The sequence below is a fragment of the Orbicella franksi genome, chromosome 9 (assembly GCF_964199315.1).
Source record: "Orbicella franksi chromosome 9, jaOrbFran1.1, whole genome shotgun sequence".
Classification (NCBI taxonomy): domain Eukaryota; kingdom Metazoa; phylum Cnidaria; class Anthozoa; order Scleractinia; family Merulinidae; genus Orbicella; species Orbicella franksi.
Window position 1 is genome coordinate 17,896,798 of NC_138153.1, and position 71,294 is coordinate 17,968,091.

The 71,294-nt window shown below is 38.7% G+C and overlaps 6 protein-coding genes and 1 pseudogene across 8 annotated transcripts in view; 1 reads left to right on the forward strand and 6 right to left on the reverse strand.

Annotated features, from left to right (window-relative positions):
- Positions 1–1,457: 1,457 nt before the first annotated feature.
- LOC145497661 (neuronal acetylcholine receptor subunit alpha-5-like) lies at positions 1,458–4,681 on the forward strand (annotated as a pseudogene). The gene is made up of 4 exons (XR_014050705.1): positions 1,458–1,842; positions 2,299–2,408; positions 2,666–2,889; positions 3,598–4,681. The product of XR_014050705.1 is annotated as a neuronal acetylcholine receptor subunit alpha-5-like (transcript).
- A 1,098-nt stretch (positions 4,682–5,779) lies between these two features.
- Positions 5,780–11,240, reverse strand: LOC145497660 (uncharacterized). Its single transcript, XM_081477486.1, has 4 exons — positions 10,388–11,240; positions 9,267–9,411; positions 8,412–8,583; positions 5,780–6,645 (listed from the first exon to the last, which is right to left on the reverse strand). The coding sequence occupies exons 1-4, from the start codon at positions 10,721–10,723 to the stop codon at positions 6,504–6,506; spliced, it is 795 nt and encodes a 264-aa protein (XP_081333612.1). The 5' UTR covers positions 10,724–11,240; the 3' UTR covers positions 5,780–6,503.
- Positions 11,241–19,932: 8,692 nt separating this feature from the next.
- LOC145497382 (uncharacterized) lies at positions 19,933–24,424 on the reverse strand. The gene is made up of 4 exons (XM_081477199.1): positions 24,083–24,424; positions 22,687–22,840; positions 21,691–21,898; positions 19,933–20,406 (listed from the first exon to the last, which is right to left on the reverse strand). The coding sequence occupies exons 1-4, from the start codon at positions 24,422–24,424 to the stop codon at positions 20,184–20,186; spliced, it is 927 nt and encodes a 308-aa protein (XP_081333325.1). The 3' UTR covers positions 19,933–20,183.
- Positions 24,425–31,610: 7,186 nt separating this feature from the next.
- On the reverse strand, positions 31,611–37,214 carry LOC145497383 (uncharacterized; the record flags this gene model as incomplete). The annotated part of the gene is made up of 3 exons (XM_081477200.1): positions 31,611–32,802; positions 36,251–36,395; positions 37,080–37,214. Coding segments are annotated over 3 exons (456 nt in total), but the record flags the coding sequence as incomplete, so codon positions are not given.
- Positions 37,215–42,711: 5,497 nt separating this feature from the next.
- On the reverse strand, positions 42,712–48,511 carry LOC145496950 (uncharacterized). The gene is made up of 4 exons (XM_081476718.1): positions 48,125–48,511; positions 47,910–48,054; positions 45,307–45,478; positions 42,712–44,582 (listed from the first exon to the last, which is right to left on the reverse strand). The coding sequence occupies exons 1-4, from the start codon at positions 48,491–48,493 to the stop codon at positions 44,438–44,440; spliced, it is 831 nt and encodes a 276-aa protein (XP_081332844.1). The 5' UTR covers positions 48,494–48,511; the 3' UTR covers positions 42,712–44,437.
- A 13,561-nt stretch (positions 48,512–62,072) lies between these two features.
- Positions 62,073–63,973, reverse strand: LOC145497785 (adrenocorticotropic hormone receptor-like). The gene has a single exon (XM_081477642.1). The coding sequence runs from the start codon at positions 63,215–63,217 to the stop codon at positions 62,273–62,275; it is 945 nt and encodes a 314-aa protein (XP_081333768.1). The 5' UTR covers positions 63,218–63,973; the 3' UTR covers positions 62,073–62,272.
- Positions 63,974–64,044: 71 nt separating this feature from the next.
- Positions 64,045–71,294, reverse strand: part of LOC145497726 (receptor-type tyrosine-protein phosphatase delta-like) — a 45,590-nt gene continuing 38,340 nt past the window's right edge. For both annotated transcript variants that reach the window (XM_081477560.1, XM_081477561.1), the window contains 8 exons: positions 71,168–71,294; positions 70,577–70,676; positions 70,217–70,293; positions 69,940–70,071; positions 69,462–69,620; positions 68,661–68,815; positions 66,169–66,304; positions 64,045–66,033 (listed from right to left, as the gene is read on the reverse strand). The exon at positions 71,168–71,294 is cut by the window's right edge and continues 23 nt beyond it. In XM_081477560.1, the coding sequence (XP_081333686.1) occupies positions 65,956–66,033; positions 66,169–66,304; positions 68,661–68,815; positions 69,462–69,620; positions 69,940–70,071; positions 70,217–70,293; positions 70,577–70,676; positions 71,168–71,294 (964 nt within the window). In that variant the 3' untranslated portion in view covers positions 64,045–65,955. The remainder of the gene's footprint in view (positions 66,034–66,168; positions 66,305–68,660; positions 68,816–69,461; positions 69,621–69,939; positions 70,072–70,216; positions 70,294–70,576; positions 70,677–71,167) is intronic.

A 71,294-nucleotide genomic window follows, 5' to 3' on the forward strand; every position in this document is an offset into this window, starting at 1 on the left:
ATCCCAGGTGGGAAATCCAACAGATGATCAGGGTGACGAGCTCAGTCAGGATGCTTTAAGGTCAATAATATTACCCGTGGCGTGAGAAATAAATTCAATTTACAGGTGGATTATTATAACCAAATTGATTTTTTGTAAAAAAATATATATATATATAGAAACCTGTTCTCTTTTCCCTATTGTTAAATTGATTTCAAGCTACTATTTTATGTCTTCTGAAAGTTCCCGCAATAAGAAACCGAATAAAGAAATCTCTTCAAAGGCAGTGTAGTATTGTATAATCTCAACAAACAAATATTACAATATGCTATAAATAATTTCATATTGGCTCTTTGTATTTTTAATGTTTTTCGAGGTGGATATCTCACGCAATAGGAAATTGCTTTTCTTTGATAAAACTTGAAGGAGATAAACTACTGGAAAACTGGAAAAAAATATTGAAATCGGTGCACAATTCGCGGCCAATCGATTTCGTTACCAAAATAAAAGAATATAATGTCAGTCAGGGTCTGACTGTAAAGCCTTATCAACTGACCAGCGAAAATGTTTTGTTTGCAGATTAAAAGCGGCAAAAAAAAAAAATAATAATAATAACTATTTGATTATTCGAAGTTGTCTTTGCAGTTTAATTTGCACTGTGTGACAATAAATCATGCAATTGACACATTGTAATCTTAATTTTTTAACAACGAACTTTCGAATTTTTATGTCACAGTTGTGTTATTACGTGGGTGTTTTCAAATGCAAAAGGAAATCTCTAAGAGTATTTGCAGAAGAGGCAGAAAATCATAACATGGCAGGTCGCAAAAATTTTGATTGTTTTGACCTATTCCTAATACGCTTTCTCATCAGATAAACTTCAAGTGCATAGCCTTTTAAGTTCTTCTGCTTTGTGTTTTAGCATATAATATACACAAAAGTAAGTGGATTGAGTGGCTTCGCTTGCTTAAAAAAAAAACGGGGAATTCAGCATTATAGAAATGCTATCATGTAGCACCATCAGATCCCTTTTTATTTAATCATATGCATTACTTAAAAAAGTCGCTTGATAACACCCTTGTTTTGCATAAGTTCGTTGTTAATAAAATGAAATAAAATAGATAATAAAATAAAAAAGTATTAATTTTTATAAAATTAACTTTAGTGAACATACTATAAACACTCCAGTGCATAAAAACCTTAATTTCTGGTGTGCAAAGCATGGCTTGAAATTCCGTTCAAGCATTTTGCGATGATCTTTCATTTAGTTTCTCATTCTCATACTGTTTCAAAATATTTTAAATCATTTCAAATATCGATTTATTTGCTTCACAGCAGTTTATGTTAAATAAAGAACTCAATATAAACTTTTCAAAATATCTCAAAACATCGAAAGCTCGCGAACATGGGAAAACAAAGGTGATAATGAGTTCCTGCAGGCATTAGGCCTAAAAAACAAACACAATCAAGCCGCAATCTCCTATGTGGGGGCGGTTTTTAAAATGAAATCCTAAAACCAAAGTACTCACAAAGTAATCGCAAAGTATAGGGGAAATCTGAGTGAACCGGTCAAAACTCAAAAAAATTGCATGTATCTGATCTAGCATAGAACTCGATAAAACGTGTGCAAATGTCTCGATTGATTGATTGCATCTTTACCCAGTTACGCAGATTAGCGATGCAAAACCAAGGCGTTTCTCTATTTCCAACTCAGGATTCGCGTTAAGCGTCAATGGGTCAGATGAATACAAGCTACGTCAGGAGCTTTTAAGGAACATGGACGTTATGGTTCGCCCAGTCACATCAAGCTCTGATGCTGTAAATGTGTCTTTTTCTCTGACAGTTTGGGCGTTGGTGGATTTGGTATGTCGTTTTTTAACATTTGATATGTTAACAATACTTCCAGCCTCTGATCCACGACCTATTGTGTCTGCCGATCTTTTTTGCCTCTTTCTGTCTGCTTGTTAGTGTGTCTGTCGTTTGGGATCGTCACGCGATGCTCCGCAGGAGACCAATTGTCACATGGAAGTGGTTCACAGCTTTTGGCCAATATAAATTGAGAGTAAACTCAATAATTCAATAACTCAGCTGTTTATCTTACTGGAAAGCAAGCGCCAAATGCTTTTAACAAGTGTCTGGATTTCACAGGATTGTTCATAAACTTCATGGAATATAAAACTCGAGTTCTACTCAGCATTATTTAGCGACTGAATGCACACCTTTGCCTTTGATTTAACCTGCCTCTGATTTTACCTAAAAGCAGTTAATTGTGTGGCATAATAATAATAGACCTCTTTTTGGTCATTAATACACTTGCAGAAGTGGAACAACCCCTTCCTCGTATGGGACAAAGACAAGTATGGAGGTATCGATAGAATCCATGTCAGCCCAAAAGAAATTTGGGTTCCAGATATCGTCCTCTACAATAAGTAAGTAAGACTGAAGTAACTCTACAGGCGGGCGGACTAACCGGCTGATAATAGTAATAAAATCTTCATTTATCTTGGTCTTCATTACACAGTTAAGTATTCTTCTGCAAAGCCGTGAAAATTACAAAAAAAAAAAAAAAAAAAACATACGTGATGAAGACTTTTTTAACGACTTTCATATACAGATAAAGTCATGCTTGTATTGAAGTGCTGCTAACAATCTATCTTTCCACCTCTTCTTTGTTTTTGCTTTGTAGTGGAGATAAACAGGTTCTCCAAGCAGGCCACACTGAAATTTTCAAGAACTGGGTAGTACTCAACAGCAATGGTTCATGCATCTGGGACTCTCCAGCAAATAATGAAAGCAGATGTAATGTTGAAATCAGCTCGTTTCCTTTCGACGAGCAGGAGTGTTCCCTTCTCTTTGGATCTGCCACGTACGGAAGCGAGTTGCTCCGCATTCATTCCATGCATCCGGGAGGTATGGACCAAAAATATTTTGCAGGTGAATATACGAAAGATCATTTATTGGAACTGCGAAGAAAGATATCAAAGCATGATTGATCATCGAAATTATACACACAACTTAAGCAGTTGTGAAATTAAAGCCTGAAAAAAATAAATAATGAAATAAAATGAAATGAAATAAAATAAAATAAAATAAAATAAAATGAATTAAAATAAATTAAAATAAATTAAAATTCAGGCCTGAACGGGATTCGAACCCATGACCTCTGCGACACTGGTGCAGTGCTCTACCAATTGAGTTATCAAGCCAACTGGGAGCTGGTCACGTTGTGAGTTCAAATCCGGCTTTAATTAAGTAATAACTGAGATGATCAATCATGTCTTGATAAAAATAATTTGTTACACCACATACAGAAGAACAAAAGTTAATCAGCCTACAATAATTTTGAGGGTTTGATGATTTGAATTGACGGTTTATATAGAGATGACTAGCTCCAGTGCACATCTTTGTTGTTTTCAGTTGTAATACTGTTCCACATTTATACATGAGGATTTTATTTCTTTATGCTCTTGACTGTTTCTTGTATATTATCACCCCTTTTAACCTGCCTTGGTGGGAGGGAACGGGAAGGGGGCAAGGATCGAACCATTCAGGAGCCCACTCCTTCCCTCGTCTCTACGCCCTGAGCTTGATAAGAAAACTTTCGTTTTTTTGTTTCAGATGAATGCAAGCAAACGAAAGAAACACTCCATGACAATAATGGAGAATGGGAAATTGAATGCCTCAACGAAACAATGTACGTCTCGGCAATGAAGCAAAGAGCGAATTCGGCCCAAAAATACTCGTTTGCCAAATACACGCTGACAATCAAGCGAAAACCATTGTACTACATCATGTTGCTGATTGTTCCTTGTGTGCTTTGCACCTTGCTGGTTCTGATCAGTTTTGCCATTCCTCCCGAAAATGGAGAGAGAATCGGCTTCTGTGCTACCATTATGATCCCCAATCAGCGTTTATTTGCTCATAATGGCCGAAATGCGTATAGAAAAGTCGGACACGCTACCCAACCTCGGCATTTGTTACATCATTACGATGGTCGAGATAGCTGCAGCACTGATGGGCACCATTCTTGTGTTAAGGGTGTACCATTCCGTAAGCGGGCCGCCTGCGCACTCTGGCTCACACTGAATTAGATGTCGACATTAATTCGTTGTGGAGTTCCCGCTCGCAGGTTTACGTTGGTCTCGGCCAAATTCCTTAACTGGGGCGATCATAGAAACTCGGTTCGTGGCCTCGTTCGCAGCCAGCCACCCTCCCCCCCCCCCCCTACTTTGTGGCAGCCACCACCCACCGCAATAAACCATTTTTTCTTTTTATTTTCGATATTGGGCTGCAAATAGCTTCTAGCTATAAGACGAATATGAGGAGTCTCTTCAAAGGCAAATGACATTAATCTCTTTCTAATGTTGTTCCCCTGTATAAGCCTCTATTGCAATCTAGTTGCAGCCCAATACCGAGAATAGGAAACAATAGCGAAAATGGCTTATTTGGAGGCGGCGTGGCCGAGTGGTTTAGGGCGCTGGATTTGAAATCTGGAGGTCCCTGGTCCAAATCCTCCACCCTACCGCTACCTGGATTTTTTCTCGGTAGCGCCGAGTTCAACTCCTCGACCGCGTTGTGTAAATAGTTTATGTTATATTTGAAATATTTGTTTATTTATTTACAGTGTCTCCAATTAGCACATTTAATAATGCTAAATACATTTGACACTTAAATAAAGTTATTACTATTATTATTATTATTATTATTATTATTATTATTATTACTGTTTAATTCATCACCGACAATCACGCCTTCACCACAGCGTTTTCAAATTACATCCACTATATGTACAACCACAACCACAAACACAAACACAGTCGTATTTTTTTCCTTACCCTCACCATTAATTCCTAATGTAATTCACACTGCACACAATTAATATAATCGACATTACAAAAGATGCGTCGGCCACCTCCAAAGAACAACAAAAACAACACGAGCGATTGAGTAAATATCATGATTTGTCAGTTGCGAGACAAATTGATCTGCGAGAGATTGGAAAAATCACGATATTTTGCGATAACCGAGTTCGATAATAGACCTTTTTGTTGCCCCACTCCAGACCATGTGAGCTCGCTGAAAGCCCAGGAAAGCGATCTGCAGAACTGATTTCCAGCAAAGCACATTTAGACGGTATTACGCATGGGCAGACCATTATTTATAGGCACTTAGTGGCAGGTCTCGTGGTGAACTCTCAAGAAATGAAAAGGACAAAAAATGAAAGCATCGAATGATAACAGACTTTGTTCAGAATCCTTCTTAATTATTAAAATACATAATTTGTTATTTAATTACGTGCCGTAAAGGGCTACAAGGAAAGGACAGCTATTCTTACCTCGACTTAAAATAAATATTAATCATTGGCAATTATAATATAGATAGGACCCTACCCGCGCTCTGATTGGTCGAAAACCCATGTTTTATCAGAGTATAAAACATAAAAAGCGTATTTTATTGTTTTTCCGCACATTACCTCTATATCATAAAGCAAATGAAGAAGTCTAGGCCGTGTATTACACTGTGATAAAAAACTCTGGACATTTGAGAGCACTCGAGAAATGTAGAAAATACTCGCCTGCGGCTCGTGTTCTCTACTTTTACCTCCTGTTATCAAATGTCTGTCGTGTTTTATCACAGTGTAATACACGGCTTAGGCGTCTTTATTTGTTAACTACACAATGCGGATCAATACAAATTGCAAACTCTGATTTGATAACAGCCAAAAACACTGGAGAGAAAATAACCTAGTTAGCCAAATATTTTCAAGTGTCTTCCCCCACTCCACCCCTGTTAGCAATTATTTTATAGTCCGAGGCCATTGTGCAGATTATTACAGTCCTTATAGTAAATTGTTTCAATCTAAGAGTTTATCAGTATTTCGTACAGCGTGTTCGTACAGTGTTATGATTTCCGATCAGGAACGTCAGTCACCAACAACAATACTTTTCAGAACTACTCTCTCCAAGACGATGACACTAAACGAACTATTCCAGTCCTTTTTAACGAAATGACCAATAAAGCACAAAATAAAATGTATGTATATTTAGTATACAGTATTTACAGTATCTTTAGAGTAAATTGTAAAAGTCTCTAAACTTCTGTAGTAGGAGTCCACTATACTGTAACAGCTCCCGTTTGTAATGTCTACTTAGCCTGGAGGGGAAGGGATTTCAAACCTTTAATGCTGATAGCTTATCCTAAAATTTATTGTGGAATATTTTTATGAGTCAATTGTTTGTTTACTTGACAATGGCTACTTTCTATGTCAATTCTGGTTTAGTGCAAATTTTCATTTATGATAACTTTACTTCAAACTTTATACATTTCTTGTATCCTTAGCTAAAGCCATTATTGACACGTGTTTGTAACTGACGTAAACAAGTTTAGGTGCTTTTCACACCTTGTAAGTTAATTTATTTTTATTGAGTGAATGCTTCTTGAGATCTTAGGGTCTTTTTCCTCTCCCCCCACACCCCACACCCTACCCTGAAATAAATAAGATTAATCAACTCCTTGCAATCCAGCTACTCCTTGTAGCACCAAGCGTTGTAACTGTTGGTTTTATTTGCTGGTATTGAAGATCCACAGATGCCAATAGTACCACAGCAACCAGGGTGTATGCTTTGCATTGGATAGCGGACAGTGCCGTTTTTTAACCAGCCAAAGCTTCATAAAAAAAAACAAAAACAAAAAAAATTAAATAATAATAATGAGAACGAGAATGAGAATGAGAATGAGAATGGGGATGGGAATGAGAATGAGAATGAGAATAATAACTATAATAACAACTAAGAAAAATTGAAACAGTAGAGTCTGTTTTGGAAAAGCTGCTCATCATGTCAGCAACAGCTCACCGGTTATCAGTAAAAGAATAACAATTGACGTCAGTTCTACATGCGACACTCGCTGGTACCCCAGAATTTTTCAAGCCATTTTCGTTACCAGTCTTACTTATGTCAAAAGAAGGCTCGAGGGCAATGTTTGCAAACTCAGGAGTTATCCTCAGCAACAGATCATTTTCATATTCTCGGTATTGGACTGAAACTAGCTTGCAACTACGACTAATGCGTGGAGTCCTTTAAAATCAAATTGACGTTAATCTCTTTTTAATGATATTCTTCCACATGAGCCTCTATTGCAAGCTAGTTTTAGTCCAGTACCGTGGACCCCAAAATGGGTGATTGGTATTTTCCTTTTTGGATTCTGCTTTTGCGTGGAACAAACGGAACTAACGATGAGAGGTCATGGTGATCAAAGATGGAGAAAGGGACTTTGGAACCTGAATTATTTGAAGTAAAAAACTTCGAAAAGCGTATTTTCGTAAATTTGCCAAAATTTAAAACGAAAAGAGAAACCATAATCGGGGATCCCAGATTATGTCTCCTGCGAGAAGTCATCCACAGTTGGCAGCTAATTAGCAATTAGACCCGTAGCCCGCGAGCTAGGGCTACGGGTCAATGGGCTATTGACCCGTAGCCCTAGCTCGAATGGGCTATTGACCCGTCGCCCTTAAGGGCGAAGCGTCTAATTGTTTTAGTATCACTTAACTGGTCGGACAGAAAAGGCACTAACAAAGTTAGCAAATGCAAGTTGAAGAAATATTTATTAGGGAATAAAAGAAAAGAAAGCGTGACGCTCGGTTGCGCCAATTTCGCTACTCGAGGACTATTACTAATAGTCCTCTAGTAGCGTAGCCAATTAAAATGCAGGATTTGCATTAGTCCACTGGTTGGGTGATACTAAAGGTAATTATTATATCTCTCAGTTACTACGCGCGCTGTGATTGATCAATTTAGCCGGCCGTATTCTACTGTACGGTCAGCTAAAGTTAAAAGCTCTCATTTGTTGCCTAAAAGATTTCGTGATTTTCCCCCAAGTGTTTTTAACTTTTATAGCTGGTAAATATTTAAAACTTTCTGTTGCTTTAAATTGTGTCTTAAAATGTGTTAATTATAACCCCTAGAAAACGATCTCAAATTGACTCCTTTTTCGTTCGACGTGAGTCAGAAATCTGTAGCCGTTCCGCGTGAATAGAAATCGTTCTTAAACCCGTCAGACAAACAATAGAGGTATAATAAATATCTTAATTGAGTTCGAGGTCCATACTGTAAGAAACGGACCGAGTTTTCTCCCCTTCGAGAAATCGAAGTTGAATACGCTCACTCCGTAAATTGCAGTATGGACCTCGAACTTGGCTAGTAAGAGAAATCTATTCATAGGTAGATAGGTAGCAGGCTAGTAGATAGGTAGAGAAAGACATAAACCGACATGAACTAAAACAGCAGCATGCAAACACTTCTGATAGGTATTCTTAAAGGCTACACTATATGGTCGAATGTGGCAAGCAATATATAGTAAAACGTAAAGCAGACGGAAATTAAAAGCAACAAAATAAAACAGCAACAACAACAATAATAAAATGGTTAACATACTCGCATTGCTCAAGACCGGCACTCCAAGCATAATGCAGCTGGTCGTATGTTGCTAATGTTGCTCCATGAATTTCACATACTCGCTGTGCGTCATAATAGTTTAGATTGTACCTGCCAACACTGGCATGAAATACGCCTTCTACAGGATTGGTCAAACTCAAGCCGCTGGTTTCTAAATCTGGAAAAAAACAACGAGAAAATCCGGGTGACAAATGCTTATCCCCAGAATACTCAAAAAAGAAATACCAGATCTAGGCGCTTTACACTTTACTCAATCAATCAACCAAAAGTAAATTGTAGAATAAGAAGAAAAAGAAGAAGAAGAAGAAGAAGAAGAAGAAGAAGAAGAGGAAGAAAAAGAAGAAGAAGAAGAAGAAGGAGAAGAAGAAGAAGAAGAAGAAGAAGAAGAAGAGGAAGAAGAAGAAGAAGAAGAAGAAGAAGGAGAAGAAGAAGAAACAGAAGAAGAAGAAGAAGAGGAAGAGGAAGAGGAAGAAGAAGAAGAAGGAGGAGGAGGAGGAGGAGGAGGAAGAGGAGGAGAAGAAGAAGAAGAAGAAAGAGAAGGAGGACGAGGACGAGGAGGAGGAGGAGGAGAAGAAGAAGAAGAAGAAGAACAACAACAACAACAACAACAACAACGGCAACAACAAGACTGCTGTTGATTTTGTGTGAATGAATTGGAAAAGCAATCCGTTGAAATCAATTCGTGAGCGGTCCATCTTAGCCGTACGCATTTAGAAATTAGCACCGCTAAGGGAACTAATCAGAATTGTCTATTTCATCGCGAACCAGTTTAGGCATATAATAACAATAATTACTGCATTATTCTGTTGTCCAAGTCGGTCATATTATACGTACCGACGTTGCATAAATTATCGATGAATGGTAAGACTGTAATTTCGACGCCGCACTGACAGGAAAACTCTGCCAATCGCGGACCATGGATGCAAGATCCTCCATAATTACACGGACTGCTTGTACATGGCCATAGGCTGAAAAGGGACTAGAAATATTGAATTGTCAGGAAAAGTGATATATCCAGGGAGAATCTAACAGCACCTTCAGTCGTAGAACCCACTGTAAAATATCCAACTTGATAGCTAAAGCCCGAAGCATTAAACTTGCATCCTAGTAGTTGAAATATCAACCAGTTTTTTTATTATTTTTTTTTTATCTATTATAAGATCTGTGGCTGGCAACGTGGAGTAGATTCTTTTAAAATTAGCTTGAACAGTCCGTTTAACTACATTAGAGTTAGCTTACTACCCGCGCAGACTGTTTATAAATTGTATATATACTGGATTGTCTTGTCACATTTTCTGTACATGTCAGTTTTGTGCCAATATTCATTTGCAGTGCTTCGCATTTGTGACTTGTGACTTGTCTCCACTGGCATAACTAAGGCCTCGTCCACACTACGCCAAAGAAATTGAAAAACTCAGTTTTATTTCTGCGGTTACTCTTACCATCTACGCTAATCCGACGCGAAAACGGAGCTTTCGAAAACGCTCATCAAACTTGAGGAATTTGGAAACGCCGGCTTTGCATTTTAGGGTGGACGAAACACATTTTGAAAATGGAGCTTTTCGAAGACGATAACAACACCATAATCATGTGATTTCCCTGCACGAGTTTTCCTCAAACACAAATCCAAAGTGACCGGTGATTGTTTTATTTTCAATTTCCTCCGGAGTAGTTTTGACGGGAAACATTTGATCCATGAAAGGACCCAAAATGCATTCTCCAAGAAGGAGAAAGAACACATTACTGTTATTATTATTTTATAGGTGTCTCAAGTTCTGGTAAATGCCAATGAGAAAATTAAGTGTGGATTTTCTGATCAGAAACCCAGTATCTTTTGGACCATTCTGTTAAATTGTCAGGGAATAAAATGGCTCAGAGTAAAATCTTATATTTTGATCATGATTACTATTTACGCGGGTTGAATTTATAACCTGAAATGTGTTTTTACAACTTACTTCAGCAATGGTGCCGTAGTAATCATAGCTGGACCGCTCTTGCATTCTTTGAGGCTCCAGATATCTTTCGGAGTTGCTTAGTTCACATGTGTAGTAACCGTTGTCATTGGCTTTACCAAAGTTAAAAGACAGGCAGTGGAAGGGACCGTATTCCAAGCAGAGGAAAGAACAATCAAGATAATCCTCAACTTTCTGCGTTTCAGTCACATTGCCAACCATGGACTTGTTTGACATTTTGTAAAACTGCCTGTGATGCATTAACAAATGCTGAGCGAAAACAAGGAATGGGCAGGTAGTGAAAACAAAGATCGACTTGAAGAGGAAAATGTTAAACATTTCCAGCTTAACTCGATAGTTTATATTCTGTGAAGACAACAAGCGATCCAAGAGTTAAAATCTTACTCAATATTCAAGCAATTTTCTTAATTGTGTTGGCTTGTCGCTTCACCGGTCATGGTGAATTTTGTAGACAGAGACAGTGCGCGCCCTCTAAGTAGAGCAAACCTTGTTTTGTGCGATCGTCACCGATACATAAGATCCAGTTTCTACGCCCAAAACGTTTAACTATATACATGTACCTAAGCATTGTCGTGCATACGCCTACGTATGCGATGTAGTTCTTAAACAAAATTTCACCTGCCCCTCTGTTAGTATATAATATGCCTTTACTCAATACGCCTAAACAAAAAAAAAGCTTCAATCTGGCTCTTACCTTTGCCAAAATTATCCTTTTAATTAAATTTAGCACATTTCTGTCGCCCAGTTAATTTTTCCTCCGTAGTACCGTCATTGTAAGTGTTAATGGCCGACTAAGATTATTGAGTTATAACAAAATCAATGGCTTTGAATTGCAGCCAGTATGCGTTCATCGCCTGCTGATAGTTTTCATTAAAACCTAAAGAATTGTGATATGTTTCGACAACCATTTCGCACGAAATTAAATGTGCTAATGACCAATCCATTTCTAGGTTATCTGGTCATCTCAGGGGGTAAATTAAATGCGTAATTGCGGAGTCCCTGTTTGAATCTTTTAAACAAGGGGAAAACAAAGCTTTTCTCCATGATAAAAACTATGGAAAACGCAAAAGGAATACACAAACGTACAAGAAACCCTTGTTCTTGAACGTTTGTGTCTTTTTTTTAGTTTCTGCCATTTATAAATGTATGTCAGTAAGGCAAGGAAGCCAAGGGAAGCTAGACATGACATAGATTCGTTATTCGATAACATGTTTTTCTTTATTTAGTCACAGAGATTGGGCTAACAGAGTATTTCAACTGAGGATCATTTTCTTGTTGTTCTTGACTGATTGATCGAGTTCCGTTCTGAGCCAGCTTACATATATATTTATACAAGTGGGCTCTGAATACCTTGTGGGAAGCCAGACTTTATTTGAAGGGGCAACAAGTCATTACACGCAAGCTGCATGTAAATGAACTTGAAACAATACAGAATAAAAAACAAAATAAATTCCAAAAATAAAAGGAAAAAATATTAAAAGCACACAAGGACGAGAGCTAGTTTCAACAGCGTATTGTCAAAATTCAGCACATGCCTACCTAAACATATATGATTCATTCCAAACTGCATAACTAACTTGAAGAGGAGTCGATAAATTTAATTTAATTTCCTTCTGTTGGACCAATATAAATAATTAAAAAGAAACATATTGAATGCTTTAGCTGTTGTGAGGAGAAATAATTCCTGCTTGTTATGTTTCTGTCATCTTTGTGTAGAATTATGTGCAAGAATGGATGCTTCAGTAACAGAGAACATCTTCCTTGGTCAGTAGGATGGAAAATGCTCCGTTAAGGAAAGTGCTTTTCCGAACTCTGCTGAGCTTTCGCCATAGTGTTTCTATTATCCGTTGCTTTATTATTGTTATTATTATTATTATTATTACTATTGTTATTATTATTATTACATAACTATTATTATTATTACTATTACAATTATTATTTTACAATAATTATTTTTTATTTCTTTATTTTTTTAATATCGCGAGAAAGAAAAAAAAAATGACAAAGTTCAGTTTGTGGTTAATTTCCGTACAGTGTTAACCAGTTAGGATTGACGCCTATGCCGGCCGTAACTGGCCGTGACGAATGTTATCCTTTGTTCTACTTCTGACGTCATCAGCTTTTACCAAAATTGGCATCATCTATACTCAAGTTCTGCAGGAGGAAAAGATCTTTCCAATAATACCCAGATCAGAGTGATCGACTCAATGGAGTCTGAAGTATGCACAAAAGTGCTCAGAAATTTCGAAAAAATCTCGAAATTTTGAGTTTTGCGCATGTCCGAGCAAAAATACCGTAAAACGCGATGCCAGTGGAACGAAAGGCAAGCTGTCAAGTTGGAAATGCCTTTTTGAGTAGATTGGAACTAATCTGGCTCATATCCAGGCTGAAAAATGTCCAAAATGTCTGAAAAATACGTTTTTGGCAAAAAACTCCGGAAGTCAATGGATTAACTTATAAATGCTTGCAATGCAACAATGTTGCGCGGAAAGTTGAACGAAAAATTATTGTGGCTTTGCCTTCTCGGTCTTTAATCGAGGTAGTAGTTTTAGAGGGTAAATATCAACAAGAAAGAGAGGTCAAAGCTGTATGTCATTAATTTGTAACGTTTAAGCGCTGTTGTATTTTATATGGCCTTTTAAAGTTGCTGAGGCTAATAGCAGTGGGATGTTTCCCATCAACCTCGATTCGTTATTAGACCAAAACGGCCAAAATCGATACCCTAATTCTGACCAAAAGGGCTAGAAAACCATCTCCTTTGGGTCTGCAGATACCTATATAGCCCTACACAAGGCAGTATCCCCCTCGCAGGGGGGGAGGGGGGAGGAATGGAGATACTGCAAAAATAATATGGTTAAATCTCTTTTCAGGAGTATAAGTATGATAAATTAGTGGAAAATACACAAATAGAAAGATTCACTTACTCACAATGCTCAAGTCCACCTTCCCAAGGTGCATACAGCTGGTTATAGCTTGCCAATGTTGCTCCGCTGATTTCGCAAATACGTTGAGCATTATAAAAATTGATTATAATTATGTACCAACTTGAGCATGAAAAACACCTTGAACAGGAATGCCATTCCACATGGCTGCAAAGTCTGAAAGAAAGAAATTTAAAGAGAAAAGCAATAGCAGTTAAAAGGAGAACTTGCTACCCAAGAGATCAGCGAGAACGAAGTAGTGAAAGAAAAAGAGGACATTTGCAAATCACCGTTTGACGACTCGACGAAGCAACCTTCCGGCAATTTAAATATTAACTCGTAGAAACACTTAGAAGATAATGATAGGGAAATTTAAGTTCACATTGGAAATCAAGTAACCTTGTTTGGAGCATAGGACCGGCGGGGTTTGCTTTATCTACTTCACTGGGTTAAATGTAGTTAATTGGGTTACGGTAGGTTTTGATGCTATATTCCCAAACTAAAAATATGCATATCATATGACTATTCATTCAATGCTATAGAAATATAACCAATTAGAATACAAGAAAACCGTTGTAATCTCGACGGTATTACATTCAACTTCCCCACCGATTGTGGGCCGCGGGTATGTTGCATTGATTTTGTTGGCCACGTATTTCCTCAGTGCCTGATTTTCTATGGCATGGTATGAAAATAGTTCTGCAATGCTTCCTCGTGGTATGCCATGAATTATTATTTGGTAAGGTAGTCTTGAGGTAAATCAGGTCCTTTTTTATCAGGATTTTTCATTTGCACCGTACCGTTTCCATGTGTAGTAAACGATCATAAGCCGTGTATTTTTTGGTTTGCTCTAGACGTACTGAGGAATATTGGCCCTCAGTCGTTTCTGCACTTACCTTGCTGCGCTCGATCAGTACTGCCACGACCTCAGGCGAATGCTCCCCGATACGGCCCTCGTGTTCGGTTAGCAAGAGGTTTATATCACACTTGTCACCTAAATTTTCTTTGTATTGACAACTCGCCTCAAGACTTCAGTGTATACTTATAAAATCCATCGGTCCATTAATCCATATCGAAGGATATTCCACGGAATACCACTCGAAATCGCTGCACAACTAGTATCATATATCAACCTCGCTCCTCTCTTTCAGATGCAAGGTAAGGATAAGGTTGTAGGTTTTGAATCATTGTCAGGTAAGGAATTTCTTTCGTCAAGTACACATTGTAAGAGCACTGAGTATAAAGATCTACAGACGTTTAATAATCATTTGAAAACATTTGCCTGATATACTTAGTGTTAAAGGACAAACCTTCCACCGGGGCTGGACAAAACGATGAAAAACAGTAAAGGATAGCTACATAGTCTATAACATATTGCGTAACACAAAAGTATTGCTAATATGAAATAGCAAATTGTGGTTCTTCAGTATGTGTCATATTATTTTTTTGTTGATGATAAAAATTATTTGTTAATTTATTTTGTTGTACGAGAAAAGCTTCTAGAATCAGTGTATGGAGTACTATCTTCAACGATATGCTTTTATTACTTCCTAAACAAGAGCGGTAACCCCTGAAATATTTTTGCCTTTCGCGTGGGCGAACTTCCTGAAAATACTGAAATTGTTTGTATAAGTTCGCTTTCATTCAACAACCTGCATTTTTTTTTTTTTTTCAGTAAACGCGAATGTACCTACCAATGTTACAGACATTGTCTGCCGGCAATGAACGGTAAGATGGAAATTTCTACAGCACACTGACAGGAAAATTCCCCCAATCGCGGACCGCCAGCACAGGTTACTCTATGATTATACGGACATCGTAAACATGGCAGCAGTCGGGAAACAGCAAAAAGAGACTGGAAAAAGATATACAACTAGACACATTCAAAGACTTTAAATTATGATGTAATCACACTGAAAACAAGAGTGTATATATATAAAAAAAATGTGTGTCACATCCCATAGTCAATATAAGGACCGATAAATGTATTGCATTGCGTTCCACTACAATACAAAACCTGGCCAGCCAAAAACTACCTGGAGTCGAACTGTCATGGCTGAGTTCAGTAAGGTAAAGCTCACGAGGAGCGAGGCACAATGCTGGCCAAAATAGGGATACTAGAGGGATTGTTGTTGTCCTATGTCGCACAGGGGATGAAGGGGATCGGATTAATCAAGTATAATATTGTCTCACAACTCTACAGTTTATCTAAGAACTGATGCACCCAAGTGGAGACAGGCATGCACATGGCTCATTTATTTGTTGCCGGGGGAAATAAGTAACGCTACTTTTAATAAGGCAAAAAACTGTAAAATTCTTTTAATTTTACTCCTGCGAAGGATTTAAAGGGTAAAAGAATTCATATGGAAGGAAAAGACGGCAAGGCGGAATTTTGGATTCACAGTGGTCAGTTTGGTTAAAAGGAAATAGGATTTTTCATTTTAACAAATAGTGACTTTACCACTTACTTCAGTAGTCGTGCCGTAGTAAACGTAGCTGGCCCGCTCTTGCATCTTATAAGGCTTCTTATATCTTTCTGAATTGCTTAGTTCACATGTGTATTAACCGTGCTCATTGGCTTTACCGAAGTTTAAGGACAAGCAAACGAAGGGACCTTGTTCCAAGCACAGGAAAGAACGATCGAAAAAATCGTTCATTTCGCTACATTTCCACCTTAGGAACTGTTTGTCAGTTTGTAAAATGTCCTCTCCGTACGCCTAATTGTTGACTGAAGTCAAGGTCTGGGAGGACCATGAAGAGGCAGCTCATCAAAACAACGATGGTTTTGAAAGATGACATGTTGAACATATATTCTACAAAGAAAACAAGACGCTTTAGTTGAAAGTTTGCTTCAGGTACAGTAAAGGAAAGGGAAAATAAATTTAGATCTATGTAATTCAGTTCCATAATTGTATGCAGAAATCGACTGGTCGACCCCAGTAAAACTGTACTCACAGTCTCAAACGTGGTGACTTGTTCCTCAGGACAGAAGTCTAGTCCCCTAATCTCTTTGCCACAGACTTCTTTTTCTGTGTAGTTGTAGCGAGTTCTACGCTCTCGGTCATTGTCGTTGACTGTTCGCTTTTTCGATCGTCCCCGCTGACCGAGGGCCTGGAACAGGCTAGTGTGCTTGATATTACAAATCTAAAGTTAGTCAAATTTTATATGATGAAAACCATCGGTCTTTTAAACGATGCGTTGTGTATTATTGACTTTGCGATATTGATAGAAATTTTTGCACCCTTTTTTCTCTAGCTACATAATAGTAAACAGTAACAAAAACAGGACAAAATATATACTGAGTAAATGAAAAGTCCAAGTTAGCTGTGAGTGACTTTCACTCCGTCGGCACCTGTCACGTTATTACTTTCAGTTAGTTTGTTGAAAGCAGCTTTGTCCTTAAAGTTCCCGAGAAAACACTTCGAAGCCTAACATGTTCGGAGCCTAACTGGTTATTTTTAAGCTAGCCTCAGTTTTTTTTTTTTTTTTTTTTTCACTTGTCAGAAGCAAAGAGCTAACGTCTGCGCTTATCTTACCATCATAAACCTTGTTTGCTTTCAGAAATGAAGTATCCTATTTATTTTCCTTTCTCAGAGTAAAATTTAGTATCCGCATATACTTTTAATTTCCATGACGCCGCACCTGCAGTTATGTCTTTCACACGAGCAGAAGGTCAAAACTCTATTGCAAATCGGATACGCTCAAGCCATAATTTTTAACGGAAACTCGAAACGAGAAAACGTTTTAGTGCTAGTGACTTCCTTCTAGCGCCATTCAAATAAGCACGAATGACATTTCTAGAATGATTGATTCCGGGAATTGATTAGGTAACTATCCGTTTTGAGTTAGTGAGCTTGAATGCTAAGCTGGAAAATACTGCTAATTAAGGAGGGGGACATGGGGGGGGGGGGGAGGTTCTCAACACCGCAACACCGCAAAAAAAGTAACGTACACCGTATCACCGCAAGAAAAGTCAACGAAACACCGTCACCGCAACTCGTATTTTTAGCGTCATGATTCGTTCATCTACACTTAAAACAATACTTTTATACCTCAACAATTTTCCACAAAATAAACACATCACAACGCTTTTCATTGCGCATGTGTTGATACTGCTGATGCCTGTAAATCAGTTTTCTTGCTCTTGTGAAGAAACCTTGCGGGAAGCTAGGAAGCGGACGAAGAAAAAAGAGAGGAGCCTCGAGAGATGGCCTTTACACCAGATTCCTTCTTTTACATGTACTTCGCTCACTTTTCTTGGTGTATAAACCCACAGACTGAAGCCCTGTCTTGACTGGAAGTATTGCTTTCCGGAGCTAGTTGCGTTTGCGTTCGATATCGATAATCGTTTGACAAAATAGAAGGTCAAGAAAGTCGCAGGACCTGGGAGTGGGTATAGACCGGTATCAGAATGACCTCTAGACGAAGCCGAATAGCAAAAGGAAAAAAAAAAAAGTAAACGTATGTAATTTACAAAGTTTCCTTAGCTTAGAAAGCCTTCTTTCTTCCCTGCCGACGCGACAACTGAATATATTTTGTTACCGGTAGTTTTCGCCACCTTTTCCTTTTTTGCGTAGAAAAAAGCTGCACAGTCCATGATACATTATATTCGGCCTTGGCGTTTCCAGAATTTCCAGGATTGTTTCTGTCCTCGCTCCTCCACGTGTCTACCGAACACTGAGCTCCGGATGGCAGAGGTCGAGTTATTTGTCAAGTTACGTATAAATAAAAACAGCTTCGGATTGGCAGCCGAAGCATATTGGAGATTGACGAGAAAGTGATGGTCTGTATTTTGTTACAAATTATTAACTTCAATGATACGTGTTTGTCATAAATTAGCATGGATTAACGAAGTTTACATGCTAAATTTAGGTCAAATTTAGGTTTGAGAAAGGTAAATCAAAAAACCCCAGCACCGCAAACAATTTCATTTCACCGAACACCGCAGCGTGAAAAACACAAACATCGCACACCGTAGGGTTTGGGATCACCGTAGCACCGCAAGTTGAGATTTTATTCACCGCATCCCCGCATTAAAAAAAAAAAAAACATCAACACCGCAACACCGCAAATCCCCATGTCCCCCTCATTAGGGGCTTCGTTTGAAGACTGGGAAAATAAATACTTTCCGCCTCTTAACGTTTGCTTTGGAAAACGCAGACGGAACACAAAAGTAATATACTCATTGCAAAATAAACATGGCAAAACAACTCAAATTGTAAAAGGTGTTTTTATTACATGCTTAGCTCCTTGAGCGGGTAAGATAAATCGAATATCCCGAGCGGTGATTGGCAAGATAGCCATCTGGCCAACTCGGGATTACCCGCTGTGTTCCGCAAAAACATAATGCTCTTTTCCATGCAATAAATCCTTTATTGGCCAAGCTTGTTAGGTCAAAATGGCTGGATCTTGGTCTCGTTCTTGTTGATCTTGGTCTCGTCTCGTCTTTATGGACCTGGAATCCGTCTCGCTCCATAAACACACAAATAATAATAATAATAATAATAATAATAATAATAATAATAACAATAACTTGGCCAATATTTAGCAATCTTAACCTCACGCTTGGTCAATAGCCCATGCAGATATATTATTACCGTTACAGCTGAAATGACCGGAGAAAAAAAGTTTGTGCGAGTTAGTTTATGAACACAGGATACCCTGTTAACATCATTTATAACAGTGGAAAATCATGAAATAAATCGTTTACTCGATAATATGGTTCTTTTTTTTTTTTTTTTTTTTTTTTTTTGCAGCAGAGCTTGGGCTAACTGAGTATTTTCAAGGAGAATCATTTTCTTGTTGCTCTTGACTGATTGTTCGAGTTTCGTTCTAAGACAGCTTGCATATATAATTAATTGCAAAAACGTGGGGGTAAAAACGAAAAAAATAGTAATCATGGACGAGAGTCCACTCCGTGGTGCGATGTACTTTCTCGAACTCATGAACAATTCATCAAGTTAAAACAAGAAAATCACAACCGTGAGGGAGGTTTGGATATCCGCCAAGGATTTTGCCGATTTTTCGCGTCCGTTTACTCCTTAGTTCTTGTTTCGATTGAGAAGATATATCAAACATTCGAGACAGTGCTTCATCGGCTATCCAAGCACTGAATTCCGTCAAAAATACTCCGCTGCGCGTCGCATTTTCCACTCTCTTCTGGGTGTGTGGATATTCCGACGAAACACTCTCTCTCGTGTTTGATATATTGCGACAAAATCCAGCGCATGCCTGCCTTAAGATATACGATTCAATCTAAACGTCATAACTAACGTTTCGTTTATTGCATCAATGTCCTTCTGTTGGAACAATAAATAATTAAAAAGAAACGTATCGAGTGCAATTTATGCTTGCTATGCCCCTGTTTTGTTATGTGCGATTATTTACAACAGAAAAAGTGGAAATCTGGAAGAACGAGAAATACTCTCGAAAAGCCAGCCCCAGAAAAGTGTTTTTATAATCTTGAACTCTCACCATAGTGTTGCTATGATCCAAATATTATTACAGTGTTATTACAATATTATTACAATACTAATATTTTCTTTCAATTTGTCAACAACATATTTTGCGAGAAAAGCAAAAGCCTAAAATTAAAGCAAAAAATTGAACTCCGTTTACTTTGTGCAAAACTTGTTCTTTAACTGGTGACAACTTGCTATATAACTATGTTACACGAAAAGTTGAAAATAAGCCCGTGCTGACTCGGTCTCTAATCGAGGTAGTACAGTGTTTTAGAGATTAAATATCAACAAAAAAATGACGTCAAAGCCATGTCATTCATTTGAAACTCTGTCTGTCCCTCTACCTGTCAGTCGCTCGCTCGCCTCGGTCTGTGTCGAGTAATTAGCGTCCATTCCTCATTCAGAGTAACACAAGGCGTTGGACTTCGTGCTGTGTTTATTTTTCACTGTAGATGTTCCTAGGATGCCAATTGTATTTCCACAGTCAGAAACTTTGTTATGCATTGGATACCGGGTGGTGCCATCGGCAAGCCAACCAAACCTACATGGTAATGAAAACAAGCAAACAACAACAACAATGCTTAAATCCAAGTGGTCAATGAATTCAAAAGTACTGCGAAATGATCAGTTAGGTTTTTACCATCTTTAACTGACACGTTGCCAACATGCCCAGAGCTAGGCATTTACCCCATGTAAGGGAGTCCACAGGGTAGGGAGCCTTGTAAAAAACTAACCCCAATTTACCCATCTATTAATTTGTGAGTTATATTTTTGCAACATACATAGTAGCCTGCGAAAGCAGGCGTGTTTCCGGCTGTCACTTGGTTCCGCCGAAAAATAACGTCTGCAAACCCGAGCCAGGAAACGATTTCTGTGACCTAATGACTTTTGTTTCTCCCTGGCCAATCAGATTCCTTGATAGAATGAAACTCGAGTGCTCCTCGCAGCAAATACCTCGCGCAGAGTCGCGCAGTAGTTCTGGGGTTATTTGAGCTAAACTGTGATTGGCTTAGAATTCCTACGTCACAGAAATCGTTTTCTGGCTCGGGTTCGCAGACGTTATTTTTCGGCGGAACCAAGTTACAGCCGGAAATACGTCTGCGTTCGCAGGCTACATACATTTTTGAGTCTTTACTTCACCGTAAAGTCAAGTATACATGTAACCAGTAGAGTTTTTGCGCCACCTAAACATAGTGAAGCCGAACACTCTGATGGTAAGGGTAAAAATATTCCACAAACTGATTAGATTCGATTAAGCGTGGTTAAAGCGGGGCAGAAATTCAAAATTCAAAAGTTGAATTTGTTATGAAAGGATTTCGCTGTGGTCATGTGCGGTAGCTAAAGAAGATACGTACAGCTGTACTATATATTGAGCCATTGAATGCTACCTGTGAGTTTTGGTGTACTATAACCTATAGCTATTTGATATAGTTTCCCAACAAGCACTTTTTTGATTTTTAACAGGATTTTGAATCCAAAATACACCCAAAAGCTTTAACTAAATATAAAATATACTTTTTCCTCAACCAGCCACATGGTGAGCTATTGCCAAACTTTTAACTTCTGTAAAGCTCGTTGGATTTTGTGTCAAGTGAAAAGTACGTGCTAAAGTAGCCTGTGAACAGACTCCAGCTGGAAGGGTCTAACCGCGGCTGGAAGGACCAAGATGAACTGGCCGAGGGGCGGGGCGGGGGAGGGGGGGATGCGGTGCAGGCTGGGGCGTCAGAGCCTCTCTCTCTTCTATCCTCTTTCTTTCCGCTTTCTCTTTGCCCCATTCTCGACTAGTTCCGTCACATTTGGATATATGATAAACCTTCGCGGGGGTCTGAGATTGTCAAACCTCTTGCTTAGAGTATAAGCACAACAAAGTACTGAAAACAAACCGATAACAAGATTAACTTACACACAACGCTCAAGGCCATCTTCCCAAGCTGCAAATAGCTGGTTGTACGTGGCTAATGTTGCTCCATTGATTTCGCAAACGCGTTGAGCGTCAAAAAAATTGAGAGTGTATGTGCCAACGTCAGCTTGAAAAACGCCTCGGACAGGAGTGGTTGTCTCCATGACCGCAGAGTCTAGAAAGAAATGAATTTGCATAAAAGAAAGCGGTTAAAAGGAGTATCTGCTGCATGCCAGACAGATAAGTAGGAACGAAATAATAAAAAAAAAAGAAAAAGAAAAAGAAACGAGAGCGCTTTATTGCAAACAATGTAAACGATAAAAACACAAAGTTACGACTCGACGAAGCAAACTAATGCAGTTTTTTTAGCTTCGAAGAAAAGCTTGGAAGAGATTGTGCTAGGATATTTTAGGTGCATACTGGAAGTAAAGTAGCAGTGTCATGTTTTGAGAGGAGCATCTATGTTTGCCTTCTCTAGTTCAATGCGTCAAAAGTAATCAGGTTACCGTTAGGTTTTGTACTATATTAAGTTAACTTCAACTATGGATGTGCCAAGTGACTATGCATATATCATGATCACGCCTGTCTGTCAATCGCAAAGTAAGTCTGCTCTTGGGGCATCTAGTTTTTCTATTAATTCAGCAAAAAGAAATGTAGAATAAAATTATAACAGTTAAATTCTAAGTCGTATTATATATATTTATACAACTCCATACAAAATTCAGCCAATCAGAATACAGGAAAGCCGTTGTATATCAGGGGGTATTACATCCAACCTTCCAATCATGCGCTGCAGGTATGTCACACTGATTGTGTGGGTCATTGTATTTGATATGGCGTGGTATAAAATACTTAATATAATTTAGTTTTTATACCATGAAATATCCTACGAGTCACTCGTATTTTCTCTGTATACATATACGAGCCTCTTGTTTGTTTGCCTTTTTTTGTTTTTTGTTTTTTGTTTTTTTTGTTTTCTATAAATGTGAATTTATTTACCAACGTTGCACATATTGTCGATGAAAGGTAGAACTGTAATTTCTACACCACAATGATAGGAAAATTCACCCCTCTGCGGACCAGGAATGCAAGATCCTCCATACTTGCACGGATTGCTTGAACATGGCAACAGTCGGAAGAGATCGAGAAGAGACTGAGAAAAAAAAATACACAACTAGAATGGTGCAAGGAAATTATTTGAGACACATCGTTATCTGTCAGTCATACTGAAAACCAAAATATAGAGGAATTTGTGTTGTATCCCGTAGCAAGAGAGTCTTAAATGTATTAAAAGTATTGTATTGTGTCACAATGCAATACGGAACCTATCGGCCAAAAACCACCTGGCGCCGAACTGCCATGACTGAGTTCATCGAAGTAAACCTCATATGGGGCGAGGCATCACATATTTAAGCAATAGACCACAAGTCTTTTACGGTTTATAGGCTGATAAACCACGCGAGATGTTGGAAGAACTCGAAAAGAATTCGCAAATCAGGAGCCGCAGTGCTCTTCCAACATCCCAAGTAGTTTATCATGCCTATTGCCTATGGTCTATTGCTTTTATATAATAATTCAGAAGGCACGGCAAATTTCCATGAGTTTACTGGCACAATAAACCATAGCTGAATGACCAATCAGAGCGCGTGCATTCATTTCATTATCATATAAATGCTGCATAAACCAGGGATAGATGGAGGAGACCATTGTTCCGTTATGTCACACAGGGGACAGAAATCAAGCAAGCAGGCCGGCAGGCATAAAACAGGCAGATAGGTAGAGAGACGGACTCGGGTGGACAGGCGGACAGGCAGACAGGCAGACAGGCAGACAGGCAGACAGGCAGACAGGCAGACAGGCAGACAGGCAGACAGGCAGACAGGCAGACAGGCAGACAGGCAGACAGGCGGACAGGCAGACAGGCGGACAGGCAGACAGGCGGACAGGCAGACAGGCGGACAGGCAGACAGGCGGACAGGCAGACAGGCGGACAGGCAGACAGGCGGACAGGCAGACAGGCAGACAGGCATGCAGACAGAAAGGCGGGCAGGCAGGAAGACAGGCACACAAGCGGAAGGCAGAGAAGCGGAACAACAGACAGGCAGCATTGTGTCACAACTCTACAGTTAGTTATATTAGAACTGATGGACCCAAATGTAACTGGCATGCACGTGGCTCGTCGTTACTAAGGGAAACAAGTTAAGCTACTTTTACTAAGCCAAAAATCCGAAATAAAAAATCTGTTTGTGTCTACACCGGCCTGCAAAGAATTCAAAGGGTGAAGGAATATAGAGGGAAAAAAAAATGCAAACCAGATTACTGGCTTCACAGTGGTCGTTTTGGGGTTCAACAGAGATAAATTTCCCGTTTTGCAAATAGTGAGTTTGTAACTTACTTCAGCAGTCGTGCCATAGTAATCATAGCTGGGCTGCTCTTGCACCTTATGAGGCTCCAGATATCTTTCTGAGTTGCTTAGTTGACATGTGTAATAACCGCTTTCATTGGCTTTGCCAAAATTGAAAGACAGGCAAACGAAGGGACCATGTTCTAAACACAGGAAAGAACAACCGAGGGAATCCTTTACTTTCCTCGCTAATTTTACACTTCCAACCAGGGAACTGTTTGATAGTTTGTAAAATGTCCTGCCATGTTCGCCTAATTGTTGACTGACGCCAAGGCCTGGGAGCACCGTGAAGAGGCCATTCGTCAAAACAATGATGGTTTTGAACGAAAGCATGTTGAACATTTATTCTACAAAGAGAACAAGGCACTTAAGTTTAAAGGTAGCCAAAGGAAGCTAAATTGAATTTAACGTAATTGAATTCCAGGATTGTATGTAAGAAACGATGGGCAACCCAAATGAAATTTACAGTTTCAAACCTGGTGACTTGTCCCTCAGAATAAATTTCACTCCTTTTACCGGTCCACCCCGAGTTTAACTTTATTTCCGTATGCTTGATATTCCAAACCTGGCAACTATTTAATTTCTACAGTAGATTTTTATTAAAAATTACCTCCTCGACGGTATATGTTTAGGTAATCATACGGTTTTTCTCGTTCAATTTGGAATTTGCACGAGTGAGTTTTTCAAAAAGCTGAAATTGCACGAGCCGCTTTCGCTTAGAAAATTTCCTATTGTCAATCAGCAAATCGTAATCCAGAATTACGATGTGTAATTTGCACTGGTGTTGCACTTTTTGCACTAGTGTTACACTTGAACTACACTGCTCTCAGCCAATCAGAATAGAGTGATTTTTTTCATGTATATTATTACGTGTAAAATATTATTTTGCAAAATTAATTTTTTCAGCCCTTGAGCTACATTGTTGCACCATCTTAGTATCTGTCAATTACTTTTTCTTCACTTTCAGTAATAGCATATTTGTAACGAGAACAAAACGGACTAAAACTGCATGAATGAAAATGAATACAGTTGAGATGTGAGTGACCCTCACCTTGATTCGCTTTGACCTGTCACAGTTAACCATGCCGGGTCAACTGTCGGCCAAAAACAGACATTACGAAACTACTTTTGTGTTTTTAATCCGATCAAACTCAAATACATGTTTTTTTTCTAGTTATATTATTATTATTATTATTATTATTATTATTATTATTATTATTTTGCACCAACACGAAGTTATATTAAGTCCCTGCGGGATTATGTAAGGTCCCTAGGGACATACCTCTATAAAAGGGATCACGCGGTTCGAATCTCGCAGAGGGAACGTTATTTTGTTAAGAGACGCTAAGTTCTTACAGAGAAAGTATCATAACTTAAACGCAAGGTTTACAGATGGGAAAGGATTACAAGAATTGTAAGTAAAATTATAACATATTTTCAGTTTGTATTAGTTCAAGGTCAATTACGACAATTACGGCACAGAGCCTTGAGGTAATTGTAATTTGTTTCTTTCAGTTTGACTATATACTTCTGGACAGAAGGAGTGTAAAAATAAATCCTAATAATTCCCAGATGTTGAGGTCTGATTCAAGTGCAAACCAATTTTATTATTATTATTATTATTATTATTATTATTATTATTATTACTCTAACGGTTTTTGGGAGGAAATGAATTCACCAAACTAACGGCTGAATTCATTTTTTTCTTCTGACTTAACTAAAATATAATTTTGAACGATTGTGCTGGGATAAATTCAAACATAGATCCGCAATGCGTACATGTGTTGCTTTCGAAATTGAGCTGCTTCGATGGGAAGCTGACAAATTATTAGTATCTGATCTCTTATTGAGTTTCTATTAGTAGCGCTAATATGTGATTACGGTTACATAGTTTTCCGTATTGTTCCTGTCAATCAATAAAACAAGATAAATTGTACAATAGCCCATTTCAAGATGAGTGTTATTGGCTAATCTTTGTTATGGAAGTCTCATTTTGACAACAAAGCTTGCGCATGTAGCCTCGCTTTGAAAGTGAGGATTTTAGGAACTGATATATTCAGTCATGATTTCGTTTACGTTACCAAGTGGAATTGAGTGTTGAAGTTTGTAGGTTGATTGGATAAATTAATGTAATAAAGTAATCCGTGCCCTGTTAATTTTTATACCTCCAGCCTCAAAAAAAATGTACACCTTTTAGTTTAGTCAACTATAGAGAGTAGGCCCCCAGCTTGATGCAATACCATAATAAGGGTACTACATATTGTCATGTATGTAAGTAAAATAACAATAATTTTCTTTCTTGGACACACAATTCTAAAACTCATTAATAATTCATCAAGTTAAAACAAAGAAAATTACAACCGTGAAGGGGTTTCGAATACCCGGTCTTAATTAGCATAGATTCTGACGATATTACTTCTCCATTCACGCCTTAGTTTTTGTTTCGATTGAGAAGATATATCAGACACTCGAGGCAGTGTTTCATCGGCTATCTAAACACCTCGAATCAAGTTCGTCAAAAATACTGCACTGCGTGTCGTATTTTCAACTTTCTTCTCGGTGTTTGGAGATCCCGATGAAACAGTCTCTCGTGTTTGATTTATTACATTATGGTATTTTGTTCCTATATATATATTGGTAATTGTTTGTGCTAATCTTATTAGCAATGCAGTAATATTCAAAAGGATTGCAGATATATCTCTTCTAATAGATTTTTGCGATGATTAAAAACCATACTTATGTTGACATATTTCTAGCATTCTCTTAATCATAATTATTTCGAGTTTTGATTTCAATTTGTTTAAATCTCTCATTTCTAGCATCAAAAACAAACTCTACGTCACCAGCCACCATGCGTGTTTGGCTTGGCTTATGTTTGACATGAATGGACAGTATATCTCTCTCTCGCAAAAAGTAGATCTTCACAGTCCCTTGGACTTAATTTGTTCTTCTCAAACTCATTAATAATTCACCTAGTTAAAAAAAAGGAAATTACAACCGTAAAGGAGATTTGGATACCCGGTCTCAATTATCATAGATTTTGACGATGTTACTTCTCCGTTTACTCCTTAGTTTTTGTTTCGATTAATCAAACACTCCAGACAATGTTTCATCGGCTATCCAAACACCTCGAATTTGGTCAAAAATGCTCCTCTGCGTGTCCTATTTTCAACTTTCTTCTCGGTGTTTGGATATCCCGATGAAGCACTGTCTCTCGTGTTTGATATATTACATCCATCACTAAAATATTTCAGAGTAGCTGATATTTACTCGATCCTACATGTAGGTTGACTTACATACCATCTGTGAAGAAATTTTCAGTCTGGTCGAACTGCACGGAATAGAAAAGAAATGAAGTGTGAACGGCAACAAAATTGAAAGATAAGGCAATTCGAATTTCGTGCTTGAAGTATTTTAAAATACAAATTAAATCACGGGTTTCGAAATTCCGGTTCTAACACAGCCAGTGTACAAAATAAAACAATACAGAAACAATGAGGCCAAAACGTAACAAGAACTTATAAGCTTACCTTGGACTCCACAAAGAGAGAAAGCGTGTGGAAAACCATCACATTCTCTAGCCAAGAAAAAATGCTATGAGCTTAATTTCCACATATCTGCTAAACAAGCTTAATTTCCACATCTGTTAAACACGACCGTCTTCTCGGGCCTCTTGGATCAATTCTATTAGGCCTTGCCGACCCTGATGTTGTAACGGATACATGATCACAGTCATAAATACCTCTCCCAGCTTTCATCTATTTGAATCTTGAATTTTCCTCCATTTTGTTACTGATATTTAGAAATTTGACAAAATTCAGCTTGTAATATTTTTTTTAGTTAAAATCCTTTAAAAATACTTTGTTGACATTTGAATTCTTCTCAACATATCGTTTCAAAATCATGCATTAGTTGAGTCAAAAGATAATTTTAAAATGAAATTTTGCTGTTAGTATGATGACCTCATTTTCTCGTCAAAAAACATTTAAAAAACTCACACGTTTGTATTTGGATTGTCTATAATGTTGGAAAGTTTCTAACCACAAAACAGTTCCCTAATGTCTATTTTTGGCCGACAGCTGACTCTCCATGTATTACTTCCTTCCAGGTATAGGAGGTAAAAAGCTAACGAGTATAATTTATCTACAGCCCTGTCCAAACGGGAAATGTTCGTCACCAAACACGGCCAAAAATTGTCGACTCATTGTCTGGTGACCAGGAGAGTCATCCAGATGTTGTGCTTAATAGCCAGACTGTTTCAAACATGTTTGTCCACAAATTTTACTGAACACGATCAAACACGATCAAATAGGGTCTCCAAACTGGGAAACAATTGGTCACCGAACAAAGTTTGATCGTGTTTGGTGGCCAAACATTTCCCCTACTGAAACATGTCGGCTGTTAATTATTTTCCGCTTTAAAAGTAAATTCAATATTACTCGTACTTTACAAACGCTTCTTAGCAATAAAAAGTAAGATATAGCTCTCAGAAACCACACTATGCCTTTGAAATTCATCCGAAACATGTGTTGTTAATACAATATGAATGAAAAAAATACCATATAAATTTCAATTTCAAATTTTGATGTCAAAACACATCGTGTGGTTTCTGTGAGCTATATCTTACTTATCCTTCCAATTTTCATGACGCGCCTGCAATTATATATTTCACATATACGAGCCGAGAAAAGTCAACTCTACCTGCAATCGAATATCATCAATCCACAAATGTCAACGGAAATTTGAAACGATAATACATTGTAGTGACTTCATTCTTGCGCTAAATGAATAAGTGGGAACGAATTTTGTAGAATTATTGATTATGTTACTATCTGTTTTGGCTCAGAAAGCTTGAATGCTGAGCGGGAAACACTGCTACCACTTAAGAGCTTTGTTTAAAGACTGGGAAAAGAAATGCTTTCCTATTAACATGGTAATATGCTACACTCATTGAAAATGGTTCGACTGGCAAGTTACCTTCAAGGTGTCTACTTGGAGGTGTTGGGCAAAAGTCTTGCCAAAGAGGCGAATTTCACTCTACCTTTACGTTGAAACAATGAATCATTAATAAAAAGACATGCTATCACACTGTGACCCTTAATGTGATATATCTGTATAACTGGGCAACTGCACTTCGAGTTTCGAAACTAAATTCTTCTCTGTAGTTAGACGTTTTGCCGTCAAAGGTTGTTCAACGATTTCATAGTGTCCGGCAGATATTTGAGAATCAGTTTGTGACATAAATGCTCTTGATGAAGAGTTAAACAACTTTTCGTAACAGCTGACAACAGTACGGTGGAGCGAGTGATATATTGCATTTTAATGACTTTTATTATTTTTATTCAATTCTGATCCTGGGAGGTCTTGAGCTATTGAAAAACAGCTAAACATTCCTTTTAATTTAAAAATTGCATCGCATTGTCATAAATTTTATTTACTTTTTTTCAATTCAGTGTAATTCCTAATATTGCTGACGACTTGTATGTTTTTCACGTCGTAATTCTACTATTCGAGTAAACGTTATGTGAAGATAGGTGTATCTAAACTGATTACCTGCAGAGGGAATTTGCGCTTAAAAGCACGAGGGAAATGAGTTCTGGAGAACATCTGTTGACTAGGAGGAGCAGTGACCGTCACTGTTTCCTAATATGAGTGTGTATTATTTCAGAGAGACTTACTCGGACTAGAAGGCCAGACAGACCTTGGGTCCAACCGCAGTTTAATCTTCAATTGTAATCAAAAGCTAGTTGACTACGGTAATCCGTGAAAAATATTTAAAATCTTGTTTGCTTATGTAGGGTTTGTACAATCCTATATCTTATTAAGTATACATTAAAAAGATCCGTTTCAGTCTTAAAGTGTTTACTTATCTAGCCTTAGGGGCTCCAAGTCTTAGTCGACCTCTTGTAGGTCCATATAAACACAAATTGAGTCAAAACAACTTTGTTCATTGTACATGTATGACTGCCAGACTGAAAAGGTAAACAATGACCCAAATTATATTCTGTTGCACAATGTGTCAAAAGGAATTTACGGAGAACCTTGGTTAAAATATTTTCCCCTCTTACCATTAAGCGCGATTCAGTTTCTGATCGAAATGCAAAATATCAGCTCTGGGTATTGAAAGGTCATAGCACGATCAAAGCTCCCAAGACATTTGAATCAAATGTATGACATACATTTTTGCGACGCAGCGCGGGATTAAAAGCTCAAAAGTTTAGAACGAATGTATGGGCTCATCAGCGCTTTTGACACCGAGAAATTTTGTATTTTTTGCAAGACAGTATTCCCTTTGATAAGACACCCATAGAGCTACAACTTTTACCAATTACTAAGTTTCACAAGCTCTTTAACTCTTTGGAGGCAATCCCTGCATACAGTATCATGATTATCAAACAGGGCCGTGTTTCAAGGAGGCAAAATAATATGCAATGACGTGTCGAAGATCGAGCTTTTCAGGTGCTGTCTATCTGGACATTCATGCAGTACTGCAAAATTGGGACCACTCAGGAAACCCATCAGTTTGTTTTGTTACATCGTGGACTAGTGTTCTTATATAGCGGAGATGCAAGCTTCCCCGTTAGCCTGTCCCTCCTTATAACACCAGGCATTGTACTTCATGTTTTTATTTACCGCTTTTCTGCTAATAATACCAATGTAGTTCCCACAGCCTGGCTTTTTGGTTTGCATTGGAAGGCAGATTCTACCGTCAACATGCCATCCATACTTACACAATAAAATACATTTTAAGGAAAACGACCAATTATTTAAGTTTACAAGACATGTTTCGACAGAACTTCTGTCATCTTCAGTTGAATGATTACAAAGCAAGTTGAATAATAAGTAGACAAAAATGCTAATTAAGACAAATAGTAACAAAAGAACGTGAAAAGGTGTAAATTAAAAGGATAATTTTAGATTTACATGGTGTAATTGCTGATTGAGGCACCCCAACATAGGGTTTACCATGGAAAAAGAACTTAATCGCAAATTACCCTTTCTAGATGTTCTTATTGATAATAGTGACACCAATTCTTTCCTAACTAGGGTTTACCGTAAGAAAACCTTTACTGGGTTATTAACTAACTATTTTAGCTTCACCTCGTACTCATACAGAGTAAGTCTCATTAGGACTCTTGTTGACAGGGCCTACAAGATCAACAACACTTCGTTGGGGTTACACGAGGACATAACCAAGCTTACTGAAATTCTCAAAAAGAACCTTTTCCCTGCCCATTTAATTGAAAAAGTGGTTAACCGTTACATCACTGGGACCTGTAGCAATCATTGTCCCCGGGGCTACCCCCTTACCACCTCGCCCACGTTTTACTTTAAGCTGCCGTACATAAGCCATTTTTCTGTCATCACTCAGAAGAAGTCTCGACACTTAATCAAGTACTATTGTAATGATTTAGACATCAAATTAGTTTTTTCTTCCTTTAAGATAGGTAACCTTTTTGGTGTCAAAGACCCTATCCCCGGCGGGCTTCGTGGTTAATAAGTTTACATGTGCGGGCTGTAATGCCTGTTATGTCGCCGAAACCACCCGACATTTTTCCACACGCATACGTGAGCACTTAGCCGTTGATAAGGCCTCACATTTTCAAACATCTTCAGAATTCTGAACGTTGTCGTTCATTGTGTTCAATAGACTGCTTTCATATTTTAGATCACGCCACTACCAGCTTTCAACTCAAGATAAGGAGGCTATCCATTTTCAAAAAGAACTACCTTGCCTCAATCAGCAATTACACCATGTAAATCTAAAATTATCCTTTTAATTTACACCTTTTCACGTTCTTTTGTTACTATTTGTCTTAATTAGCATTTTTGTCTACTTATTATTCAACTTGCTTTGTAATCATTCAACTGAAGATGACAGAAGTTCTGTCGAAACATGTCTTGTAAACTTAAATAATTGGTCGTTTTCCTTAAAATCTTTACGTGTCTGCTGTTATCTAGGCCTTTTGAAAAAATACATTACGGTTGCCCACGATCATTGAATAGCTAAGTGCTCCTGGTTATTTAAAGGGGAAGGTGAAACAAATTAAACGTTTTATAATAATGAAGTCAAACTATGATACCATTTTGCAAGAGTTGATAGTGAAGCTGCTACGATTATCAGTTGAGTAAGGCACGAGGGAAGTTTGGTTTCGAAGTTTTGGCCTTAAAATTATGGTGTTGTCACGGGCAACTTACCTCGTTTCCATTGGTAACAATATCAACGGCCGTTTGACGCCTGTCGCGTCGCGTCGCGGAGCCAGTTGCTCGTGACAACAACAAGATTTTTACGTTAAAACTTGGTGACCAAACTTTCGTCCCACCTTACTCGACTGATAATCGTAGTAAGAGCTCTACGGATTGGGGTTTTCTTCTGGTCTGTCAAGTTTCCCAGTATAAAGTGACTAACTGACAAAGAAAAAGTAGGAACGTCAGCTAAACTATTATTGGGATACAACAACCATAAGGATCTTATTTACTGGAGACTACCAAGAGACCAAAAAGTTCGTCAATTTCAGTATGTCTTCAAATTACCTACGCGCATTGTTCCAGTCCTACTTGCCATGCTGTCCTTAGTTGTTTGTATGTGGCTAATGTTCCTCCAAGCAATTTACAAAGTCGCTTGGCGTCATAATAATTGAGCTTGTACCGGCCGACTGCTGCCAGAAATACACCTTCAGTAGGAGTCGCGGTTACCAACTTATTTGTGTCTGGAAATAGATCAAATAGAAAATACATAAAAGGTGAACAAAAAGGCAAACGAAACAAAACAAAAGAAAACAAAAATAAGGAGATAAAACAACCATCGATCTCTACTACTTTAATTTTGAAGCCATACCACTTAACTGACGTGGTTCGAAAACCAAAGAGTAACCGCGTTGGATCTTGGATTGTATCGGAGGGAGACGCCTAAGGGCTGCCGTCCCCAACTTGCTCAACATTTATCAAAAAAGCAAATTTATAACCCATACAAATTTAAGTTTATGTGACAATTAAGACAAATAACACCGGAGGGGATTGGAGAGTTATATGCCCAGTTGGCAGAGTGACCTCTATGCGCCATGTAGTGTCGGTTCGTAGTCTTGACCTGTGAGAGCATTCAGTTCCAGAGCACAAGCTTTGTCCTCAACTCCTTTTATCCCATTTTTTTTTTCTGGCATTTAGACCACAGTAAGAGTATGTCTATTCCCTTACGAAAGTTACTGAAGACATCTTAGCATTTTCAGATGGTAATAACTGTAAGGAAGCTTTGTGTATATTTAAATACAGCTGACATAACTAACATCAAAAAGAGAGAGAAGCACATATGTGTTAATTTAGTCAGACGAATTTGGTTGCAACGAATCTAGTCATAAATAGAAATATGTGTTCCTGTGAAAAGAACTCCAAGGTTTTTTTCCGCATTGAGAATAAGTACACCAAAGTGCAAAATAATCAAAGCTCCTACAGCCTTTCGACAACGTTTGAAGAATCTTAGGAAATCAGTTTAAAAAAATGTTAAGGGTTGCGCGAAGCAAGAGAGTTCATGTAGAGGGTGACAACATTTAAAAAAGACAACAGAAAAGGTTGCAAAAATTTTAGGTTTAAATGGTGGCTAGTAATGGAACCTATTCAGTATAAAATGGTATCTTTTGGGGGTTTAATGAAGCTCGAGCAACGCCCACATTAGTCTTCTTTTGGAGTTAAATACAAATTTTCCGACAACCATCCCTAACCTTCTCATACGGGAGTTTCCCCCGAAGTTCCAAATGTCTAACAGGTGAAGGCGTGAAGGCGGGAAGGTCTTACTACGATTATCAGATTATCAGATCAAATTAGAATTCCCAAGGAGTGAAGGAGTGATGGAGTGAAATCGTCCCACCACTACAACTTTGAAAATATAATTATTTTCCAAGATAAAAATGAAATAGACAAATTAACATGATAAATTTGCTGATTCAAACCTGGATTCTCCCAACCGGAACATAACTTCTTTAATTTTTACTTCAAAGCTTGTGGCGGCAGAGTACAAGTCCAAAATGGGTGAAAGACTCCACAGACCAAGAGTTAGACATTCCTCTGATTCTTGTAGAAGTTTGAAAACGTGGGAGCTTTTGTCTGAACACAAGTGTTCACGTACACGCGTGGAAAAATGACGACTGCTTTTGCCAACGTAGCTAGCATTACAGTTAGCACACAGAAATTTGTAAACCACCCGCGAACGAAGCTCCCCTGGGATGGAGTCTTAAACACCGAACATCCTTTGAATACACTTGTTAAATACACTCGCTCTAGTATTTACCTGACATTAAAAAAGTGTTTACATTGATATTTTTATATACATAGTTATTCTTATTACATCTGTAAGTGTCTTCAGTTTGGTGCTGATGCAATTGACTGTCGTCTTTTTTCTTTGTTTGCTGTTTATTTTCCCGTTTTAGAACAGTTTTCATTCCACCTTTATGTTTAGCAATTTGATAGGCAGGCACCGAATATGATTTTTCGGAATTTGTACTTTTCGCTTTTACCTCTCGGTGTAAATGATCCCATTATGCCCACATAGCGTGCACATCCCCTTCTTGCTCGTCGAATTGGATAGCGAACAGTTCCATCGTCAATCCAACCTTTGCTATAAAATAGAAAATAAATCACGATTAACCATCGTCAAAGAAAAACTCAAAGTTTTTCAGCATGCTCTATGGCTAAGGTATTATTCTGACGCCAATAGATGAGGTCAGGGCAGCCATTTTGGTGTGCCAAAATGGCGGCCATGTTTTTGCTAAAATAAGTCTGTATGGTTGCTGGCCACGTGAGTGAAAACGCTCTGTTGACATGCTTAGTGAAATTCGCGGCCTAGACAAATGGGGTCCTGCTTTTTATTGCTCGAAGTTGCGCAAACCACCTTTACTGAGACCATCAATTGTTTTCAAATTTCGGATGCGCAAAAGAGGCCTGAAAAGATCGCTGCTGTTAAAACATTAACAATTGCTTTTCCGTTAAATATTGGTTTTTCGGACGCAGGTCCTGTCTATTAGCATTGTGGCCGGGCCTCATTAAGTTTATACTGTGATATCAAGATGATGGAAAACAGCTTGCTCGCAAGCTAGGTCAAATTGGGAGTCCGCTGCTTCAACCCAAAATGTTCAAAGCTAACGAGGGCCTAAAACGTCACCCCGACGCATTGATGAAGTTTGACTCTTATTGGAATCATTTCATTTTATAGGTATCTCTGTGATTCTACACTATTCCGCACTTTTCTTCAAGTTACTTACGAGCACCGATTCAGGCCAGCTCGCCATGCTGACCTCACTTGTTTGTATGTGGCTAATGTTGCTCTAAGCAATTGCAATTCACAAAGACGCTTGGCGTCATAATAATTGAGCTTGTACCGGCCTACAGCTGCTTTAAATACACCTTCAGTAGGGGTCGAAGTTGACAACTTAGTTGTTGCTGCCAAGAAATCACAAAAACTAGACAACAAGACAACGACAATAAAACATCAAAACAACAACGAACTAGCAACCCCCTCCCCCTTGCCTCCAAAAATATGCATTTTTATATATAATAGTAATACTTAAATGTTAGGAAATTTGAAATGCGCCTAAATCCCCTCTATCCTGCATCGAATTCGAACTTTGCAAAAAAATGATCTTAACTTGCTCATCACAATACGATGATAAACAGAATGGAACGGGTTTTACCGGCCGAGCCGCTTTTCAATTAGGAGGTGTTTCTTAACTGCTCGCAGCCTGATATCGTCCCTCTTACTGCTAAATGGATTAGGGTTCTGTGTGTGGTCTTGAATCGACCATGACAAAATAAACCCAACTTGTCCGTCCTCCAACAGAAGGGATTTTAACAAGGTTCAATTCTAATCACAATAGTGCTTTTTGCTTATTTAGAGTCTCGAGTACAAAAACCTTAAGTTTGACATTTGTATCAGAACGAGATGATGAACTTACCATTTATTTGTTAATTTATTGAATGACTTATTGATTGATTGGTTGATTGATTGCCTCTCTATTTTTAAGAAGCAAGGGTTTAACTTGACCTCACTGAGCCCCCCTCTCTCCCCCTCTTCCCTTTCCCCCCCGCCCTTTCCCTTACTTCCCCCCCCCCCCTCACTTTACTTCTTGGATCAGCAGCTAGTGTAGTCTTATTTTAATTTAATTCACTTACCAACGTTGCAATTATCGTCGATAAATGGTAAAACTGTGACTTCGTCCATATACTGACAGGAAAATTTATGCAAAGACCGACCTTGTATGCACGTTCCTCCATAATTACAAGGACTGCTGGAACATGGTAGTAGTCTGAGAAGAGACTGAAATAAAAAAGAAACACCAACAACTGACAACGAATTAATTGTTCACGTACTCAGTTTGCGTCGAAGTATTCTACCGAATCCCTCGTGAGGTAGCTCATAGAATTTGTTTAAAGACCTATACATTGTGTATGAGTGCTGTTTCAAGTGCTGTCTCTAATGTATATAGAATACTAAATAGGATGGTACAGTACCTGATGAAAATATTAGTATTTTAGGGGTAGGAAAGAACATTATCCCAACATTTTGACGAACTGAGTGGCTATTTTCCAGGATGATGTGTTTCTTAGGTACTACACAACCACTATCCGAAATTAAAACGGTTGTCAATTTAACGTCTTAGAACCAAAGCCAGATTAACAATCACAAAGAACATGTGCAATCCAATCAAAACTCGAGGTAATTACATGGAGCTGACAAGACGTGCGGGAAGCGTGTTCGAGAGAGTTAGTTGCGATTGGTTTTGGTTCTACCTCTGATTGGATGAAAAGTGGCGCGAGTTTTCTTAAGCCAGTCGTACATCGCAGAAATGCAAAAGCGAAGCCACTCTATTCTAACATAATAGTTCTTTAACATAATAGTCCTACTAAAAACTAAACGATGAGAGAAAAGTACTGAACAGACCTTATATCGAGACGACCAGTGTCTACTAGTTACATTCAAAGAAAATGAGACTTTTCTTACTTGGGTTATGATCCCGTAGTAATCATAGTTAAGTCGCTTTTGCATTCCATGGGGTTCCAGATATCGTTTTGAGTTGCACAGTTCACATTTGTAATAACCCTCGCTATCAGTGACTTTTCCAAAGTTAAAAGACAGTCAGGGAGGTGGACCTTGTCTCAAGCAAAGAAAGGATAATTCATAGTCACTCTTCACTTTCTTCGTTAGTGTTACATTCTCAACCAAGGACTTGTCCAACAGTGTATAAAATGTCTTTTCTCGCGAGGCTAAATGTTGAGCGAAACCAAGGGATGAAAATATTGCGGTGAGCCAGGTGGTGAGAAAAATAATAAACTTGAAAGGTATCATCATGTCCAATAAGCACGCTACAAATAAAGAAGACACATTTAATGTTTATGTTCTATATTGAAATAAGAAGTAGTTCAGGGTCTGTTCGCACTACGACGAAAAATAGCGTTTGGAGCTTGCAAAAAAATTGAAAATGTTGTTGCCACCAATTTTTCATATTTGTAACCCTGTTCGCACTTAAGCTGTGTGACAGAGTCTAGATACCGGTTGTTCAAAGTTCTCTTTCCATAAATTCACCAAGTATTGCTGTACTTTTTGTGGAAATGTTTCGAACTTATTTACTCTTCGCTGCTGTTGTTATTGTACTGTCATTTTCCGAACTTTCAGAAGTCCTGCTATATCTTCTGTACGATGTGGACCTTGAGGACCCGGTTGAGTTTGCTGCAGTCAAAGCTGAAACAGGAACTGCTACCATGCAAGTAGTTGCAAATCGAACTAGTAATGACGGTGAATTACTCTGATTCTGATCCTGATGACACTGAGAGCCATAATAATTCAAAAACCACGGATCGATCTCGTTTCCCTAGCTCAGATAAAAGGTGGGAAAATAATATTGTCACGTCCGCTGTGCATAATTATTTTCGAAATATGATGATCCGATAAAGGAGGGATGTCAGGGAACAAAGGATTTTCTCGCCCGACAAAAAAATCACGAAGAAAGTTCAGCTAGTTGACGGGATTTTTTGAGTTTAAAGGCAATTTTGGTGGGTGAAAGAAAATGTTCGCACTAGAAATGGCTTCCTGTTGTCAGATGTTTTTGCAAAACAAACATAATTTGACGTAGAGCGAACAGATTCAGTTACATTAAGGACAGTACCTACTAAATACAAAGGTTTTTGCCCCAGGTTAGGACCTCGCGGAAAAAAGTAGATCTTTGCAAGGGCTATTGGAATCCACAAAGAAAACTGGGGGTAGCCAGGCATTTTTTCGAGATAATTAGCCTTGAATCTCAACAGAAATGTTGACATCAGCATTTCTCTGAATAAAGAAGGAAAGGAAATTTCTTCGCAGACTTCCTTGGAAATCTCCTTTACATACAGTGAAGCAAACACATGTAAAAAGATCTTTAAACTACATGGCAAATGGTAACATAAAAACCATTTTTTGGTATGTTTTTAATAACAAAATCGTTGCAACAGCGCTTTTAGCGTCTCTGACAGCCTTCCTCTGGTTCAACTAAAATACAGTCGAAATATTTTTTGCTCTCAATCAGAAACTAATCACGTGTCGAATAGGCTTGCCACTTCCATTTCATAACATGAAATGTAGGGGTAGCCACGCGTTTTTTAAAGTTATTCGTCATTTTTGAAGACTTTTACGGTGCCCGTCACATTTTTTCCTGTCACCTCTCCGTAGAGTATTCAATGTGGCGGATGTAAATACTGAGCGACGAAGGACTTTAATTTTGCGAAAAATTGTCCGCCAATGGAACGAGAAGGAGAAGGCTGACAATGGAGCAGTATATGTTAAAATATGTTCAGGTTGCATTGGGTCGAGAATGGCCAAGTTCCTTCTTTTTCTTTGGCGGGAACACATTTACACATGCTCAATACATTAACATAATGTATGCATTAGATTCGACACGGCAGAAATTCGACGTCTGAATCAGTGTCGCATTTCTGTCGGATAATGCGACAAGACCAGTCGAACGTGCGGCAGAAATGCGGCAGCCGATTCAGACGTCGAATTTCTGTCGAAATTAATTCGTTGCATTGAATTCGACACGGCAGAAATGCGACGTATGAAGCCGGCCTAAACTGAAAGCAAAATTTTTCTACTGTGACCAAATCAAGTTTAATGAACCTGTACTTAAACCAGGAACACCAGAATAGCAGCATATCGTTAACCATTAACTGTTATTGTCTTCCAGCTGAAAACCTATCCGTTATCTGTCGAAAATTATACAGAAATCCAACCGTAAAATTGTACTTGCATATGGCGTAGTGCGCGCGCAAAACAAGCGCGAGATACGCAAATGTCTAATCCACAGTCGCATTTCTGCCGCACTTAAGGTGGCTCCATAGGGTAATCATTTATGGCGTTGCGCGCGCAATTGTTATGTTTTGCATGTTGTTTTTGCATTCGCTTGCACACCTAGTCCTCTCAAACTTATTACATGTAATAAGCAATGATTAAATAGTGTTTTGCTATCATCTCTGTTAAATTTTGGGATTTAGTCTTAAATAATAAATGCCCAAACAAAAGTGTTTATTACTGTTTTTATGGCTTTATTTGTGATTTTCATGAATTTCCTTCGGTGAAATCTTCCAAAATTTTTACATCACATCGCTTCCAGCGGGATACGAATTTTAAACACGAAAAAAAGTAGGGGTTGTAAAGGCAGTTTTTTCGATATTTTCAAATTTATGTCTTTTACCGCTGCAAAAAATCTGGTCTTATAGATTTCCCTGAAAAACGAGCTCCGACTAAAGTAAAATATTTTCTACCAAACTGCCAAATTTTACGAAATTTCACCGAAGGAAACGCGAGAAAATTCACTGCCAGTTTTGCTTTTTGTGCTCATGTTGACGTAATAAAATATCGAAAAACACTGAGAGCGCGCGCAGATTACTTCCTCAGCGCTCGCGCGATCGGAGCCACCTTACTTGAATTGAATTCGACACGGCAGAAATGCGACGTATGAACTGGGCAGTCGTATACTTGGTAGCGTAGTTGATTGCGTCATTGTCAACCCCAGCGCGCGCGTGGCGCTTAAACCATGGCTTGCGTGTTGCGTAGAACGTGTGCGCACTAACAAAAGTAGGCACCGTCCTTAATTTCACCAAACAAAAGGTTTAATGAGGAGAACAATGGCTGTGCACGTGCAATATAATTCTTGGTATATTTCTTTGCCGTCCTCTGCAAAACATAAACGTGAAAAAACCAAATTCTGCGTTGTCTGGAGAACGTGAACCACGACGGCTAATTTTTCGTATTTCTATTTGGAACTGAACGTATCTGTAGCATATTCGGCAGGGGCAAGTTTTAATACCGACAAACACACTGAATAGATCTAAATAAATGAGAAATTCCGAAGTAAAATAGAAACACATTTTTTACTAGGCGTCGTCCTCGCCGTCGCCGTCGTATATGCGTAAGGTCCCTATTTCCCGTTCCAAGCGGTTTAATTAAGCTGCCACAGAAAACAAATATTGAAGAAATAAATGCATTCACTATAAGTACATGCAGTTATGTGCCCAATTTGGTGAGCAAAGAATGTTAAAATCATCAGTTCAGACTTGGGTAGTTCTTTTTTTATTGTTCAAGTTTTACCTTTCTTAAACTCCGAAGTTGTTATACGAAGCAAAATAGTGTCAGTAGCTTTAGATAACAAAACAGTAAAAGATATTGGTCGTCCATCCCATAAGCTAATCCCAAATTTAAAACTAAAATTAATGGCTATGTAGCTAGGAATTATTCAGTTTAAGATCGTATTTTGATGGAGTTGGAAGAAACAGTTTCAGGACTGAATAACTCATGTTTAATCTGCCAGTTGTAAGCTTTGCCATCATTATATGTTGCACCCCTTCAAACTATCAAGTTGAGAAGGTCTTTCAAGGCCGTAGAAATATGCCAGAGGAGATGTGCATGGTTAAATTCTCTCCCTAGGTATTTAGCGTGTTTCTGAAGACTATAAACAACAAAAACGAAAAAACAAAATGACTGATCGAGGCAAGTGGCCCGGTCTGCCTGTTATTAGCTAGCTACGGCCCATATTTTTATCTGCTTGAATTTTTTCCCATCCTTATTACCGTTAGTGAATAGCTTTGAGTATCATTATCTGCTACTGGTTGTGAATTCCAACCGAGTCGCTTTTTCTCTAACTTATTTACCTATTTTACTTTTGCGCCTGAAGACTCTTATTTTCTCGATACAAAACCGTGTAAATGATTTTCGGTTTATCACTTTAACATGTTTAAAACCATGTTATTCATATAATTATGTATCCAATACATACATACCTTTAGAACTTTGTTTGTTTGTTTGTTTGTTTGTTGTTGTTGTTGTTTTTTTTTTTATCTGCGAGGACCTCTGACACTTGCGTTCTGCAGTCCCGATCTCGGAAAATAAAACTGGAAGCAATTTTTAATCTTCTCAGTTTCGGTATTCGCCAATCGATTGAGTGACAATAACGAATTCGAAACAAGTAGACACACTTTTAAGAGTACTCAATTGACTAACTGACTAATTGACTAATCGACGCTTGGCTCCTAAAGAGGTGATCATTGCAATTAGTGAACTTGTTATCAAACCACGGCGGCAACACGCGGCAATGCGCGGCAAAGGGACGATTTTAAAAGACATTCAATGAGCAGTACAATGGCTTTTCACTTTCTTATACACCTTGGTACGATTCTTAACAATCATTTGTCAAAACTCCTGACTTCGACGGCTTAAGATCGTGAACAATTACCTTTTATAGCTAAAAATACATTTTTTTTTTTTTTCGCAAACCCACAAAACAGATTCCGTGGCGCTTCATGCCAATTCTTGGTGCAAATACTTTGATATGAACAATGAGTTTTAATTAATGCGAGAATTTCGTCTCTTTACTTCAATTTGAAATAAGGCGATAGAGACCAGGGAAAGCGTCTGCTTTCCTTTTGATTGAATAAAACCAATCATTTAAGATAATGAATAAAAGTATCATTTATTTGCCTTTTCCTGGCATCGCTGCCTAACAAAAGAGGATTTTTCCCCTTAAGTTATCTCTCTCTCAAGTTTTTTTTTTCGTTTGTTTGTTTTGGGTTTTTTTTTCTTTATTTTTTTGTTTTTTTGTTTTTTGTTTTTTTGTTTTTTGTTTTTTTGTTTGCTTTTTTTTTGTGGACATTGCATCCAGTCCTCTCGACGATAATGATCTTATTTACCTCGCGCGTCGCGTGGATGTTGGATGTTCCGTACAGAATGAAGATGCAGGCAAAACGGTTTGGTCTGCCTTACTTGCGCTCCATTAATTACTTAATATCTTCAAAAAAGGGACCATGTGATATTTCAAAGACAATTTTTCGTTTACGCTCGGTCTTGAAAACTAACCGTAGATTTATCTTTTTTTCGATTCCTTTTTCCCCCCTCTGAAGAAAACAGGAGGTATTAAATTCCCAGATTTTTTTTTAACACGACTGAACAAGAAAATTTCATTTTTTGTTAGCCCTAACTTGACGGATCCGAGATGAAGAAGGAGATGTAGAAAGTTAATTCAAAGTAGAAAACGATTCTGCGCAAGTGGATTTTTTTGTTGCGTTTTTTTTTTTCTTTTGATGAAGGAGAGAGGGGTGGGGTTGGGGGGTGGGGGTGGAGGTGTGGGGTGAAGAGGAGCACTCTGTTTCCGTCATTATCCTAGATATATTGCAGCAAATTCAACAACAATATTAACAATCTTTATCATATAATTATTACATGCGAAACTACAAACCCGCCCCCAACTCCCGAGAGGAATGCAGCGAATTCGCGGACCTTTTAGTCTAATAATTATTTTAACATATTAGAGACTCTTTGTACTTTGACACTCGCCCATTAGATCATATTATTCGTTTTTTATTCATAGTTGCACCTTATTACTTATCTCATGCATTACCCCCACCCCACCACCCCCCTTCCACACACACACACACACACTCAAACACTCTTTCGCTTTTTATACGATTTTACTTTACATCTGCATATAAGCCTTACGCAGAATATTTTTTTCTTATCCCTAATGATGCCGCAAATCGGCGAAAGCTCGGATTTTTAAAAGTTTTTTTTAAGATTTTAACATCAATTTTACAGTAGTGCAAGGCCTCAATTGAACTTTTATCAGTTTCATTTAAAATGCTACTGAAGGTCGACATCCAACTATTATTCAAATTAATAAAGAACATAATGAACACATATGACCCGTACTGCCCCGCGGGCAATTTACTTGGAAGACCATAAGAAAAACGGTCCCGTATGAGGGCCGTACGCGTCGAAGTGATAGGGCCGGAAAAACGTGTACGGCCCTATTAGAAAGGCGTACGGCAAAATCGATGCGAGTTAATGACAAAGACAATTTTATTGCTGTCTAATTTTGTTTTCTTCAAAATTTGTAATGAAAGTGGACATTCTTGAAGCATCCTGAGAGCAATATTACTATCCAGGGGAATTGTCCGATGCAGAACTACTTCAGTCGCCAACTCAATCCGAAAGCACAGAAAGAAAGTCAACACTCCTCACAACTGAAGAAGCTCACAACTTTCTCAGAAGTCAATAACAAGCAAACAGGCGGTCAAGAAAACAACTTTTCCGGATGAACTGGCCGATAATCAACCTTTGGAATAAACAAACAGACTCTATAGGCGAAACTTCTTTCAGTGGAAAGTATAAAGAATTCATCGTGGGTCAAAAGTAAAAGAACAACGTGAAGAAAACAAGATACGATATAAACGTTTTCTTCAGTTTTCTTCGAGTTTTCAGAGTTTCTGGGAGAAGTTGGCTAAACCAGAGAAATCACAAACATACTTTGTGTACACTAGGATAAATTGCTCTGCAGTTCTACCCCTTTCTAGTAGGGTCGAACGCATTTCTAGTAGGGCCGTACGCGTTTTTCCGGCCCTATTACTTCGACGCGTATGGCCCTCATACGGGACCTTTTTTCTTAAGGTTTTCCAAGGAAATTACCCGCGGGGCCGTACTGGTCATACGATAAATAGTATTACAAACTCTTTCCCCGAAGCTCATGCTTCCTCTTTGTACAACGTCGTTAAGTAGATTTTCTTGAAGAAAAAATGTTTTGTGAGCGTTTTTCAGCTAAGTTATTGTTTTTCTGTCTAAAAATACTACATTCACTGACAGTGACTGTATTTAGTTACTTGTTTGTTTATCATGCGATAGCAAGCTATATTTGAGTGCCCTTCGTTTCTGTTGAAAAACATAACGTGCTTCATGTAAACAATAGAAACTTGCGTCGATTGTTTAAGACCTGCTTCAAGTGATATCAGTCTTCATTTTACGGCTATTATCGTCATTGGAATTGACTTCACCAGATTAACCTTCTAAAGTTTGTAACAGTATGCGCTATATCGCTTATCATGTTTATCACGTTTAGCTGTATTTCCTATGACTCCGGTTCTGTTTCCACAGTTTGGCTTGACTGTTTGCATTGGATAACGAGCAGTAGCATCTATCAGCCAGCCATAACTGAAATATAGATAGGAGAACGATAATCAGTTTAATACCGGTCGACTGACTGACAATGACATTATATTTGGTGCTACCGCTCCTAGCAATGGGAAGATCATTTTTGAAGAGGGAACGAAGCCAGTCCACTTGTACCTTGTTGGCGTGTACCTCCTCAATCTCCTGGGTAAATTAAACCTAAAATTATCCCCGTAAATTATAAAAGTAATAGGGAATTAATTGGGAGGGAAAAGATAAAACAAAATGTCTGAGTACGGTTTCCGGGGAAATAACGTATTTTTAAAAAGGTGTATTTGTCACAGCTATTACATTTCCGGCATCTCAAAAACCAGGAAAATATGTGATGTATGGACTAAAATGGAAAATTATTTTATTATCATTCCATGCAATTTTTCTTTCTTTTCATTGGCAGAAAGCCCACCACTTGACTTGCAAATAACTTCCTACAAATAATGGTCTGCACATGCGTAATACCGGCTAAATGTAAATAACATTCTGCTCATGGGCAATCGGCAACCAGGTAGCTCTAGATCTCGGGTGAAAAATGGCAAATCGCTTCCATGAGCAGTGTCAGAGAGTGATTTAAATATGAAAACAAACTATTGCCCAATATCGTGATTTGTCAGTGTCTCGCGGATCAATTATTTGTTACTGACAAATCACGATGTTTTGCTCAATCTCGTCTAATTAGTTATATTATTTTGTATTTAAAGAAGAGACTTACTTGCACTGGTTTAGTCCAGCCTTATGAGCCGCAGTTAATTGATCGAGTGATGCCAAAATAGCTCCAAGCATTTCGCAAAGTCGTTCGGCTTCATAATAGTTCATTTTCGCCTTATCCACGGCTGCGTAGAAAACGCGTCCGACTGGAGAGCCTTCAATGATTAAGGTTTTATCTGAAATAAAATAGTCTCGTGTAAAAGAAATAAAAGACAAGTATTCGCAAGTTACTGTCATTAGGCCTGAATCACTTTCTTCGAATCAAGCTGGTCAAAATATTAACTGATTGATTGATTGATGGATGGATGGATGGATGGATGGATGGATGGATGGATTGATGGATGGGCTGACCTACTGATTGCCTGACTGACTGACCTACTGACTGACCGAGTGACCGAATGACCGAATGACCGAATGACCGAATGACCGAATGACCGAATGACCCAGTGACCCAATGACCCAATGACCCAATGACCCAATGACCCAATGACCCAATGACCCAATGACCCAATGACCCAATGACCCAATGACCCAATGACCCAATGACCCAATGACCCAATGACCCAATGACCCAATGACCCAATGACCCAATGACCCAATGACCCAATGGCCGAATGGCCGAACGGCCGAACGGCCGAATGGCCGAATGGCTGAATGACTGAATGACTGAATGATTGAATGAATGAATGAATGAATGAATAACTAATTGACTGACTGAAGGACTGATTAATTGATCGATAATAATTACACGACCGAATTGCTTGTAGAATTGTAGAGAGTCGATAGATAATCATATGTTTTAAAAAAACTTCCTCTTAGAGAGTTATAAGGAACTCAGTATAAACTAGTTGAAATGCTTGGACCTTGTAGAAGAGATAAGCATTTCTCCGTTCACTGTTTTTTTTTTTGTTTGTTTTTTGTTTTTTCTGATGATTCGAAATGATAGACCTGCTGACGTTTTCACAGAACATAATATTTCAAATAAGAAGAGCAAATTAAAAGTCTGCAATTAGTGTGGATTTTGAACGTTTGATCATAGTTGCTCTGATAAAATATAGGAGGCCTTGAGTTATTTCTTGTCTCCTCATTTATATTTACAATAAAGTTTCCATATAACGCGCGCTCTGATTGGCTGAAACAGCATGCTTTATCAGAGAACAGAGCACGGGTTGAGCACGGGTTGATGACAGTAAGCTGGCTTTCAAATGTTTGCATCGGAATTTTGACAAATTTTACCCAAAATAAACATCCCCTGTTATTCAGACAAACGCAATGGAAACGAACCCTATGTCTACAGCAAATGTGGCTCACGGAGACCATTGTTAGCAACAGTGGTGCGAACACTGTACTAAAATGACAAGATTTGCTAGATTCCCGCCGACAAAACACGTAGCAAAATAAACAAATTGTCAACCTAACCAGTGCTTCGATAAAAGACATTATATTTGTTACGAAGGCGGATTATACTTAAAAAGTAAAACAACGACAGAACACAACAACTGAGCTGTCTCTGTTTAGATGAGAAGCTTTATTTTTGTAAAAATGCTCAATTGTTCAAAACACTTACATGCAGTGAAGTAACGCTTGCTCTCTGGTCATCTCAGCAAAGTGAAACGACGAGTGGTCAGCTCAAAGCTTGCTTTGGTGTTCTCCTCTTAGTCTGTCTACCTTTCACGCTAGTTCGGGCGATCTTGCTGCAAGCGGCTGCAAGCCGTAAATAACTGTAGCTTCTTTCAAATTCAACTCAGCATTTCGCATTTTCATCCGCAAGCTTCGAGCTCCTGGTTTCGTAATCTCCATTGGAAAAGTGCACGTTTTCATGAGCCACAATACGGCCGGATTCCTCTGAACTGACAAACCTTTACCTGCCCTTAGATTCTTATTTGAAAATTAACTAAAAAGCGAACTTTGAAGGTATCGTTCTTCTCTCGAAAGCCGCTCGAAACTACTCGAAACTGCCGGAAAGCTTAGATGAAGTCCAGTTTGTGATTGACAGCTGTCGCTTCGTTAGCCAATCAAATTATTTGAACAATTCTAACAAGGATTGTGGTTGGCCTATTTTAGCGTGCTTTATCAGAGAACAGAGCACGGCTGACGCCACTTGGAAAATAAAGTTTGGTTCGAAAATTCAGCCGAATGCGTGGGCGAAATTATTGGATTCTTTATCATAAAACAAATAAAGAAGCCTCGACTGTGCTCTGTTCCGTTGTAAAGCACTTGGGAAGCGGTAGAGCACTCAAGAAGTGGGGAAAAACACTCGACTTCGTCTCGTGTTTTCCCCTACACGTTTTTCGTGCTCTACCGCTTCCTGCGTGCTTTACAACAGAACAGAGCACAGTCGAGGCTTCTTTATTTGTTAAATAGTGCTAACAAGCTTTTTTTTAGAAGACTCATTTCAGTCGTACGCTCACTTAAAACTCGCTATGGGTTGTATAGCTCCACAACAATTGCCAAGGGCTTACCTCCAGGAGTTTATAATTGCCATTTTTCATTGAAATTAGACATCTTGACTTCGAATCATTTAAATATAATTGAAGTCACTGAACTAGATTCTGATATGTAGATGGTACTGAGGATAAAACAAAACTGGAATGTTTGGTTACTTACTGACGTTGCACTTGTTGTCAATGTAAGGCAGTACACTTATCTCCAAGGAACAGTTACACCAGAACCTTTCCAGTTCTGGACCATTCAAACAGGTTCCTCCATAACGGCATGGAGACGACAGACATGGGTAAAACCTAGATAGGTACTGGAAGAAGAGATGCAAGTGTTAAATTAATCTAAATCTTGTGTCATGCTTTGAGAAAACACTCCCTTACCACCGTTTGTACGCCAAAATAATCAAATCCTGGCCCATTTTGCATTCTGTCTGGCTCCAAAGCCCTTTCAGAATTGCTGAGTTCGCAGACGTGCGTTTCGCCGATGGACTCTCTACGGAAGTTAAATGAAAGGCAGTCGCTTGGATAATGCCGGAAGCACATGAACGCACATTCCAGCTCATCTTTTACCAGTGTGGTCATTGTGACTTTGCCGATAAGTGATGCTGATTTTATACTGTAAAACAACACTTCTCTCTGACTTTCGTCACCAAACTCCCCATCAGTGGCAAAAATCCATTCCAGGAGAACAAGGGTCAGTGTGATCGAAGTTTGCATTTTAAGGCATCGTTCGTTTCCATGGCAAGCCATGTTGACGTGCTGTTCTGTATAAAGAGAATGAATATAGATGTAGAACTGAGTTATTTTTAACAGCGTATCTATGGGTCAATCATCGGGGTGTAAATTACCCGTTCATTAATTTTTAAGCAGTTGCATATGAATGACGATGGCACATCTTATGTAACGGAAACAGATTAAGCCTTTTAAATCTCGCATTTGCTGATGTCTGTACAATCTCAGTTCACTAGAACGCGGTTCTTTTTTTCAACTTTTTGCTTGCTTGCTTTATCCTTTGTAGATCCATCAGGTCAACAGATCTTGTTTTGACGTCATCTTCACGACAACTTGATGGACGTTCATGACAAAAAAGTCAAAGCGCCCAGAAAACCCGCACTATCATCCTACACCTACTTCCGCTACGAGTGTTTTAGCTCGAAAAATAAAAAATAAAGAAATAACAATGATAATGTACATCTATAGAAACGCACACGGACTTAATTCGTTTACAGAATCATTCTCTTGAAGCTTGTATTCGGTTCTTTGTTTTTGTAGACGATCTTTTTGCAGCCATTTGGAAGGTGCTGTGTATGTTATAATGTAATCAAACAAAAAAAAAAATTAAAGCGAATACTTCATGTACCTTGTAAAATAAATTTCTTAAATGACTAGCAAGTCTATAAAACAAGATTTGTAAATTGCGAAGATCGCCTTTTGTTTGCCTGTGAAATAAAATAATCTGATAAAGTACTATATACTCACCAGACAACCTTTTCGATCCTTCTCAGAAATTAAACCTTAAAAAGTGAACTTTGGCAACAATCGTGTTCCAGGTTTCCTAACATTTAATGTCGAATCGTGAACGTTTTATTTTCTTACGGTTTTTTGTTCTCAAATCCCTTTCGGTGCTCTTTAGGTTGTCTACAACGTGCAAATATATGAACTACTTGATAACACATCATTGCAATACGAATTTAATTTCCTCCATCCAATTTTTGGATTACCATTTCGAACTCTGTTCTCCGGTAGCAAACGTAACACAATCAATTTCCTACGAATATTGCTGCAAACGCAGGCATAACATTTCTCGTTTAGCGTGGTAAATGGAAGAAATTTCGCATGGTACATAGCGACGAGATGAGTCGCTGAGCCGCGCATGGAAATCATCTCTGAACTTTTCTCATTTACCTTATACACAATCAGCGTCGCACTGAATAATAATATCAGAAGACAACTCATTTACAAACTGGTAATGCTCACCTTATGGCAACGGGAAGAAGCGGGAAGGAAAGCGATATGTCGGTTGTATAGCTGGTTGACAACTTAAACCTAAATGTTGGCTCAAGCGTGTGACGTTTTCCTCCGTACTGAACACTGTTTGCACCTGTCTCGGTCGCACAAAAAAAGTAAAAAAATAAACAACAGAAACAACAAAAACAAAACAGCTAGCAATTGATCCGGGCTTACTGGGCGTTCATTTTTAATTATTTTTCCCACCTCTGAATTTTGAGGACGTTATGCTATATTGAATGCACAGGGAAAACCAAAGTTTCAGCGACATGTCCGCGAATATTTAGCTAACGCGTAACAATAAATTAAGGGAAGAAACGCTTTTTTTTTTTTAAGTAAGCTCGCAATTCTCGAGGAAGTCAAAAGATATCAGCGTAGATATGTGCGTTTAAATCCGAATGACAGTGTATATTAAAGCTAACTTTCTCAAAGGCCGAGGAACTGAGATGTGAATATTCGCGCAGGATTCATCTGTTCAGACATATGATGTAGAAAAACACTTCCTTATTGACACTCAAATAAAGCATGTCTGTCTGTATACCATGTGTTCCAGATAGGGCTGCAGTCACGCAAAATCTCTCTATTTAGTTCCCAAGTGTCAGGCTTAATCACTAAATCAATTTCACTTGGCTTGGTATGAATTGCTTGTCATTAACGGTGCCAGTAAAACAGAAACTTACCGCCAAAGAGAAAACAAAAACACTTTATTTTATCTAATTTATGTCTGCGGTACTCTTAAAGTCTGCTTGCAATTTGTGAGGGATTTTAATTTACTTTGAAACTACCTGAAAAATTAATAATGCTACAGTGGGAGCTTCATACAGGTTTCCATATTGTCTGTGTTGACAATAGAAGTTTAATCAAAACTTATTTCAGTGAATCGACAGACAAAAAGACGAAGAATATCGCTTCCATAAAGGTGAATGTGAAGATAACATCGAAATCAGGAGCCATAACCGGGGCTCCTGATTTTAGCGAAAACGTATCCTGTCTGTCAGACAACAGTTAGCATTTGGAACCAAATGTAGAATTATTGCATTAATTTGTATTGAAAAGGTAACTGAGCCAGACCTGCTCTAAATCAAATTACTGAAAAAAGTCATAAAAATTCAGCCTTTATTATTGGTTTACTATACTGACTTGCCACTAACCAATACATACACCTCAAGCTGCTATAGTAAGCTGTGCGCATGTAAGTGTTAATAATAACTTCCAGAGGTGAAGAGAAAAATTGGACATTCTGACTGGTCGAAAAGCTCGGCATATGATGCTATATTCACGGCGCTAGGGGGCAAGTATAACATTTCTTGTATGCTTGGTTACTAAGCTCGCCACCTTTGCCATCTTTCTCCATGAAATTTGCATTTATTAGAAAGATATCGCTCTAAGTGTAGAATATTTGAAAGTATGAGAAATTTTCAAAACGACGGTTGTCGCCCTTAGACCAAACTGAAATGTCTTTTTTTCTTTTGTTTTTTAAGAATTCGTATGCAAGAGCTTTATGAATCGTAAACGCAGTAGTTGTTTCGTTGATCGCCAGCAGGTCAGATCAAGTGACCAAAATTTAGTTTTATTCAGACTTGAGCTATTCATGTTTAGACGATGAGTACAACTGTGAATGAAGTAAACAATGATGTAACATAGTTATGTATTGTGTCGCTTGTTTGTTTTCTTGCCTAGCTTGATGTGTAAATTGATTCACAAACGATGACCATGTAAGCTTGTTAGCAAAACTGTAGCCTGATTCTCAGACGTCCGAGGTCGTTCGCAGCCCCTCTCTGTGGTTGGCCATTCGTTTCAAAATTACGACAAAGTATACGCGGGTTTTTCTGCCGCGTATACTTGATTACATACGTTTCGTATGGGCCTTAAGCTCATATATACGACCATTAAGATCGCGTATATACGCATTTTAAAGGGCCACATATTTGCGTAAATTCAAGAGCGGGGATATGCGAAATAAATGCACAAATATACGCGTCCTACAAGGACCCATATATACGCGTGCTAAAATGCTAGTATATGCGGGTCTCGTAAATTACGTCTTATATGCCAGCACGAAATGTGCCTTTTAAGAGAATGGTTGTTCGTGTATGATAGCAATGAAAATTACTCTAACTAGGAATCGTCAATATGGCGGCAGTGGTAAAATGCCTTGTCTTGGTCTATCTGCTATTTAATGTTTGTTTGTGCAGCTCTCCAGTGATTGAACTTCTAGAAACAGTTATGCGTGTTTTGAATGACTGTTCAAGTTTTTATCCTAACGCTTATCGTCGTGAAGTTGCTGTGGATTAATCTGTACATCGTTTAGTGGCCTGCGTAGCTTGGCGGTTTTTAGGCAATATGAACGCGCTAAGAAAGCGGCGAACCTGCGATAACGAGCGCCAAATGCGGGGGTTCCTGCTCGTTTTCGCGGCTTTGTCGCTTTGTGCGCTCGCGCTCAAATTGCTTAAAAAATTGCTAAACTGCCAAGCTACGCAGGCTAATCCGTCAGTTGACTCACTGGACAGAGGTACCAAGGCGAACGCTGAGAGGATACGGCCTCTAGAGTCACTGGTGAGACAAATGCGATATTTACTACTTAGATGGGAAATGTTTGCATGAAGAGCAGTTTCATGCACCTCACTGCACTCCCATTAGGGCTTTGCCAACGGCATCAGCTTCTAATGGAAGAGTGGGTCGTCCCGCCCATGAGATATATCAATACCTCAAGGGGAGTTTTAAGAAACAGAATGTGATTTTAGTGTAAGTCCTATTGGGTCTTCGTCAGATAATTCATCTGGTTGGGTGTTATCATCAAATGTTTCCCTGACAGCTAGTATTTCCAGTATTACATATATCTTGTAAAAACACTGCGTTCACCCATACTGGTAGTGCGTACAGCATGGTTATTCCATGCCTCAACTAGGAGGTTTAACTGGTTGTTAATTCTGGAAAGAAATAGAACAGATCGATTATGCTGGTCGATTCCAGGATGCCATTTTCTTCCATCTGGTAGAACAGAGTGTAGTAGAACTGACCGCCTTCAATAAAGATTCTCTCCAGGGACGCCCAATTTACTGGTTGTGTACAGACAACCCAGCTTTTTTGCTTCCCCTATCAAACCCCCTGTGCCATAGCATAGCTCTTCCTGCCTCTAAATTTTCATCCCCTTCGTCTAAACACTCTCTAGAGGGTAATCCATAACTTTGCACAGCAGCTAAGAACAGAACGATCCTAGTCGCTGCAGAATTGTTTGTTGCACAACTATAAGTCTAAAGCCCTGTCAAAACCACCATGTATTACAAACCTCCAACTGATAGGCAGTGTAGTCCATCAATATGCCAGAGAGAATTAGGTCCCCTGACGCTGTCAACACGCCTTGTGATGGTATTGAACCACCTCAAATCAGACCCTGCTGGGTCAGTTTGAAAAAAACTTTCCCTTACACGCTGACGCTGAACATAGATATTTCTACTTCGCAAATGATCCAGCATGATACTCATACCAGAATTGGAAAACCCACGTCAGTCTTATTTCTCGAATCATCAGGGCCGGGTTGTTCGAAAGCCGGTTAACGCTAACCCAGGATTAAAAGTTAACCCAAATATAAATTTTTCTCTATAAAATGTTTTCCACTGCTTATGCTTTGTGTAGATTGAGATTACTCAAGTTCAAAACTGAACTGCAAACATTTTCCATCTATCTAGTAAGTATTGAATTTGTCTCACCAACAATTCAAGAGGCAGAATTCTCTCAGCATTCGCTTGGGCACTTCTGTCCTAAACGGTGAACATAATCCACAGCAACTTCACGACGAACGATCAAGTTCTCTGCCATGTTACGATTAGCGTGAGGATAAAATCTTGATCAGTCATTCAAAACACGCATAACTGTTTCTAGAAGTTCAGTCACTGGGGGAGTTTCAGTAACAAACATTAAATAGCAGATAGACCAACTGAAGACAAGCTATTTCATCGCTGCCGCCATATTGACGATTTTTAGTTACAGTAATTTTCATTGCTATCATACACGAACAGCCATTCTTTTTAAAAGGCACATTTCGTGCTGGCATATAAGACGTAATTTACGAGACCCGCATATACGCGCATTTTAGCACGCGTATATATGGGTCCTTGTAGGACGCGTATATTTGGGCATTTATTTCGCATATCTCCGCGCTTGAATTTACGCAAATATGTGGCCCTTTAAAAATGCGTCTATACGCGATCTAAATGGTCGTATATATGAGCTTAAAGCCCATTCTTAACGTATCTAAACAAGTATACGCGGCAGAAAAACCCGCGTAAACCCTGTCGTAATTTTGAAACGAATGGCCAACCATACCTCTCTCCCTCTCCCGTCTGATATACTCTGTGCGAGATCGTGTTCATGACGTCAAAGCACCTATTGTATAGTAAGGACCAGTCACAACGCGCGTAAGAAATGAAGCGTGGAAAAGTCAACAAATCAATTTCACGCGGGTTCTTCCTTGATCAGGTTTTGGCAAAGCGAAGATTTCTTAGCAATGTTTTTAACTTCTACGCCGAAGAAAGCCGTCTTATCTCGGACGAACTCGATTCAGTGCTTGTTCTGCGCTGAATTTCTCGAGACAAGCGATAGAATAGCGGTTTTGGGGCACTTTGCGAGGAACTCTGCGAGATATTTAGGCGGTGAGTTACAAACTTCAAACGAGGACTTGCAATATTGCAGAAGAAAATGCTACCCAAAGTTGAAAAAGATCGAAAAAAATGATGTGAAATCTCAAAAGTCTCGAGGACGAGTTGAGGGTAGAAATGCTTAAAACAACACGGTTCGCATAAAGCGGAGATTGAGTGGAGATCAAACTCAGGAGGTATCTGTCGTGAGATCGCTGGAAGCGAAGCCCGTGAAGAAAGCTCTATTTCCTAGAAATCCACCTCAAGATCAAACAAGGTTTCCTTCGATTACCAGTATTAACGGTGAGGGAGATTACCAGTCTGACAGGGTTACCTCCTACAGCAGTAAGGCACTCAGGTGTTCCTGTAGTTGTGCGGGCATTTCCAGCATGTGTAAACATTGGGAGGAATTTCTTCTCACCTCCACCAGACGAACTTGGTTCAGTGTCCGAAAGCTTTTGTACAGGTGTGGACAATTCCTATATTGAAGCCCCTTTCTGCGTTTTTTAAGTTAAATAATATTCACGTAATATTTGATCATGGCTTTTTTTGCTCGAAAAGGAATAAAGAAAATGGTACATTTTTGTTTGACATAAGTGAATATGAAATGTTCCTCCTTAAGTATCATTATAATAAACTGTATTTAGCGATGTATTTGGCTGTTAAGTGTGAGTACATAATGAATTTGTGAAAAACAAAACTGTTTTATACACAGAATATTTCGACAAATACTTTTCATACAAAGGTCCGGTTTTTCCAGGAAACCTTCGCCACCGACCATTTCCTAGTAAGGACTCCGGCGACGAAAATATCACGGAGCACTCTCCTTTCTCAATCTTCAGATCCAGAGCCTTATCTTCTCCTATCGAGTCAGCTGATATACCAAATTTCCGTGAGAAATTTGTTTGATCTTCCATAAGGCTCACTAGAGGGGATATCACAATTATCATTGGGTTCGCTTCAAATCCATCGTGGCCTAGTGATTTCGGCGTGAATTAAAGGAGCCATCTGGAACACAAGCGACTTTCCGAATCCCGTTGGTAAGTCAAGGAGATAAATACCACAAACAAACGTTTTGAGTGCTTTGAACTGTTTAGAGAACAGTTTTTCCGCGCCAAAACTTGGCAAGCGTTCAAGTTTGCACAACCGATTCAAAAGCTTTTTGAATAACATTCCACACATTCCACACTTTTCGGGATGTGGTACATCCGCTCTGATTGGTGAAAATTGACAATGGCTCTGACGTCATGAACACAGCCTCGCACAGAGTATATCAGACGGGAGAGGAGAGAGGGGTAGCGAAGGGGCCGTGAACGACCTCGGACGTCTGAGAATCAGGCTAGTAAAACTACGGCTGCATACGAGTATACAAACGAACGATTGCGTCTGTGGTTCCTTGTTTTAATCCGTCATTTTGTAGTTCTTGATTTTATATTAAAACAATCGTTCGCCTCAGCCTCAGTGAGCATTGGCGAATATTTCTTTTCATCGACTTCGTCTCGGAAAATATTCACCAATGTTTACTTCGCCTTCGGCAAAGAATTGTTGAACATATAGGTGGGTATAAAATAACAGACAAAGACGCAACCAGTCCATATACTTTCCATAAGCCTGAAGAAAAAAAAAAACATATCAGTTGCATTTGAATTTAAATATAAACCCAAAGGCATCAAGTTAACATTTGGAAACAAATCACGTGGCTGTGAGTGTTATCGCATAGACCGGGGCCCCTGGTTGAACACCAAACTGTTAAATAACAGATGTACACAGCATATCATTGTTAATAGCCTACAAAGTTACCACATTGCATGCACCCTCGATTCTCGCGAAAATTCCTCAAAAACGCAAGATATTTTCATACACAACATTTAAAACCAAATGGGAAATTTAGGTGTTCAATGTCAAGGATTGAATTTCGAAACGGCGAGTAGTCACCTGTTATAGTCCCCCACACCATGATCATGCGACAAACAGGTGTTTGAGATCCAATAAGAAACGAGAATTTTGTTATGGATAAAGCTAATTATTAAGCAAGTTATGGTAGCCTCGCCCATGTTACAGCAAGAATTTTCAAAAGGTAGCCATATATTGTTACGAAGCGCTAACAAAGAAGGTAAGATGACTTTTGTTTGTTTGTTTTCCTGACTCCTGTAGCTTTCTGCTAAGTCAACACAGGACTACGGTTCCAAATAACTGGCTCAGTCCATGTAAACTTCACTAAAGGGATAAATTTCTTTTGTGCCTTCACTTTGCATTGTAAGCTATGTACGAGCATCAACCCTTCCTTTTTCAGTGACAGGAATGGCCTGTACAACGAACATTTTTCTTGCATATCTGAATTAACCAGCGAACACTCAATTTCATGCAATTTAGGAAAGTCTATGGAGAGTTGCACTCTGCCCACCTAGTGTAAAACAAAGTGCAATTCAAAGAAGTGATTTTTTGAGATAAAATATGAAAAATTATATAATACACGTTTATGAGTCTTATCGGGACATCGACAGCCGGTTTTTGCATTCCCTATGAGGAGTAGATAGTGGAAATAGCGGATTCTGTTGCAATAAAGTGTATACGCGCGTAGTATGGAAAGAGAGATAGGATTGCCTTGAACATGCTTTTGAGATACTCGAGTGTGGAAATAATACCTTGGATAAGTAATCAATAAACAGAAAAAAAAAGTATTAGCAATTCTAGATCGAATTTCAAGTGTTAAAGTACAAGTACATTGAACATCAGTACCAAGCTTAAGCTTAGCAAAATTACAGCCAAAACAACGTTTTAATAACTAAACGCAAAGACCAACGTATCGGCAAACTTCCATTTAGGCTTCAGGCAGGTTTAGAAACACACGTAATTACAATTTTACTGGAATGTTTCCTAATTTGTCTCAAAAACCTTTTCTCCTGCTTTGGTGAGCAATTACCGAATAGATAAATGTAGAGTAATGAATAGAAAAATGACATTTTCCTCTTTTTCTGTGTCAAGTCAGAGTCAGGAAAGCTCACAAAGGATCCAAACTAGTTTTCCAGTGATAAAAACGTGACCCTGGGGTGATCTTCTGAGCAAAAATGCTTAATTAACAACAAACACTTTCAAAGTTTAGTTGTGATATAATACTGAAGCTTAGTATCGTCGCGTTTTCTGTTTTATTTGAGATATGTACATTGACTTCTCAAAGATCTGTGAAATAAGTCCGAGGATGTCTGGCTAATGTAGAAATGTAACCCCCATACACTTAATTTCCAAAGTTAAACATTCTGAGGACGAGTGGATGACTTCTTCAAATCTCCCTCGGGAAAAGGCAGCCCTTAGGCATGAAACGGGTATTAAACTTTTATACATCTAAAACGGTATCGAAATGAAACCGAGGACCCAAACTAGGGAACTTGCTTATCAAGAATTACAAATAACAAACTGATATAAACGAAAATAAAATGGAAGCAAAGAAAACGGACAACTACAAGGTTTACCGTTATATTTCTTCAACTTTCAGGTTATTGCGAGACCTCAACTCAACCATTCAAATGCCCTCTACAAAAGGTCTTTCTCTGTCTTTACCTCTGGGCCTGGTCATCTTTTTTCTGTCTCTGATATATCCTCTCCCTTTTGACGTTCGCAAAGCACATTTTTACAAACTGGAAGGGAATTCGTTTAATGGCAGCTTGCTTGAGCGGCACCGTGCACAAGACTTTTGGGATTGTTTGTTTCTTTGCATTAATGCTGTAAACAAGAACTGCTTTTCGTTCAACTTTGGCGGGATGCAAACGCAAGGCTTTCAAGAATGTGAGCTGACCAACTCTGAAATGAAACTGGAACCGGAAAAAATCCAAGGCAGACAAGGGTTTATCTATTATGGCATGACAGAAGAGGTAAGGTCTTCTTACATACAGTATCTAATGGTTTCATGATTGAAAAAACATCGCACGCGTACGCACAATAGCACATTTCCTGTATGAGACAGGCCTGAACTTCAACTCCAACTTCACTTTATTTTGCCCTTACATTTTGAAATTACAATATTAGCATAAAAATTAAAAAAAGAAAAATAAGGTACAAATATAACAATTAAACATGACAATGGTATATAGTTTGTGCATGGAGACTAATAGAACCGCGAGGTTGCCTGCAGGGAATCATGCATATATGGTAATTGATGACGGATGAATACAACTACCGTGATTCCCTGGAGGCACGTTTCGAAGAGGGCACTGGCAACAAGCAGCTGTAAACCTAAAGCCTGGTTTCTTTTTCTTTTCTTTCCTTTTGTTTGCTTGCTTGTTTGGTTGTTTGTTTGTTTGTTTGTTTGTTTGTTTGTTTGTTTGTTTGTTCGTTCCAGTGTTTGTTGGATGGTTTGGTTTACAGGTTTTTAGATAAGACTGTAATTTTACAGGCAAGTGCCAGTGACCTTCATGATTGACAACATGTAATTAATTTTAAAGGGATTGTAGAATAGGGGATATATATCGATTTAAACGTCTTGAAGTGTCTCGTACCGTTTTTAGATTTACTCTCGAGGTGTAAAATTTAAGATAACTACAGTATTATCATTGTCCTAATTGCTTAATTAAAGCAGTTATCCATGTTAGCATCAATCACAATAAATATAGATATATATTTTGGTATCCAGTCTCTCAACAGGTATCTTCCATGTTCTTCTTCACCATGCCTTCACGGTAAAGATTGCATCAATGGACCCACTGAAGGACAGTTTCACTGCGAATGTCCTCTTGAGAATATTGGTTTGAAATTCTTCGATGACAAGTGTACTGCTGGTAAGAAAGACTGCTAGTAAATGCTAGTAGAGAATTTGCGACTGCAATACAAGTTTTATAATCATCACTTCCCTACAAAAGGGTGGGAGTTAGATAAGATGACATGACATGACATGACATGAGATGAGATGAGATGAGGTGAGGTGAGATGAGGTGAGGTGAGGTGAGGTGAGGTGAGGTGAGGTGAGGTGAGGTGAGGTGAGGTGAAGTGAGGTGAGGTAATGAAGAACAACAAAATATCTGAATGCCGTCATCTATGCGTCTGTCTTCTAATTGATTATAAATCAGAACTAATCGAAATGCGTGAAAAAAATTGACAAATTAAACTATTATAATTGTTAAGTGCTTGAATAAAGTACTGTTGTAATGAGCAAAAAGTATGAAAATATGCACGTGATGAGTGGCTGCATTCCATAGCTTGGGATCCTTTTTCTGAGTACAGATTTGCAGCAAATTGCCATGGGAACCATGATGGAGAGGGTAGCACTCACTCGCTTCACAGCAAGGACTCTGAACTTCTACGAGGCAGAGAAACTTTGCAAATTGGTGAACGCCTCCATGGCTTCTTACGATCAGTTATACACAGCCTGGAGTGCTGGCTTGAGTATCTGTGTGTAAGTAGCTAACTAGTGTTGTTTGACAGAACAGCTCTACAAGTTATGATTTAATTTACCTTATTACATGAAATTTTCGCGACACGAATATTTCGCGATTTTGGGCTGCGCGTATTTCGCAACACTTAAAACCCGCGACTTCAGTTGCGAAAATTTTGTATTTTGAATCACTTTAACTTCGCGTTTTCGAGTAACACACAATTCATTTCCTTGGCAATGTTACTTAAACATGTCTTTGAATTTAGTAAACCGACTCAATCAAAGGCATAATAACGTCACCATTATCAAAAACGCAGCGGTGGGACTATATGCCACCAGTAACTAATGTGAGTTATTTAATTTTCGCGTCATCTTATGTTCGCAACACTTGTTGTTCGCGTCGCTTTAATTTTGCGATTTGTTTTAAATCGCAAAATTCGCGAAATTAACGTGTCGCGAAAATTAAGGTAGCCTTTAAGGTAGCCTTTTAAGGTAGTTTTTATTTTCAGCAAGAGGCTACCATGAGTTTGCGACTTCAGTTAAGTGGCTAATCTTTAAAAAAACATCAATAAACCCGAGGTTGATTTGATTTTGGCTTAGTTCAGCAGCATCTTAATGCCATGTTAGCTGAAATTAAGCAATTGCAAAAAAAAAAAAAGAAAAAAAAAATTGATTGCAAACCTGATTACTCATTTGGTAATTGTGGAAATTTCGCCTTTCAACCCTTTGTAGACCTTTCAAATGTGACAGTTGCTGGTTTTCAGTGTCACGCAATTCAAAATATATCAAAATAAAAATCAAAACCGGTCAATAGATTAAGTCCAGAACCTGGGAAATGAGAGAAGGTAAATATGTAAAGACTCTCGCCAAAATTCTGGTCATGGCAATTTTTCTTATGCGAGATATGCGGAGAAATTTTTGACCCAAATTTATAGATTTGTATGGAGACGCCATGCTGGTACCCATCGGTATGGGCACCAACATGGCGGCCGGAAACCAGCAGAAACGTCTGTCACTGAGTTTCGCTACAAAAGCGTGAATTTGTCCCTCAAGAAACTCTAAAACATTAAAATAATACTTTTTCTAAGACATGAACTGTTCAGATAGCCAAGTTCCCCGAAATAATTCACTTTTTTAACCACCATGACAGCTCTCTAGGCCGTCATGTAACTGCCGCGTCACGCGAAAGCTTGGAAATTCAAGCGTAGTGTATCACAAAACCAAGAACCCATTCGGAGCAAACATTTGTATGAATATTAGTTTTCAGCTGCTCTTATACATCATTTAAGTCAATTCTCAGGAAGATCAATAGTTTTGACTTTTTTTGGCCGATACGGCGGCCATTTTGAATTTCATTGTTTCAAATAGCTATTAGGAGATGCTTCAAAAGAAAATTATTATGTTTTAGCCCCCTGAGCATACCATAATAGCTATTTGAAACAATAGAATTCAAAATGGCCCGCCATATCAGTAAAAAGCCCTATGAAAGCTGTGAATTAGGAGATTGTGAGTAGGTTAGTATCGAAGATCTGAATGAATCAAGATCGACTTGAATTGAACTTGATTCTAGTAGTAAAGGGCTGCATCGATCCGAAATGTGTGTTTTTAAGAGGTCATAAAATTTTCTTTTGTTTCTTCGCAGGCATGGATGGATCAGTGACGTCAGAGCCGCATTCCCCATTCGGGAAGCGATATCTGGTTGTGGAAATCAAGTGGCTGTTATCACCACTAAAACCCAAGACAAGAATAAGAAATTTCATGTTTGGTGTTATTACAATTAAGGATAGAGGACAATAAGTTACTCTACTTCCTTTGTGTAAAAATAGCGAGACCGAATACCATCGCTTATAATCCATCAGATATATTTCGCTTGCGCGCAATTTGTCTAAATGCGTCCCGTGTCTTAAGGTGTCTGTCTCGCTGGCTAGGGTCTCCGGAAGTGTTCGTTTGCTACAGGATGTACATTGCTATGTGGACTATCCATACAACCATTGTTATCATAATCAAGAGAAGGTTAAGTCTGCAAAGCTTTTTTGATGTTTAGGATCGAAACAAAATTTCGTAAGTGTAATGTAACGCTAAACTTAAAGCTGCATTTCCGATTTCTCTGCAAGTCTAGCAGAGAAGAAGGAAAAAAATGCAAGAGGCAACCAACGGGCTGCCATTTTAGACCGAAACTTTGTCTTACTTTGAAGGAAACCATAGACTAGCAAGACAACTGGTCAGCGTTCTCTCGTACTTTTTTTTTTCTCAACTCACAGCTTTTGTGGACTCGAATTTCAAAGCGTACACGTCGAGTCCTTTTTTGTTGGGAGGGGGGGTTGGGGTGGACGGGGGGTGGGGTTCATGACATCTGTTTACTACCATTATATTGTTAGTCAACAGATATTTAGTCAATCTCGACATATAATAATTTTATTACCTTCTATGTTATTATACAATTTTCAACCCTCGTATTATGGTTTTCAACATGTCACCATCTATATCTTTTTGTCCGCAATGGAACGCAATACCCATGTATCAGCGATTGCAGCACAACATTTTCTTCAACGCCTTCCGGTATCTCTCCAAGCGCCAGGCATAGACAAACGGGTCAAGAACAAACTTGACAAACACAAGTTGGTTCAGCACTTTTTCAGCCAGCAACAGTTCCTGGTTGCGTTGGCACTCACTGCAATACCATGTCAAGTGCCACACTACGGTTACTGGCAGAATCGGAATGGTCGTCACCAAGGTAAACAAGAAGATAATCATACGCATGCGCCTTTCCAACTTGGTGCATCTTTTTCTGGCCCTGAAGCTCATATGCGGTCTGGGACTGTTGAAAGACCTCACTCTCTTCCGTTCACGCTGCTTAAAAGCTTTGTACAAACAAACGTAACACGCAAGCACGAGTGTAGATGTCAAAGTCGTGTTCAAATGTAGATCGACCCGAAGTACCAATGACAACGGTATGTTTGTAAACAACAAGCACGCGAATCCGATTTGGTAAGTCCAGACGCAAGCAATGCCCATTTTAGCCCTTCGGATGGTCACCCACTTTCTATGTTTAATGGGCTGGGTCAAAGCCAGAAAACTGTCCCACGAGAAAGCGCAGACGCTAAATACTGAAGCGTTCATTGTAACAATGGAAAACGCGGACATCACTTTCCGGAGTATAAGGGAAAGATTCTCGTTTAGATAGAGAGAATAATAGTGGTACGCTAACAGCGGTTGCAGAGCAGAGCCCGTAAGAAAGTTCGCCCACGCCATACTGAAGATGAAGAAGTTAGATGGCGTGCGAAGAAGTGATGAAGAGTTCCTGTAAAATGTAAGAAGCAAAAATCCATTGCCGAGAACTGTTACTGGTGCCAAGCAGGTGAAAAGGATTGCTGAAGGAAGAGGGATCATCTGATGTTGCTGAAGTAAGGTCTGTTCTTGTTGATGCTGGTGTGGAAACGAATCGTTTCCAACCACAAACGACATAGCGACAAAGTTTCAGATTTTTCCAACTCAGCTGGCTATCTATACCTTTGGCTACTTGTACACTGGCAACAATATGCTTCCCAGATTTGTATTACGCAAAAGAGCTCCGGTAATGTTAGATCATAAAAACATACGAGCGGCAGCTGTGTTTGGATTTAATTTTTTTGAACTATTGTAAGTTGGCGGCTCTTTTCATTGTGGTTGTCACGATTAAAATGCTCTGATGATTTAACAAAAGAAAATTTGTTCTTTCGAGTAAACTGTTAACTTTGATGCACTAAAACGTTCAAATAAATAGTTGAATTTAATGATTTTCTGTAAAATTAAATGGAATTGAAAAATCAATTTTCAATTATTTTTTCTTGCAGTTTTCAGTGTCAACACGTTTCTGTTTTCTTTTCTTAAGGCAACAGTGACTAATTATAAAACACTGGGAGACACGTAGCTTAGGACAACCACACGCAACTCAAGTTCGTATTCAGCGTGTTTATATCTTTGTGAGGGTCTGTATTGTAATATCTGTAACCTCTTCCCAGCACTTATGTAAGCTCACGTACACCACCCACCCACCCTCTCTCGCTACTAAAACCCAGTACCACCTACTCCACCCCTCATTATTGTGTCCAATTTCGCATTGACTTTGAAGTCAAGACTACACACACTCCAAGAGTTAGAAACGACTTCCTTTGGACTAAAGATAAAGTTTGGTCGAATGGCCAATAGCGAATGAAGTGCAATACACAAGTGGTGAACAATTATTGTATTAAAAAAACCATTTTATTTCTAAGAAACAATATAAAAGGAAGCTTGGAACACACAGCACTGCGTCCATTAACTTCATAAATTTATTTATTTTCATTTTTATCATACCATACTTTAATAAGTGTTTTTGTTATACAGCTGGAGTTAAGTTGAACCTAACGTGCGCTATTATTGGTTGATTTATGGTCACGTAGCAATGACTAAATCTAAAGGCCGCCCGCTCTTCCACTAACCAGAGGTTACTCTTAATTCTTCCTGCCTTAGTACTTTGCACAAAACTGCAGCTATCTAACAAAATAATCACTGGTTCCTTGGGAAACAGTATTTATATTTTCCCTCGAAAACACTGAAATTGTTTACCTTCTACTGAGGTTAAAAATAAAAACTTCATGCTTCGATGACGGGCATAAAGGTTATCCATGTTTCTGGATTACTGCAGTCCTTTCCTTAGGCAATTTAGAATAAAGACACCCCTTTATGCTTATAGATTTAGATTTAGTTATAGGTAAAATATCACTTATAAATTATAAAACCATAACCTGGTCACTATTGGAAATACATTCACTCTCATGCACTTGCTTAGAGAAAGAAAATACTTGTTATATTTATAATAATAGAATAGATTTATAATAAAAGAAAAAGCCTCTGCGATTTGACTAGGGTTCGCATTCAGCATTTCGTTATTGCTATTTCTAGGTATAATTCTATATTATATCTGGCTAACTACATTTTACATGTAAAAACATTTCATAATTTCAACCTGGTTATAAAAAAGGTCTCAAGTTACCTCACGCACAATAAACCTCTTACAGAGTTACCTAGCATACCGTTGAGAGCAAATGCCACACACACTGGTGCATTCAAGGTGTGTTAAGGCTTTGTAATTTTCGAGCTAGCAATCTCATGCAACTATACGAAACTGGCATTTCAAACATCGCAAAAAGTCAACAAACAAAGTCAATGCTTTACAATACTGAAATGACTTTATAAAAGATTTTCATATATATAATAAAAACTATCATTAAGGGATAGCACCATTAAGTTACTAAATGTGCATTTCATTTTAATCTACTCTTACATCTGTTACTGCAAATCCTTCACGTAGTGTCAGACCATGAGACCATGCCTAAACAACTGTTTCGCGACACTTTTACCCACTCTTTTATGTCAACTTAAGACGATAATAACTTTGATGATTCACTGACTATCGTAGAACTTTGAAACCAGCAATTTGCCAAACAATGACCTTTCCATCGATAATCAATTTTTGGACAAAATGCAGACCTACACTGTATCTATAATACATAACGGGCAAACAAAACACTAAGTTTCGACCACATAAAACTCCTGCAGTAATCTAATGTACACTTTATCAAAAATCACTTTTAATGTGAAATCACCTAAAAAGCATCAATTCAATTATGGCAACTGTCGGTAACTCCGTAGAAAGTCCCTTCTGTCAGTCGCTATTCTAATTTTCTATGGAGGTATTATACCTCTCTAGGTCATTCTTTTATTTCTGTTGCTATTTCAGTCTCTGTACAATTATAAAATAACTATGCTGTATAGAATACTAATGCGTAAAAGGAAGTTAATTCAATTGATTCGCAATCGAATTGCGGATATAACTGACAGAATTCTGTTCCACTAATAGCGTGGATTTCGCGCGAGGGAGTACAGTTCCAAAGCGGAACATGCGTTCATTTTAGGGACCCGCGGGTGTCAGGTAAGAGTATCCAAGTCCACAGACGTTTATATCAACGAACTCACGACAAGATAAAGTGCCTGAAGACTGACTAAATTTACGCACGCGATATTAACTCATTTTAGTCCTACTAAGCTTTAAGCTGATCTGAAAGTTGATTAAAAGCGTGGCTGATTTACGCTACAATCTCAAAAGGAGACCTCAAGCGTCCTCATAGCTGTTAGCTTTTTTTTTTTCAATTCATACTTTTCTGTTCTAAGCAGACTGTCTTTCAAGGCTTGAAGTTCGCGTAGTCATCGAAGGCTGATAAGTAATCTTGGATGGCATAATGGATAAATTTATACTCCGCCTGCAAAAAGGGCAGTCAAATAATTATGGAATTGTCTAGATGTACTTTACTACCAAATTCTCAGCATTGTTACAACAGAAACAAACAAACAAAAAGTAATGAGAATTTCTCTACCGATCCAAGACTTCAACTTACCGCAGTCTTCACCAGTCCAGGGCGGGAAATTCTCATGGCTTTGATCGCCTGAAATACATCGATGACTTGCTCGATCTTCAGGCGTTCAAGCACCGAGTACAGCGCACAAAATGTTCCACTGCGACCAAGACCGTCACTATAAAGCACAGAAACACACAAAAAACAATTAAAACAAAGGACAACAAGAAAATCAAACAACAAAGCAATGTCACATTTCACAGCTCTGTGCTTCGTGGTCAGGCATTTGAAGAGAAGAGAGGCTAGAGTTGTCTTTGTTTAATGTAATCATACACACCTCGCCACTTTTGAAATATATTGTCCTGTTATCGTGCTAACTAGTTTTTTAAAGTGCCACTGAAACGAAATTTTCGTACTCTCTTTTTTTAGCCCAATTCATAGTTTCAAACGTGCTTAAAATAATGGTGAACTTTATTTCTGTCAAATCCTAACGGAAAGTGCTCTTTTTAGCTGCTGAAATCGACTTTTTGGAGCAAAACTGTGTCCGGGCTCTGGAACCGAGTTTAAGGACCTTGTGACGTCACTGGTTGTATTCACGCAAGAAGCGCTTAAGATTCTCTCTTGTTTTCACTTGATTTATTTAAGTTTATTCTTCATATTGTCGATACCTACTAGTTTCCTACCTTGTAATCTCAGTCCAGCCTTGACAGGAAATACACATCATAAACGTTGGAGGGCGCCAAAGAATGTAGATTCACCAAAATGAATGCTACAGATTAGAACAGCTCAGTATACTTTTCGAACATCTTGAGTACTCGATTGGAGATTTCGAAGACGAGTGTGGCGACTTTTGTATCACGTCCTGAAGCCTAAACACGATATTTCGTCGTCTGTTTTCAGCCTGGTTCTGAAATTTGGATTCTCACGTTTATCTAAGGTCTATTAACAAGGTTCGAATATGTCCTCGGCAACTTTGCTGCATTAAAAGCCGTAAGCGCATCAGCCGTCCGCACAATCATGAAGTTATTAACGGTCCACAAGCTTTGAGTCGAGTACTTCTTTGCACACAGAGAGCATCTTTTTATGATACTAATAAGTGAGAGTTCTTGTGGTAGACAAAATGTATCTTTGAAAATTGTGATCCGCAGCAGGGTTTGCTTTATCGCCGCATACGTATCAGTGTAAACAAAGCGGGAATTTCGCTTCTCTTTTACACGTATCTCCCAATTGTAATATTTCACGGCCGATGGATAACTTGGAGTTCTTTAGCACATACTTATGTCTATGATCTTCATTTAATAGTATTCAAGTTCAAAGCAATTCGTTAAACGTCACTAGTTTATTATTTAGTCGAAGGTTTATTAAACAGAATTTGAACTAATTTGCATATATGACCTTTCGCCGCCGACATTGTCACGCTTTCTCTCGTTTCCTGAAAACATATAATTGTAGGGTCATGGCAGCTAAGTTTACCTTTATAGTTTAAATTCGCTCCCTCATATAAAATAAGAGGGTTTCTTAAATTGTTGCTGTTGTGATAACTTGTAGGATGTAGCAGATACAACTAGACTAAAGGTCACTGTGGCACAATCTCGTCCGCGGTGAAACTCACAAAACGTCCGGTTTCCTCGAAGCGAAGCGACTCGAAAACTCGAAACGTTGTTGCTACGATTCGTGCAGCAGCACTCCGGATAATATTTTCAAAAGCCGCTTTCTCTTGTTTTCATTTCTTTTAACTTTATGAGTGTAGATATTGTTTAATTGAGTGCTGGCCATTTCACTAAGAGTCCCGATCATTTTGCGATCTAAGAACTCCCACTCGTTTGCTTGCTTACATAAAATATCCAATTAAATAGACTGAAAAGCCCCAGGATCGACTCTCCACCTCTTCATGTCTAAGGCTACTCTTATTATCTGCTTTACAGCCCTGAGATGTCCTTAAGATGTTTTTTGGGGGGCTTCGAACAGTATTCTCTTCTCCCATAATCACTCTAAATTTTCAGCGCGGCATGAGAGCAATACAACCAGTGACGTCACTAGGCTGTTTTGGCCGCGCCAAGATGGCCGCCAATTTTGGGCTTCACCAGCCAATTTCGAACGGCTGAAAAAGCAGTTTTCGCTTACCGTATGCGAAAAAAAAGTCTGCAGTGTTTCCAAGTAAGGTTGAAACTTTATTACTAAGCAAAAATCTCACATACGAAAATTTCGTTTCAGTGGCACTTTAATCTTTATCGTCACAAGATCGATCGAAACCTCGCTTCCATGCTGAGGCTCGGTTACATTTCACACAACTGTAAAATGGTCTATCTATGGAAATTTTGAGCTGACTTATTTACACAGCTAAGAGTGGCGGCTTTAATTTCGCAGTTTCGTCGCCAAAACGGAGTACTCCCACGCGAAATACAGCCAGCTAAACAGACTAACAGACGACTGTGAATGTAACATTTAAACTTTACGCATTAAGTGTAGACGGACCCAGTGGCTTTTTGAACAAATCTAACAAAGGTATACGCTCACCTAGGTGTATCACTCACCTGCAGATAACTGTGATGGGTCCGTTTCCAGAGTGCTGCTGCCACTTCTCAACTTTAGCGATCAAAGTAATCAGACCAGAACCTGAGGGAACTTTATTGCCATCGGCCCAACCACTGTACTGAAACATCTTTATCCGCAGACTCTTCTCAGGCGTCTAGAGAAGACAGACGTCAGAGAGAATCAATGTTAGTAAACAAGTGTCCGAAAATAAAACTGTCCGAAATTTTTACGCGCCTGAAATGTTTACGGTATATCAAAAGACTTTTAAGTAGCTCCAAAGCTCTTAGTTCCCTTTATGGAGCGAACTCTTGTTGAGACACTGTTAAATACGTGTTCTTTTCTCGTCGGTGTATCTGTAAAACCCTGAGGGTAGGGTAAAACTACATTTCCATAGATGTTGTTTCAATATAATTCGCTTTTATAGGCGTAAATTTACTTTAGTTATGTTTCAGCAGTGTCCGAAATTTTTGTCTAAAATTTGTCCGAAATGCGATAATAAGTGTTGAAAAATTGTAACATAAGTAGTGCATGAGCGCTTGAGACTGAATGTTCCGACAAAATATGCCTGCTATTTTGCTCAATATTAATTTCAGGCAATAAACGGCGACAGGCGAACCCTAAAAGAACACTTATAACAGGAAGTTAACATAACATCAACACTACGGGAGGAGCAACCTCAAAATACCTGGCCACTTTATTTACATATGCTGGTGTGCTTTCGGCAAATATATATCGTGAATCAGAACATCAATTTTACCTGAAGAATAAATATCACTATGTTGCGTGCAAGCCATACTTACTCTCAGGTCAGTGGCTTTAAAGGTCTTCTCGGTGATTTCTGATTGGTCGTAGTTCGCCTTCAAGTTATCTACACTGCTACTGTTGACAGCCAACCGCTGGACCGTTAACATGTCGTCGTAGGTCGCTGTGTCAGATTCGGGCCAAAAGACTGGGAAATCCTACACATCATGGAAATACAGTTACTATATTAGCACTTAATCATCACCAAAGGGAACAGAAAACAAACAAACAAACAAACAAACAAACAAACAAACAACTTCTAGTTGCCGCAGTCTCCATTTTGAGATTGTTGAAGTGACCAATAAACCAACCAACCAACCAAACGACAGACACCATCTTACTGACCTACTCCACAACATCTCAGGTATCTTACCATTAACCCATGGCATGCTATTGCCAAATGAGACATGATTCATAGGACCAGTGTTGCCCAAGAGTAATATTTAGCTTTACAAGCGGTATTATATGTTGCCTTACCGCTTCTTCCTCTTTTGAATCAAACAACACGACACAGGAACATTCTTGCTCACAGAGCATGCGCCAAAAGTCAGTCACGGTGGAAGTCATAGGGTGTTGCGTTACAATAAAAGCATGCTGCTGCTTGTAACCCTAAAATGAAGAAAAATTGACATGAGCTAGGAGCGAAATAGACATTCGACAAAATTTTGCGCAGTCATATGCAGAAGTCTGGGATCTAACAAAATCAAATATGTAGCTCTTTGATCTTCCGTGCAGTTTCCAAAAGATAACTCACCGAAATATGAACAGCATTTATGTAGGAAGTGGACTCATTGTCATCAATTGCAGTAAGAATCACTCGATAACAGTCAGCTGCGAAACGAGACACAGTTAGTTAATGTAAACAAGTGTAGCACAGTACTTAAGTAACAATAGCGACTTTACTCCGTTAGTCACGCGCTTGAAATGTAAATTTTCGTGGGTTATCCTTTTAGTATCAGTTCAATTTAGTGTCCGTTTTTCTCTTTATCTGCTCTGCAAAGTCATGAATGAATGTGAAAATGAGACGTTGGTAATCAAAACAAAAGTTGACGATTTAACGAATATATTTCACTACATTGAAAAACATTTTAATTCACTTTAGATGACCACTTACGTGCTAGAATTTCTTGCGATCTGTTTTTCTCCTTGTTCTCTGGATACGACGCCACAATACAGTGTCCTTTGTGTAGTACTGGGCTGACTTTGTTGAGTGTCTGAAAAAAGTACAAAAAGCTAATTAAACTAACCTGGAAAACTGGCCAACTGGGCGTAACAAAAGGCGGTAATTACTTACTGGATTCAATTATTTGAACTACATGTATGGCCATGTTCCAGAGTTTAGCCTCACTCCCCGTCCACAATACGCCAAACAAATCTGAAGCGCAGCTTTATTTCTCCGGTTAAGCCCAGCTATTCGAAAACGCTCTTCAAACCGTATATAGGAATTTGAAAACCCCAGCTTCGCGTGTTAGTGTGCACGGAAAACATGTTGAAAATGAAGCTTTTCGAAAACGATGACATCACGACATTCATGTGACTTCACTGCAACAGTTTTCCTCAAACGCAAATCCAAAATGACCGGTGATTGTTTCGTTTGAAATTTCTCCGGTTTAGTGTGGACGGAAAACGTTTGATGCCTTCATTTTCTAATTCTTCAGGCGTAGTGTGAACGGGGCCTTGGACAAACGCAAGCATGATCACTCACCTTGAATTCAGACTCAAAGCGTGTCACTTTGGATTCTTTGTTCCCTTCATTCATACGAGCTAGCGTTATTCTCAAGTCATGAGCGTAGATCTGTGTGTTGCCGCACTGCACGGATTCTAAAATGGCG

What these genes read in the sequence shown, in the direction of transcription:
- LOC145497382 (XM_081477199.1), bottom strand. Translation starts at nt 24,424, where the DNA reads ATGCTTTCGTTCAAAACCATCATTGTTTTGACGAATGGCCTCTTCACG. An exon ending in ACTATGGCACGACTGCTGAA is followed by an intron (nt 22,841 to 24,082) that starts GTAAGTTACAAA and finishes TTTTTTTCTCAG; the next exon opens with TCTCTTCTCGATCTCTTCCG. An exon ending in GATGGCCTTGAGCGTTGTGT is followed by an intron (nt 20,407 to 21,690) that starts GTAAGTTAATCT and finishes TAACTGATCATT; the next exon opens with TCGCAGTACTTTTGAATTCA.
- LOC145497785 (XM_081477642.1), bottom strand. Translation starts at nt 63,217, where the DNA reads ATGTCGTTTGTGGTTGGAAACGATTCGTTTCCACACCAGCATCAACAA.
- LOC145496950 (XM_081476718.1), bottom strand. Translation starts at nt 48,493, where the DNA reads ATGGCTTGCCATGGAAACGAACGATGCCTTAAAATGCAAACTTCGATC. An exon ending in ATTTTGGCGTACAAACGGTG is followed by an intron (nt 48,055 to 48,124) that starts GTAAGGGAGTGT and finishes CTCTTCTTCCAG; the next exon opens with TACCTATCTAGGTTTTACCC. An exon ending in GCTGGACTAAACCAGTGCAA is followed by an intron (nt 44,583 to 45,306) that starts GTAAGTCTCTTC and finishes TCTATATTTCAG; the next exon opens with TTATGGCTGGCTGATAGATG.
- LOC145497660 (XM_081477486.1), bottom strand. Translation starts at nt 10,723, where the DNA reads ATGTTTAACATTTTCCTCTTCAAGTCGATCTTTGTTTTCACTACCTGC. An exon ending in ACTACGGCACCATTGCTGAA is followed by an intron (nt 9,412 to 10,387) that starts GTAAGTTGTAAA and finishes CAATATTTCTAG; the next exon opens with TCCCTTTTCAGCCTATGGCC. An exon ending in GCCGGTCTTGAGCAATGCGA is followed by an intron (nt 6,646 to 8,411) that starts GTATGTTAACCA and finishes TTTTTTATGAAG; the next exon opens with CTTTGGCTGGTTAAAAAACG.